Source organism: Uranotaenia lowii, chromosome 2, assembly GCF_029784155.1.
Source record: "Uranotaenia lowii strain MFRU-FL chromosome 2, ASM2978415v1, whole genome shotgun sequence".
Taxonomy (NCBI): domain Eukaryota; kingdom Metazoa; phylum Arthropoda; class Insecta; order Diptera; family Culicidae; genus Uranotaenia; species Uranotaenia lowii.
Window position 1 is genome coordinate 91689434 of NC_073692.1, and position 72089 is coordinate 91761522.

The following is a 72089-nucleotide window of genomic DNA, read 5'->3' on the forward strand; positions in this document are numbered from 1 at the left end:
AGTTGCTAAATTTTTCCAGAAAGATATGGTGAAAATAAGAAAAGGGGATCAAGTATCCCCACTCTCCCCTATTTATCTGAAAACTAGAAAATAGCGCCTTAAGGTATGCAATGACTCTAGGGCAATAGACATACTTTTAAAGTTCTCTTTGTCTCATACTTACAAACTAGGAAATGAGAACTAATAGTCAACGGACCTTTTAGCTCCGGATTTTATTAGATTTTTGTCTAGGGTCAGGGCACCCTGAATTAAGGATCAAGTTTTCTTTAGTAAAGGATCGAGTCTCATGTAACTTAAAAAATATCACAATTTTTTGGTCTCACGGAAATGTTTCTAGTTAAACTGCAAGTTCATGTATCATGCTAATTTTTGGAGCATATGAACTTGAAGTTATACACTGTCTGAAAACGCAAAAGACGGCGAGTTGCTAAATTTTCCCAAAAAGATGTATGTATGTATGTATGTAGATAATCCACCATGGGTGCACGGATTCACCGCAGTTTCGCCAACGTATGCGCTAAATTGCATTCTTTATATTATTTGTTCGGCCAATATGCAATGCAAATCACCACATACCCGACACCATGGCTTCGTGTAAACTGTCATGTAATGAATGTGTTTCGTGTAGGTGTATGTCTTATTTGTAGAACGAGCAAACAGTTTCGCAACCGTATAAAATTCATAACATTTTCAATGTCATGTATCTTCGACAGGTATTCCGCATCCGTGTATATACCTGCCCAGCTGGCAACTGATTGAACGTTCAAAAATAATATATTTAATAAATCAAATAGTTGTATGATAAAATAATCTTACCTCCTTACCAATCTTACCTCGAGGCACTCGAAGCTTACCTGAAGCTGTGACCGACCGTATGCGACATCGTTTCCATCTTATTTAAAATAAACAAATTTTCAAAACTGTTTCAAATCATCATTCAACTATGCAATACGTTCTAAACCTCGTTGTAGTACTTCCTGAATTACCTTACCTAAATTAATTCTTAACATCTTAACTTTTTTTTTGTGCACGGTAGAAGCTTTTTATACAAATGGAATTTTCTTCCACAATACAATAGGATTTTTCAAACTTTTCTTCAAGTTATTCATAACACCCATCGCGCAAATTCACCTCGTAGGCAACCTTTTCTTTAAGCTTCCCATTTCTTCTCGATTCACCTTTTTATGTTCATCACCTGTTTTTCTTCTTCTCCCTATTTTTTCTTCCCTCTATACTAAAAAAACTTCTTATCTTTAGCTTTTCATTGAAGCTACCTCTTCCAACCCGCGCCGTATGCATTCAGATCTACCATAACCTGGCTGCCACTACTCTAGATTCACTATTTTAATAATAAGCGCTTTTAATCAGTACTCTCAACCAAAATCCAAAATCTACCCAGAGCATCTGGTTCATAATCAATCTTCAGGAATTATCCTTTCTTCTCCAAGGTCAAATTATTGAAATAAAAACACCTCAAATTTCCACTCTTTGAACTTTTTCTTCAAAAAAAAAAACTCAACAATTTTAATCACCACGTCGTTATCAACCCACAGAAAAGCTACCACCTACCATCTAGACTCCCCTTTCCCCGTCATCATTCTTCATTTTCTTCAAAGTAATCGTAATGTTCTGTACACACTTTATGCGAGATTTTTCCTAAATTTTCCCAAAAAGATATGACGGAAATAAGAAAAGTATCCCCATTCTCCCCTATAGTCTTTGTCACGGATCAATAAATTAAAGCCAAGAGTTCAGTGATGCCAAGTGCTGTTGTCAAAAATCTGTAAACCACGATAAAGATTTTTAAACCAACTTCTTAATGCTTAAGCATTCCAGCTTGTCCGATTGCTTTTTCTCTTGAAATTGTTTGACAAAACCCTGGATTTTGAACAGATTTGCTCGGATATTCCCCGGTTTTTGAATAGAAAATTTTAAAACCCAATGACCCCCCAAATTCAAATATAATTACATACATAAGGTGTTTTTTGAAAGGACAAATCGAGCGGGTCATTTAAAAATCAGTATAAATTCTGAAAAGTCAGAACACCTCGCAACTTCATATTTCTGATGTATTTTTCCATCATATTTTAATTTGGTTCTTTTATTGCTTTTAATCATTGTTCGCCACATTTCCAACTTAAAATGAAGGGGAGAGTGGGGTATCGTGGGCCATGGGGAAACGTGGGCCACTTTTAATATCTCAGATGTGTGTTGAGATAAAAATCTCAAACCAACTGTCATTGACGTCGCTTCGCGTGAGCATATATTTCTATATGTTGTTGACTGAAATACTCATAGTATGCTTCTTTTATTTATCAAGCAAAAAAAAATTAGAAAAATTTACTTACATAATTAAAAAAACAACCGCTTATTTCATCGATGAGGAACCTAAAGTGCATAACAAAAATATGCTCAAACGCTTGTGATCTTAGTTTTGTCATGATCTTTCACGTGGAAAAGGAATTTTTGATGAAACATCAATATGTCACACAAACGCAACCAATTTGCAAATCATAGCTTGTGGGGAATCGTGGGCCACACATCTTGAACCACCTATATTTTTATCTTTTTATACACATTCAAAACTAAAAATATGTTTTTCCTATCTGTAAAGTTTTTTTTGCCAAATGAAGAGTTATAAAAAATAGTTTGTGCATCCTATATAAGAAATTTTGCCAAAACATTCGCGAGCCAGGTTTTGGAATCTTTCGATCATGCACAGCTTTCTTTTTTATTTCATCGTTTGAAATTGCTTTAAAATAACGAAATGAATTAGGAAATCACACTTTTGGGTCAACTCATAAACTTTGCATGTTATTTGGTCAATTTGGATTTGGTGGCCCATGATTCCCCACCATTTTTCAAAATCCAAAAAATATTGCTTTTTTTTCAAACAGTCAGAATTTGGGGAAAATAACTTATTAAAAATTTTGAAAAAATACCTTATGATACCTTGAAAAAGTAGAACAGCATACTAATTTTTATTTTCATTTTATCTTTTATAATAAAGAAGTTATGGAACAACGAAAAAATGTGGCCCATGATTCCCCACTCTCCCATATATTATATACGGTCGCCATCAAACAATACCAAATTAATCAATTGAACGTTCTTTAAAAAACTAACCATGAACAAATAAATTTCGCGATCCAAGTCTTTTCTTGCGAATCTTCCCATCCAAAATAGAAAAGCTCACAAAACTCTCCCAGGCGTATTGAGCACCAGTTTCTCCTCTCTCACACGTAGATACCTACCAACAGAAAGTAGAGTGGAAAAGTTCGAAAGAATAAAAACGACGACCAGGGAATAAAAAGCTTAAATCAATTTGCGATTACATCGATCTCTATGCAACGGTTGATTGATCACATTGTGTTGGGTTTGCTTTTCGAGGGGAAGGCGAAATGCTTCGATTTGACGAATTAGAGCACCGGTGCGGAACTTTGTGGGAAACGTCAAATCTTGAGAGTTTGTTTTTTTCGTGTTTCTGCTTTACGATGGTGGAAACTAGACGCTGTCTTTGGAATCAAATGGGAGTATGGTTTAAACTGATTCGAATTCAATTCTACTAAAATCATATCTTATAACACAGGAAAGTACCAAGAGTGCTTTTCCCCTGTGTAATAGGAACTTCCTCAGTCATTAATCCATGCCACTTTGCTGACTTTAATTCTGTATTTTTATACCTATTTTTTTTAACATAGAACCTCAAGTGGGAACATTCTCTAAAAATTCGTTTTCAAAGTTTATACCCGATAGTAGCCGGGAAGGTTGGACAAATTTTCAGAACTCAAGTTGCATTCGAATCTATATTCCATACTTATCAAAACACGTCTGCAGAATTTTCTGCACAGAATTTCGATTGTGAGAGGAATGTTCGTATAACGCCCAATGTGTCTTATACGCGCCACTTATGTTTTCAAGAAACTGTATCATTTTTAGCCTGTAAAACACCCCCAATCTGTTTTTAATGCTGTTGTTTTCCATAGGAAGTATGAATTCTTCCTTAAAATGTTGCCGAGTTTTAAAAAAATTTCAATTAAGTTGTTTCTTATTTTTGATGAAAATTTTAAAACAATTTTTAAGAAAACGAGTTAGACAATTTTTCCTCATACATCGATAGAGGAGAATCTAAACAATGATGTTATAAAAAATCGAACGTGAAAAAAACATTTTTAAGCGTTACGTCAACCCAAAAAAAAACTTTATCTTTTTTTATTTCGTTTCGCAAGTTTTGATTTTTTCTTCCAGTCAATATGTCTAATAAAGCTTAGTTCTTTTAGAAATGGGACAGTTACGAATGCGTGTATCTCAAAAACCATTCGTTTGATCGAAACACTATGAAGGAAATGAAGGTAATCTTATGATAATTCATTAAAAATGTTTAAAAAAGTATTTATCGTTTTTTGCAAAAATTTTTCTTACTTTACTCTTGGTACCTCCCATCGGCAGCCGCACACTTTTTTCAGTTAAGATTTTGATAAGTTTTTCAAACTTATACTTCGTCTAATCTGTATTTTAGGTGGCTGCATCCTCTTCCTTCAGTTTCTGCTACTTTTTAGTCCAATGCTTCTCTTTTAAAAGAAACTGAGGGCAATTTAGTGGATACAGCTGTTTGGAAATTATCAAAACATGATTATTTTTGAGCCTCTTTATTGCGTTTTAATGGAATTCCTGCTGGCAAAATCTGACAATAACGAAGTAAAACCATCATCAGATTGAACTTAAAGTATAATTGGTTAGTAGAGATCGTAGGTTGCGAAGGGTACATACAAGATTACTCTTTTCAGGCTTTAATAAAAATGCGAAAACCAAAGTTTTTGATTTGAAAATTTTGTTTTTTTTTGTTCACAGATGCGAAATCTTGACAAATCATTATATTTTCTACAAAACAACCAGCAAATACATACTATTATATGCTAGGGACCTTGCCACGAGCAGACATAGTACAGAATTCAAACGCTGGAAGCTGTTTGAAATAGGCAAAGTTAAGGGTTTTTCATAAGTTTTGTCGTTCATCAGAAATCATCTATCACATAACCTCGGTACCGGCTATGCAGCTTACGAGCTCTGGAAAAAGCAAATATTTATTGTTTGAAGTAAGGTTTGAATGACTCGTAACTAGGCAACACTTTCAGCCTATCGGAGAAAATATTTTTGGACATTTCAACGATCTACACTTACTTTTTTGCTTATTCAATATTAAAAATGCAGGTGTGAGACTTGACTTCACTGATGACCATTAACCGTAGTTGCCGATCATGTACTTCACTCCAATGCTGGTCTGAACTTTGTGGACATTTTTGACTGTGTTTGCATACTTTTCCACCATTCACACACACAGTAATTCTTTAAATAATCAATGGTTTTGTCAGCTATCGATTTGATAACGAAGGATTTTGAAAGAGACTGTGCAAAATATGTTTTTTCTTTTTCTTTTTCTTTTACATCTTAAATATCTCAAAAATGCGTAAATTTAAAAATTGGGAAATAATAGGTCTTAAAGTACTTTTTACAAGCAGCAAAATGCTGTCAAAAATTTGTATGTCCGATTACTAGTAAAAAAGCTATTAGCAAATGAAAGTGTCCCATTTCTAAAAGAACTAAGCTTTAGTATTCGTGTGGTTTCGGTATTCGGCTGTTTTGGGTATGTTTGGCACTATAGTGCGTATTAAATACACACAGGCGCGAATTCTCAACACAGTTTTGTTACTTTCGATAAGGTTTTTAAAAAAATGTTGGCATTGGAAATGTTCATGGAGTACATGGCAACCTTGCGTTTCGCTTACATGGGGCATAATAAAGCATGTTCCCCTACTTAGAATCAACAAAATAGTTACAATTTTAAGATATTCACCTTTATTTTTACTTATACTTGGTCGGGATTCGACCAGACTGAACTGAACGCCATTAGCAGTTTTTAGAGACATTTGAACTTTATGTGCAAATACTTTCATCTAGGAACAAAATCTTAGATGTTTATGAGCTAGAATGAATAGTTTATAATTCAAAGAATTCATTTTAGTCAATTGTATTCAGTTTTGCGATCTAGGATGTGAATAACTCGAGATTTAGTTTCTGTTGTTTTGAAATTTTCTCATGGCGCTCAGTTCGGTCTGGTCGAAGGCAGGCCACTTATACTTATACTTATACTTATACTTATACTTATACTTATACTTATACTTATACTTATACTTATACTTATACTTATACTTATACTTATACTTATACTTATACTTATACTTATACTTATACTTATACTTATACTTATACTTATACTTATACTTATACTTATACTTATACTTATACTTATACTTATACTTATACTTATACTTATACTTATACTTATACTTATACTTATACTTATACTTATACTTATACTTATACTTATACTTATACTTATACTTATACTTATACTTATACTTATACTTATACTTATACTTATACTTATACTTATACTTATACTTATACTTATACTTATACTTATACTTATACTTATACTTATACTTATACTTATACTTATACTTATACTTATACTTATACTTATACTTATACTTATACTTATACTTATACTTATACTTATACTTATACTTATACTTATACTTATACTTATACTTATACTTATACTTATACTTATACTTATACTTATACTTATACTTATACTTATAGTTATACTTATACTTATACTTATACTTATACTTATACTTATACTTATACTTATACTTATACTTATACTTATACTTATACTTATACTTATACTTATACTTATACTTATACTTATACTTATACTTATACTTATACTTATACTTATACTTATACTTATACTTATACTTATACTTATACTTATACTTATACTTATACTTATACTTATACTTATACTTATACTTATACTTATACTTATACTTATACTTATACTTATACTTATACTTATACTTATACTTATACTTATACTTATACTTATACTTATACTTATACTTATACTTATACTTATACTTATACTTATACTTATACTTATACTTATACTTATACTTATACTTATACTTATACTTTCGTTGATAGTTTTACTAAGGTTATTAGAACACAGGGTCCTCCAACTTTGTCAATAAGACGATAAAAGCGCGGTAAGGTTCAGGGAGTTTGTTTGTAAACATCGGTAAAGTTGTTTGAACTGAGGGCTTTGTTGGCAAACAAACTCCACGAAGTCCGCAGCTGCGAAACCAAAATGGCTGAATCGGGAATTTGACGTATCGCTACACTTTCTTTCGCTTACGCTTTGAACACCTGGGATGAAAAAAAATAGTTGTTTTATTAAGTCAAAAAAATTGAAGATTCAAACAAAATTTTTGTCAGTTTTGTTAAAATATATTGAACTTTTATTATCGTGCGTACAGAATCTGTAAACAACTGAGATTCATGTTGTAATTAAGTTTTGTAACGTAACATCTCCTCGCACTAAGTAACAATATTATTAAAGTTCTCAGCATGAGTAAATTTTTGTTCGCGTTTGTGTTTTTCCTTTTGCTGTCAGACATGCTGAGAACAGTTAGCGTTCATTACCAGGGGGCTCATTTGAGCTTCTTGGTGTGGGGGAGTGTGGCGGGCCGCTAAGAAAAAAAAAAACAAAAAATTTTTATAGGTTTTTTTTCTTATTAATCTGGAAATCGAAAATCCAACAATTTGAAGCTTTTGGCACAGATGTAAATGATAAAATATTGGAATAAGAGACAAACTTTGATTGCCCATATCAGACAAGTTAAATGCCTGTTTCAAGAAAAAAATAGATTAGGCTTTTAAGTTTTCTACTTTTTATCATTGAAACATCAAATCGACGCTCAAATCACAATCTTTCAATTAAAAAAACATATGGGTACGATAAAATTACGACATTAACAAAATATGGCCATATTGCAAAGGCATACCTAACTATGTTTCATGCAAAGGAACTAGTGATGTCTAGAATTTCGCCAAAATTTCAGCCTGGAAGTCTGCTTAACATCCGTTTCCCCCATTTCTATGGAATAATATTAAAAAATTGCAAGCGTAAATGAAAGATAGCTAAAAACAAAAACATGCGCATCTAGCCCACCGTTTTGGGAAATTGGCTATTTTGAATACTTTTATAACAACATTATTTTCACAAAAACTGTAAGAGATTTTAACAGAAAAATTCCCAGACAACCAGAAGTCGTATTTTCTTTTACAGATTACATCGTATAGAATGTTATTTATACTCATTTTCGTATATCTGCACCTACAATGTGCGGTCCATGCATATTCTTTATCGTATTTAAAAGCATTGCATGATTTTATTACGACAAGAAGAGAGACTCGTATTTATGTACATATGAACTCGACCTTTGTGTACGACAATTCGCCAAAAATCCGTGAAGCGACCGATAGACGGTGGTCAGCCGTGACTGAGAGATTTTGTCGTGCTATGCATAAAATAATTCGAAATTAAAAACGTATATAACTACATTGATTCGTAATAATGTGCATGCAATCGTATACCTGTGCAAATTGTCTGATTTTCGTAAAACGTATTTGCTGGCAATCGTAAAAGAATACAAAAAAGTTCAATAAAATCGTTTATGATAATGGGACATCGATGATTGGAATCGAATCAAAGGAGGCTTCAAAATGTTGGTCTATTTTTAGATCATCGATGACGTGTTCTACGACTTAAAAGATTTAAGTTATAGAAATATACGATTTGCTTTTAGTTTAAAGTTTAATGCCTTTGAAGCAAATCCCCTTGAATTTATATATTCCAGATATCGTCGAGGAACCATCATGAGCTGCAGATCGCATTTCTTTGAAATAATCTTATTTTTATTATTTTTATGGATGAATAAACTGATTAGTTTAAAGTATAAAAAAATAATAATCTTATTTTTATTCAACTGACGGAAAATGGTAGCCCTGCACTCAAGTCGCAAAAGACGACCAAATAAGTCGTCAAACTTTCCATACTGTTACAAAAAATGTCGTATATTACAACCTCAATCATCTATATGATGATGTAAATTGTCATATTATATTCCAAAAAGAATCAGGGTAGTCGTAAATGATGCGCATGACAAGTCGTGCAAATCGTATTTTAATACAATCCAAATCAAGAATATGTTTGCTAATGTACCTATATGGCCTCCAAAATGATACGAATATACTGGTTTTGCTACAGTATATACGATATGTTTACAGGTATATTTGCATGTATATTTGCGTTGCAAGTTCCAAATACCCACGAAATGGTTGTCTGGGTTTCTCTAACGTTTAGGTCCAAAAAAGATGTCCGCTCATGTGCATATAGTTTTTAGACTCCTATCTATTTTAATATGGGAGAAAATGAGTACTTTCCCAAATATGCGCATATATGTAGCCTTCCTCTCCCATATATAGATACACACACCTTGAGTTTTACCACATGAACCTAGAAATATCTTGGCAGCATTGATAAATCTCGTCTGTCAATTAAAAGTAAATAATATGGCCATAGGGCTCTTGCTGCACACACATACAAGCGGTCTGTTGGGCGCACATCAAAGGTTCTTATATCCGGCAAAAGCAAATTTTAGCCAGAATGATATTTTTAATTTAAATGAATGCGCCTTTTCTCCAAAAAAATAAGTACCAACAAGTATATTTCAAGTCATTGGCTAACAAGTGGAAACAATTATGTGGATATTTGATCGAGTAGCAGTGCGAGTCATGGCACCCATTTGTCAACCAATTTTCGATTCCTTTGGCGAGATTGTTTTCACCATCACCATGGGCCAGGCATTAGAAACGATCATCCAAAGTTCACGTGTACTGGAAAACAAATCAAAGCTTGCTGAGCATAAAAAATTTGAATGAAGAAATTTTGGCTGGTGTTTTTTTTTCTTCTACTGTTCAAAGCACATGATACCGGTGCGAGGCATTAGGATAAAAAAAACTACTTGCCTGTTAGAAATATATTGAGAAGAACAGTGGTTGAGCATCTATTAGAGTATGCAGTGTGTAAAGTATGGTTACATTAATTCATGTTCATTATGAATTGACTTCTTCAGTTGAATAACTATTTGGACTGAAAACTAATGTTCCAGCTTTTAGGAACGATCCATTTTCATAATTTTGGAACTCCTCATAGGGAAACAAATAATAAAACTGAGGGTTGTAGGTTCAAGGCTGCGATCTCAACACTTTGATTGTCGTGTAGGAATTCAATTTACAATAGGAATTAGACAATTAAACGTTCATTTTATGCAAAAAAATAAAACCTAATGCAACGTGCGAGACTTAGTAATTTAATCTGAAGTTTTTAGTTTTGTACAATTCAATTTCAATGATGTGAACAGATCCGCGCAAAATCTGGGCTTTTGACAACGGAATTTGGGAAACCAGGCCAGACCGGACTTACCTCTAATTTTGATTCAAATGTTCTAGCAAATCCGGATAAATCCGGGCAACCTGGCAACCCTAGATTGAAATGTTTTTCGTGATAGATTGGATAAGCATTCAAGGGAAATTATTTTAAATTTCTATTAGCAAACCTAAAAACTATTAGTTATTCAATAATATGAAAACGATAAACTTTGCCAATAATCCCAATTAAAACTTTAAGAAGACTTACAAAACTTACAAAGCTCACATGGCCAAACATGGTCCAATTTGTTATAATGATGAACAAAAAGCTTTCAAAATTTTAAAAAGTCAAACGACTCATTTCGATTTATATTTTATGTGAACCCGAGCAAGGCCGAGTAATATCAGCTTGTCTCTTATAAAGAGTCATTTGGTACAATTCTATTCTATTCTACTCTAATTTGTTTATTCATAGAAAATTTTAACCATCTGGGTCATTCGTCCTCTTTGGAACATTTTGAATTATCTGCTTACAAATTGAAATAATTATGTGGATATTTTATTGAGGGTAAGTCCTGATACAAGCAGAACAAAATATATAAAAATACCAAACATCTATATAATGCACTAAGAACGGTCGCCCTAGATTTTTCAAGCAGATACTGGTCAGAATTAAAAAAATTCAACCTGGAGGATGAAGTCAAGAACTTCCGTCGCGAAGTTAAGTAAGAAACTTTAACAATATTACAGGATCGATTTTTGAAAAGGGCCATTACGCCAAGACCCTAGCAAACAGTACGATTGACTTTTTTGTTCGTGATGAAATTTGGAGCTTAGCTAAGCTTAAATTTAAAAAAATCAAATGAGTATCATATTCTCAGATAAAATTGAAAATGTAATACGTTTATGCTAGTAACTGGATTTGTTTACAATTGGCGCATGCACCCTTTTCAAAAGTCAATTTCGAAATTGATCGAATTCATCACAGAATCTTCATTTTTTCAGCATACTCCACTCAAAATTCGAAAACAAACTTACAATCTTGTCAATAAATTAAATAGCTTCTTAAAAATAAGCAGCACAGCAGAAAGTCTTCGATAATTTTTATTTTTTTTATTTATTTTTTTTTTTTTCATTCGTCGAGTCGAATTAATTTTACATGAAGCTGTCAGGATTACGGAGTTGTCTAACTTTCAAACAAATGTCAGTCGATCAAAAAAAAATAAGAGTGATTACATATTAAAACTTTTTTTTTTTGACATTATTAAAGAAAGTTAAAAATCGTTCTATTTAATTTAGTAATTTTGTAGAAGACTGCCAAACGGCTAGACCTTTGCTCAAAAGAATATCTAAGATTCAGTTAGTTTGGATACTTTCAAAAAATTCGTCAAAATTCTGATATTTTCCAAAACGAGGAAGAGTAAACCAAAAGAAAAATTCTATAGCTTTATTTGCAGAACTCAAAATAATGTACGGTCCTCGGGAAAGTTGATAAGTAAATGATTTAAAATCTTTGTTTTAACTATTTTGATTACTGTTTTACAATAATGTTAAAACCTTGGGAAATGTGTGTGTTTTTTTTTTTGCTTCGTGTAATTAATCAACACCTTTTTAAATTTTTTGTGGAGCATTGAGAAGAACAAGAAACTTGAAATTAAATTGAGGATTAAATTGATTTATTGATGAATTCTTAAGCCAGCATAGAAATGGTGATGACATAAGCAATATTTTTTTTTTTGAAAATCAAAGTGATTTGTAATTATGTAGTTAATATAAGGTTTAAGAATTTTTTGATCTTTCTGTTGACTATCGTGAATGGCTACCATCTTGTTGATGTGTTAAGTGATTATTTCACGAATGCATTTTGATGTAAATATGGTTGATTTCAAACTCTGAGCTTGTTTAGTTACACTTCTTATAGAAAACCCATACTAAAGACGAGGTGAGTGTCAATATTTGAGTCTCAATACAAAAGGTTTGTAAAATTTCAATTCGAAATTTACAATAAAAAGTTATTTTCAAATTAAAAACTAAATATAATTTCGTAACAACACAAATAAGAGTGAAAATCCTCAAATGATATCCTTGCACTAATGGGTCGGAAGAAAGTTAGAAAAAATTAAACCTATTTCTAGCGAATGGAACTTTTTTGCGTAAGCTTTTAATCATAGCTTACCTGGTGTGACTACTCATATTCACCTTAAATCATTGAACGCATTAAGCTGATTTTACTTTATTTTGCAAACATTACAATGTTTTTGTTGTTGAATAATGTTGCTGAAGACATTAAATGTCTATCTCTTTATACCTGGGCGCTATTAATATCGTACAGCTAGATTAAGGTTGCCAGAGTTTTTTCAGCACGTATCCGGGAAATTTTATATAAAAATCTGACAAAATCCGGACATTTGATTTCGAAATTGACGACCAAAAATCCGAGCAATATCTGGGCAAACTTTGTCAAAACCCAGAAATTACTCAACAAAAATAAAGAAAAAAAATTTTTTTTATCAAAGCTCATCGAAAGATTTAAGATCGTATTTGAGGATTTCAAAAAATATTTCATCAATATTTTCATAAAACTAGTTCAAAAAAATTCGTTCAACTACAAAAAATTTACATTTTAATTGGTTTTTTTGTTTGATTATCCAAAAAAAAAAGAGAAAAAAAATCGGAAAAAATCCGAGCAACCGGGCCGGGCCGGACTGTTTATAAGTTTTGCATTGAATATCCGGGTAAACCTGGATAAAACTGGGCAATCTGGCAACCTTAAGCTAGATTGATGTTCTGCACCATTGTGCATGCAATGGTTGCCACTCCGTGATTGGTCGAGGCCGTTCATTGTGTGCAAGGGCTAAAAAATGCAGCTTTGGATTAGCAATTCATTCTCAATGCACGAAACTCATGCTCACCCTTTAAAAAATGATCGATAATGACGTCGGTACGTCGTAGTAGTCAATGAGAACTGAAGGAAGGACTTTTAAGGACCAACCATAAACCTGTTATTCCAGATTTCTTCAGAAGCTTGTTTCTAAATACTATGAAACAATGATGAGTCAGTATCACCAGCTATAGAAATTGTCTATACGACTGCGAATCTATATTCAAGTATTTTAGAAAGGCTTGTGTTAGTAATGGAAAGGTTTGGATCAGAAGCCATTTTTTGGAAAATGGTGCAATTCTCATTTCACCAACATTTCCTATGCTCCTAAACATTTCATGAGGAAACTGAGGAACTCCTATCAATATCTACGAGCTGTTATTAACTTGAATATAAAAAAAAACTAGGAACATTCAAATGATTAGAAAATCAACCTTCCCAATTTCCTACAAGCCAGCTGTTTCCCTCACAATAATTTTTTACACATCATTGGTTTTCAAAGCGACTTAAGTAAAAAAAATAGCTTGAGCTTGCAAATCAACTTCGGTACGATATATATTGATTAACCCAAAATAAAATTTAAACTATTTTATCGATAAAAAATTGTACATTGTGTGATTTCTAATGGTGAATGAATATCATTAATGTTCTCTCGCTTAAAGAATTACGAGAATGATAGGGCCTTTGAACTTAAAATGGAATAATTTTCAATATTAGTTTCAAGTAAAGCTGAAAACCATTTTTAAAAACATATAAATTATCTTCATCAATGAACGTAAAAATATGGACGTAAAATTAATTTTGATTAATGCTTATTAAAGGTGTTCATATGCATAATTCTTTTTAGTCTCCTTTCATCATCTTTTTAACTGCCAAACCCCATAACAATTTTAATTGAATTGTTTGAACGATCACTAGCTAGTCTATTGAATTCTTCCCTGATTTATTCCCTGAAAATTACTCAAAATTTTGTTTATTGCTAGTAGAAAGTTGGATTACTAGTAGAAGCAAATAGAATGTCTGTTATCTTGATGTCTTTCCAATCATTTTATCACACTCGAAACGGAGAATTAAAAGATGTAAGGAATGTGTCATTTCGCTGAAAAATCTACAATTTATGATGAGAATTGGTTTGCTTTACTCTTTCCTAACACGTTGATTAACTGTTCCGAGAATAAAGTGTATGTCTCGGTGGTCGAGTGGTTAGCGTGGTAAAACGCTAATCGCTGGTCCACTGATGGCATGCGTTCGATTTCCATTTCGGTACTGGGTGTTAAATGTTAATTTAAAGTTGTGTCCTTGTCATTTATTCAGTCTGTAAAGCCTAAATCGATTAAGATGGAGTATGTCTTTTTAAAAATTAATCGTTTCAAGAGCAAGTTGCTTGAAATTCAATTGGTTGATTAATGATCACTTTTAAATTTGTCTTCCAGTGAAATTAAACTGCATATGGTTTGTGCATAGATATAAGAAAAAAAAATAAATTTTTGTTTCAAACTATGAACTTGAGAGTATAATAGTTTGTACCAATATAAATCTATTTAGATTCATAGTTTAAAAGATTTCAAACTATTTCAAATATGCTTAAAAAATCCAATTTCGCCCGGTACTCATTTTCATGTTTCCCGGAACAGCAATGGAACAATTTTTTATCATGCGGTTTCGGTTTCGGTTTCGGGTATCAACTTTCTTCCTAGACCGGACGTCTTCTTCCTCGTCGCCGTCATCGTTTTGCTTTCTATGGGAGCAAGCAACCATTTCTATTGGATCCACTTTCCATTCAAGCTCTTTCGGGTCGATGTGGGCGGACTGGCTGTCGGTTCTGCTAAAATGCGACATCGATCAATTTTACGATGTGTCAACGGCATGGTCTAGTCATTAATTATATAATTTATCCTTTCCAGCGTGCTTTCATTCCCACGAGATTATTGTGTACCTCCTCTAAAGGCTGTCCGGGTTCTTGCGATTCACAACCAGCATCATCGTCATCATCATCATTGTGGCGAATGAAACAATGGTGACGGAGCGGTTTTCGGAAGATGTATTCTTTCTTGAAGGTTGAAAAGGAATGTCACTTTAATTTCAAAAGTTTTTCCCGGAACTTCCCAGTCCTGCTGCTACTGGATGCTTTGGATGCTTCTGATGCTGGTGATGGTGTCATCGAAATGGCAAAGCACAACTTTTACTGTTTCTATCATCTATCATTGGACTAATTACGGGTCCCATTCTTGGGAAATTTCCCATTGTCCCCTGATGGCAGAAAAGCGTTCGGGCAGCCGGGCGGCCTCAGCAACGATAAAGCAATTTCAAATTCATATGCGGTTTTGTGTCACTCCGGTTTCCGAAAAACTCTTTGTCGCCCACGTCAAGCATCCTTGAGGCAAAGAATGATTTGAGTCAAATTTTCCAGAGAAAAATTTGAATATCGAAATTCACAAAGGAATTCGGAGAATGAAAAACGTTTTCTAATTAAATACCGAAATGAGAGGAAATAAATTTTGACTAATTCCTTATAGATTTAACATTTCAGCTTTGCTTGTGGGTTAACTTCTGGAAGATACTTCTTCCAGTGATATAAATGTGTAAATCAAATACGTGGTTTCAAACTCCTTTCAATCCATGTTGGGAAATTTGATCAGGATTGTCGTCGTTTCTATAAACATTGAAAAAAAAACTGCCAACTGTGGCCTAGAAGCCTAGAGCGTTCAAGTCTTCCAAGCCAGTGATTATTAGATCGAATCTCGGTCACGGCATACAAAGTCCTACTCGTTCTACGTTCCAGTGGTTTGAACATTTTTAAGATGCTCGCCATCATATCCAGGAAAGATTTTTTTTACAGAGTTCTATTTTTCTTTTTATATTTATGTCACAATACTTTTGGAGTTGACAGAGGTTATCAGTTAAACTATAGAAAATTAATAATATTAGTCAGAAGTGTGAAACTTTTTTTTTTATATCCCTAAGCAATTAAATTAAAACATGTCCTAGAATTGGTTATTGTCCACCTTAGAACAAATGGTTATTGAACAAATCTTATCATATAAGCCGCTTAAAACAGTCGCGAAACTTTGAATCTCACATGCTATAAAGGAAATTATTAAAATTTAAATCTCATTTATGAAGGAATTCATAAGGTATTCTTTGCTAAAACAACTGGAAAAAAAATTTCATTTCGTTTAAAAACCCCTACTGAACCCTTATAATTTGTTTCTCATAGATTTTCAGATTCAATCGCCAAGACACCATGAAACGCTTTGAGAATCAAAAACTGCAAAATGCTCAAAATCTATGAGAAAATGGTTTGACAAAATTTCACCCTTCATCCACTGAACTTTGACCTTTTTAAAAGGTTCTTCCAGAAATCAACCTTAGATACATTCCACGAGCATGTACCGCTTCAAAGTGATTTTTGTCAGTCCGCGTATCAAAACATATCAATCTTTTCAAAAAATTTGATTATTCAAATTACACAAAACCAGCAAAAAAAAGAAAAAAAAAATTAATATGTTTTATATAAATTTGAAAATCAATTTTTTTGTCAGAAAAAGTGTAAATTGTAAAGGAGTGTAAAAGTGTAAAAGGATTTATATATTAAGATTTTTTTTAAAATAAATTATCAAATCAACAAATACTCCAATGTGTTTGTTTTAAAAACTGAACGAAAACAGTCGCAAGTGAGTGAATTCACGTTACAAAAATTGAATTTTGGTAAAATGTTATAAGGGAAATTTGCTCTGAAAGCTGTTTTGATCCTCAAGATGCACAGATTTCTACACATCGAACATAATTTAGTTGATTTTTCAGTTAGTTCGTTTTTTTCAATAAAAAAACAAAAATATTGAAATACAAATTAAATTGCTTTTAATGAAACATCAAATAAAGACTTTTAGAAACACTAGTAATTTTAACGTATGATTCTTCAATAAGATGCTATATAAGTGCCAGTCAAAATAAGAGAAAAGCTAGGGAAAGAAACTGCAAACTTATGATTGTAACATTCGGAATAACGAAATATTACACTTAAAGTGTATTAGAAATTTGAAGGCTCTCAAAAATAGTTCGAAAATTCTTGATGTGAGTTCAGTCCACTACCCTGTTCTGTTTAAACTGAGTGAATTCACGTCACAACTTCAAAGAGGCATAGCTTTGTTCGTTGTTGTTCAATCGAGAAGCTTTGCACATCAAATTGTGGGCAATTATTTTTTCTATATTTAATTTGAAGACATTGATTATCCTATTTCTAAAGAGAGAACAGGAAATTAAAATGGTATGTACCAAAGTTAACAATGGTCAATTCTATCGTGAATTCACGCCATAAAAGTAATCGATCACAACACAATAACTAAATTTTTTTTATCAAATTATATTCATTTTAAAGGACATTAAATTTGTGACCGCTTGCTTCTACTTTTTCCATTTCTTCTAGAATGACAACAGATTAGAAAAGTCCGGAAGAGCAATTTCACGTGACGGTGAAATATGTGCAAATCATTTTCTATCAGTCTTTTAGAAAATGTATGTACTCAAACAATTTGTCGTAATAATTGTGAAAGAATATTTCAAGGTTTTCATACATATTTTTTGGCATAATTCGAGATTTTATGAAGCCAATAAAGGTAGAGTAATAATTTCAGTATAAGAATCAATCTACATTGCGATTAAAATTCGAATTTGAGGAAGGTCTCAATAAAAGAGTTTGTTCTGATGTTGAAATTGAAAATGAAAACGATGTTCTAATATTCTGATAAACAAATTTTAACAAATTTCACCACAAATTTGCTCAATTCTAAAAAGTGCAGCAAAGCACACCGAGTCAGCTATTTTATAATACATAATATACATCCATGTGCAATACAGTCCACATTTTTTAATATAAATAAATTTTATCGTGATTCATGAGAAACTGGAATTTATTTTAAACTATATTCTATGAATGAGTTGTTTAGAGCAAGGTTGCCGAAATCACAGAAAAACCTTAAATTTCACAGAATTTTACCCAATATTTATCACAGAATCTGTGTCTCATCACACAGAATTTTCAAATATTCACAGATTTCAAAGAATTTTTGAATTTTGAATGGATTTCCAATATTTTGAGTTTTTTAGCTTACATAAAATTTAGATTTCTTACTTTGAATTATAAAAGAATGATCAGATTTTCAATGTAAACTGGTTTTTCCCAACTAAAAAAACTCTCAATTTATCATAAATTTTCAATGAAATAAAAAAAAATGCATAAAAGAAATCCATCACAGAATTTTTTGATGAAATCACAAAAAATCAGATTTTTTTTTCTCAAAAGCACCTTGATTTAGAGATAAATACAAATTTATTTTTACGAAATCTGTAATTTAAGGTAAACTTTTTTATACCTTCAAAAGTTGTTCGGGGCAATATGCCCCTAAACTCTCACATTCAAATAATTATTCAAAAAAAAAACTAAAGAATAGAATTTTTGAGACTTAAAAAATAAAATTTGAGTTTAGAGAATCGATTCTTTCAAAATAAGAAAGAGCGAATCAAAGTGAAAATTGGATATCTTTTTTGAAGTAAGAAGTAAATTTGAACGGGTACTTTGCAAACAACTTTGGAAGGCTAATTTTCTGTTATATACACAAAACATTAATTTTTGAACTTGAAAATTTTTGAAGATTCAATATAATTGAAGTTTTTATAGATACACAAAGAATTTGAATGAGAGCTTTTAAAGATGTTGAGAGTACAAAATGGATCTGCTCAAGATCAAATTTTAGTATCGCTCAAGATCAGAATTCATTCTTCAGTAAACAGCTATAAAGTAATTTGGATTTACTCTAAAATATTCTACATTTCATCATAAGAAAGCAGAAACCAAGATCTTCCGCTGAAAAAAAAAATAATTCGGATATAACCGCTATCCAAGGCCGTGCAAACGGGTGGGGAGGGAGGGTTTAACCTCCCTCCATGGAGTTTTTTACAAGTTAAATTTAAAGTTCAAGAAATGATTTTACCGTAGTAACATCAAATGATTTCATTCAAAAAAGTGTTTGAAAATGAGTGTTAGAAAAATACCAGAAAGTTGACTTGCCTCCGGCGGTATTTAACCCGCCTTTGCCACTCTAGGCCTAAGACATTTCATTCTACGACATATTATAACTTTCACGAATTTAAACTTATTTTTAATCGTCGATTTTGATTTACAATAACATATATCTATTGTATTTAATCTTTAAATCTTGACTCACAAAAAGACCACCTTGTCTTTAAAATTGTTTTCTTTTCTCTATAAAAGAATTTTCAAACAAATATTTATCATTTTGATAATGTAAAATATCTGTTATATTACAACAAATTTATGCTGATATGAAATATCATCAAGTAAACAATTTTAGCTTTAATTTTATATTCTAATCCTCGATCTTTTAAATGTTTAACTCTACATTTAAAAGGGTTTTGACGAATTACACAACATCACAATTTACATTTTTCTGAGGCGAAAAAAAGCTAATTTTGATTAATTTTGATGCCCCGAAACTTTTGGAAATATTTCAAAATTATTAATGATAAATCTAAACTTTTCTGACATAACTTCAAAATACTACCGAAAATATAAAATAATGGTTTTTATGAACTTTTTCCAAGACTGCTAGTTATTAAGACTTAAGCGAAAAAATATATATATAGAAATTTTATATTTGTTTACTTTTCCCAAATAATAGATTTAAAATGAATTTATAGAGTACTAATAACAAAGTTGAATTTAAGGCATCTTGAAAAGCATAAATCAATTTGTTTTTCAGACCTCAACCAGTTTGTGAAATGAAATAAAACCTTTTTTTTTAAATTTCGTCAATAATATAAGAAACATTTATTTCAAATTATTTAAACTGTAGAGTTCAACTTATTTTCATCATTCATTGTCATCATCATCATCAAAATTATATTCCTAAATTGATAAATTATAAACAAATTCAAAATCAGTTTTTTTTTTCATATAGAATCATGAGTAAGTCAGTTATCAATGATTGATTTCACTCAAAACTGATTCATTTTTTAACTTATAATCTTCATATATTTATTTATTTAATGTCTTCGAAGGATAATTTCGCACAGACTTATTGAGCTAAAAATTGTCTTAACCTATTTTTATACACTTGTTTTGAAATGCCAAAATCAAAAATGCTGGCACACTCACTGAAGTAACGGCTGCACGTGTCCATTGGGTTGAAGTATCCATACGTTGTTCGGTGAGCGGGAATCCAAAGGAGCTGTTGAGTTCGAAGTGGGCGTGTAGGAGCGAATAGATGGACATTTTGTAACAACTCACTATTTTCGATGTTGCCGCTCAGAATGTCATATGTGAAAAGACATTGTAAGAATTTCCTTCTACGGGACAGCGTTTCTAAGTGTATAAGGTTACATCGGTGTTCGTAAGGTGTTGCGATTTCTGGATTCCATCCTAATTGCCGTAGAGCGAACCGAATAAAGGCTCGCTGGACACCTTCGATGGATTGGCTAAGAGTTGATTGATACGGGGCCCAAACAGGAGCTGCGTATTCGAGAATGCTTCTGACAATCGAGCAATAAAGAGCTTTGTAAGCATAAATATCGTTGAAATGAACAGTGCTTCGACGAAGAAAGCCAAGCATTGCGTACGCCTTTGCGATTGTGGTGGCAACGTGTGTGTGGAATCTCATCCGACTGTCAAAAATTACACCTAGGTCCTATAATCAAAAGAAGAGGCGTTGAACGAAATCTGAAAAAAAGTCTGAGTTCAGGACGCCAAAATCTACAAAAGGCAATGAAATGCTGTCTCTTGAGTTATCGATTAAATTCCATAAAAAAGGTTGAAAAAGTTAGGAAGTTTTAATATAAAAAATATCTATTATATAAAATTCTCTTGTAACGGTGTTTGCAGTACAACTCCTCCGAAATGACCCAACCGATTCAAATGGAATTATTTTAAGAATATTCTCTAGGCATGGGAATCGGTTTATATCAAATAAAAACAACACAAAGTAGCATCAATTGTCCGTAATAATTATATTTTGTAGTTTTTTGAATCAAATAAAAGTCATGGTTTCCATTTTTTCGAGATTTTCTTTCCTTTGGGCGGTTTGTTTATCGTGGGTTAATTAAAAATAGAAAAAAATGCTGTGATGCGGTTGAATAACAAAAAAAATCTAAACATTTTTTTTCCTTTCAAAATCAATCATTTCTTTGATTCATTGGGTTAAAGTTCAAAGGAATTTAATTTGCATTTTGCTTGAATAAATATGAAAAAGTAATTTGCAGTACACAAAATGGCCAAATTTCATGTCTCTAAGTGTGGTATCTGGCGAAACTTTATTGAACATGATTTTGGTGGAAATATGGATATTAATTAAAACTGCTTCGAAGGGTGAGGATGGTAAACAAGAAACTTTATGAAAATGGTTAGTAAAAAATCTTCTGTAATGTTTTTGATTTCTTCAGCTCAAAAAAATATTCCATCCAATGCTAATTGGGGGCTGAAAGCGCTGCGTTTGTATTAGGAAAATACGATATTCTAAATTCTATTTCCAAAAAGTCTTATATGCTACAATTTCCAATAAATGAAAAACTTTTTATTTAGATTTAAACCTTAATGTGAACTTGAACAAAGCGGAAAAAATCAACTAAATTCAAAAAAAATGTTAAAAAAAACTAGGAAATGTTCACAAAAACGGCAATTAACAATTCAGTATTTAATGTTTTTATGAAGTTAATCAGCGAAGAAAATATGAAAATGCCAAGTTTAACATGGTAAGACGAAGTTTACCGGGTCTGCTAGTCTTTCTATAATGTTAAATTCTATCATTTTCATCTTTATTTCATAATGTCATTTTTAAGGAGTTAAATCACCGTTAGTTATTTAAAAAATAATAGAAAATTTGAATTGAAAAGATATTCTAAATGAGCGAGTAGAATTTTTTTAGAAGAAATTATTCCTGATGGAACAAATTTTCATAGCTTTTCATATTCTTGAAATGTTCTTACTAAAAGAACATCACTTTTACCAGATAAACTGAATCAAAATTTGATATTTATTTTCAAATAAATTAAAAAAATTGTATAGAATTATGTATATTATTTAAAAAAAAACAAAATTTTAGTCAAACTCATAAAAAAAATAAAATATTTTCCATAAATTTGCCTTTGTTTCTCTACTCTATGTTTTAGCGTTCTGACAACATAATCTTTGAAGCTTTATTATCAAAACTTTTAATAAGAAAACACGACGAAGAAAAAAAATCATAGCTATAAATTTGAAACTATAACTGCACTGGAAAATTTATCAACGTTTATCTATTTTTTTCAATCCTCTTTTTTAAACCGATCATAATTTTTTAATTAATCTTTGAAAACTTCGAACAATGATTCCAAAAAGCTTATTTTAAACTTATTTTTAATGTGAAATGTCATCTAAATTAATATTTGCATTGGGTTTCAATTATTCAGAACAAAACTTGGAATTCTTATTTTTATTTTTATCAGTTTCGTGATTGATCATTCAAGAAATCACCCATTTCTCAACATTTACTTTGTCAGGGATGATAAATTGAACATGTTGTTTTTTTTAAATATAAAAGTAATTTATGTAAATTTCAATCACCATTTGTAGCCTTTTATTTTGATAAATGGAAGAATTTGAAAATAATAACGAATTTTATCTCTTACTGGCACTTTTGAAATATTTTTTTTCTCTTTTCAGCAATTGAATTCAATCATCATCAATGTGTTTTGAATATTTTTGTAAAGTTCATAATGGATTTTTTTCCATATCGAATATTCTTTTTTCAAATCTTGATAAAATATAATTTAAATTCAAAAAACTACAGAGGAATTTTTTATCATCTCTCCAATGGAATACAAAGAAACGAAATGTTATTTAAAACTAGTATTATCCAATATTTATTATCATTTTGCTTAATAAAATATTCATGGTTCATTCTGTTCAGAACTGAAATTAATTTTAGAATTCGATTTTTATGCCTTATCCAATCTGATGGTTTTTTTTATGTTTTCTGTTTTTGTGCACTGAATCTGGTTTTATTCTAAATTTTTATTCGCATTGTTATCTGATGTTTCGAAAATATTGACTTAAAATTACTAGTCAAGAATAAGGATCATCTTTTTAAAAAAACTATTTTTATCTTATTGAAACTTACATTGATTTGAAATTTTGATTTATTTTTAATCGTATCAGTATAACTTAATATTTTTCGAATTTGTGTGAGGGTCATGAGAAAGAAAATGGTTAAGAAATCAATTTCCTTATTTATTGTGCATTTTTGGTATTGTTATTATTTCTATCTAAAATTGAATTTCGAATTACAATGAGTTGAAATTTCAATCATTTTTCTAAGAATTCCAACATACTTCTGCATTTGAACTTGTTTGTTTAAAATCATGGCTATCATTAACTGCATTTGTTCATATTGTTGGATAGGATAAAAATAAAAACCCAGTATAATTGTTACAGAACTTCACACTGATTATAGTTCACAGGAAATAGTCATAAATATATTGATTTGATTTCCTCTTAGAAACAGTAGCAATAAACCACACCCCTTTCAAAGGTTAGCCCACTTTCGTTGGTAATCTCGGTTTTCCGTTTATAAATGGAAGTAGAAAAAAAAACATTTCAACCCATAAATTCTTCGTTTCCTCGCAAAATTATTACCGCACCAAGTGGTAAAGGTGACAAAAATCATTGCCTATTCGCAGATGAAAAAGGCACCCGGTTGTAAACATAATACTGCCACTCTCCTGTGCCGATTTATTTGTGTTGTTGAGGGACCAAAACAAAGCAAAAAAAAATCAAAACAGCAGCACCGGGGAAAAAAACCACTTCACCACCAAAACCTAAAACCTGGGTGGGGAGGCGGAAAATATAACAGTAAAGCACGGGGTTTTACAAGACAGCGCTTACTCGTAGATCATAAACTTGCAATTTTATGTTTTTTACCGTACCTGCCCGAAACGGGTGCGAGGGGGCTTAGAATCTGCTAAAAGTTGCCTGGTACCTACACAGGGTTTTTTTTTCCTTTTAAGGTAGGTACCTACACCAGTTTTTCAGTTCCGTGTGTAGCAATTTCGCTCCACTACAACATCTGTGCAGGGCATTATTTCAAGCATTGGAATCGCGCTTAAACAAATTATGAACCTTCACACGCCACGGTCGCCAGCCGGATTCGTCCGCTCTCTTCCTCCAGTAGGAAGGTCTGGAACCAGAGAAGGCCATCGTTCCTCTGAAGGTAGGATCCGCTACAATCATATCGCTTTGGTCTGGCCAACTGTTCCCTCTACTGACCGAAAACGGACGACGACGAATGGCCCTGGGAGATCAACCGACGAACGGGTTGTGGAAAATGTTGGACAACAGAAAAAAGCTCCAAACACATGTTGTTTCACTCGATTCTGTGCCATGCGATGCAGTAGCACTAGAGCCATGCTCTGGGTACTTCCGGCGGCAATCGAACAAAAACCAGCAGGGAGTCATCTTGCCCTAGTAGAGAGAGAGAAAAAGTGTCGGCCGAGGACAACAACAAACCAGAAAGAACTCCAACCCAAAAACCCATCCACCCACCCGAAAACCCTAGCCGACGACGATCATCCCGCAATAACCTTGCCCAAGACCGGCAGGTCAACCGAGACAGGTGGACGCGTTATCTTATGGTGGAAAAATAATTGCACCTCAGGTGTTTGCAATTAACTTTGATACTTGTTTACCATTTACGGATACGCCTGACCGGAAGCAGCAACAGCAGTAGCATCATCAGCCGGTGTTCCAACAACAACAACCTGAATACATACATACAACATGACAGCGGAACAAGTTGATAAAAAGAAAGCCAAAAGGAAATTAGCCCCAACAGCAGCAATACCTACCAGCAAAAATATCAGCAAAAACGCGCTCCGTTCCGTTTTCTGTTGACTGGGGCTGGGGCTCGTTATTATTACCATGCAATACCAGCAAGTATAAAGCGCGGATTGCATTTTCAACCGTAAATGATTGTACCCAACAAGCTGCGATGGGAACTGCAGTCAGTCAGCCAGTCCTACCACCTTTAGTTGCAACCGCCAAACCAAACCAACCCACCCAGAGCAGCCAGGTGACACGGAATTGTGGGTGGGCGGCCGTGGCTGGCGTGTTCCTGTTTCTGTTGTTTAAATGCACTTTGATGGCTATATCTGGGCCCGGAGAACCATTCATGGGCAAGCGATTATTTGAACTCCCATCACATAAAGTCGACGGAATGGCAAAGAATCATTTTAGTTGTAAAGAATAACGTTTTAAAAGATATTTCCAAAGAACAAATTCAAATCAGATAGAATATACGGTCGAATTTTCTGTCGATTATTTAAGAAAATAAAAAAAGCGATTATTTCAATTTCCTTTAGCTTCAAATTGGTGCACTTTTTTAGGCAAAGCTATAGAACATAGATGGCCAATATTTTCAACAGACGGGCCATATTCTGGAAATCAGATAGGTTTGTGGACCAATCCAATTTTTTTAACGATTACAATAGAAGGATACTTCATAGGATCAATTAATAACCTTTTGTCCCTTTATGTTCCAAAGATTTATTTTGAAAAAATCAGAAACAAAGGTAAGTCAATATCACCAACTATCGAAACCGTCTATACGTCTGCTAATCTATATTTAAATATCCAAGGAAAGGGTTAAGTTAGTAGGGGAAAGGTTATAGATCAGGTTCCATTTTGGTGAATGGTGCGATCGAGTTTTCTTCTCCTTTTATGCTCCTAGATTTTTCTTAAGGAAACTCCTATTTTTATCTTTGAGGCAGTGATAGGAAGTTTAATAGTTAAGTAAAAAATGTTTTAAAATTTTCTTTAAACTAACATGTTTTCCTTATTGTTGTTCCCTGATACACTCATGTGTTTTCAAAAGGGACCCTTTAGTGTAAAGAATATTCTAAAAAATTTCGAAGAGTATTTATCACGAGATATTTAGAATATGAAAATTTTTATTGAAGGATAAAGTGGATCTCCTTTTTGTTTTTTTTTATTTGTTTTCATGTTATGTAGGTTATGAAAATTGATTAAGATCGTTTTTGGAAACTCATCAGTGCAAGTCGACACTTTGCCTCATATTGACGATTGCACGATTGCACGAAGAAAAAAAAAATTCAGTTATTCAAAGTATACAAGTGAGAAAATAGAGTTTGTACATTTAAATTACAATAATTATCATACGTGAAAAATGTATTCATATTCTAATGAATTTCTCCTGTATAAAATTTCCCTTGTCTGATCAACATCACAGTTAACATGATTTTATCAGAATTTCTGCGTTTTATTAGCTCTAAATTGATAGTAATTTTCAATTTGGTTGTATGAATTATAGTATTATTTAGTTATAAATCAACCAAATATTTCAAATGCATATTTATCAAAAATTCAAACATTTTCGATTGAACTAGAAAATTGATCAACAATCAGTTTTTATGGGAATCAGAGAATGTTGCAGCTATACCGATGCTAATTTAATATTTAGTTGATTTGCTTCCGCTTTGCTCATGAAAAATTAAACACTATGCAAAAATAAGAAAGGAACAATCTCACCAGCTTTCTCTAGTTATCGCTAACGCCTTGGGGATATATGCCACTTTTTCATTTGCAATACTAAATGCTGTCTGATAGCAAAATCAGATCCACGCTCTCTCTTCGTTCTTTCTGGTCTGGTCATAACAACATCTTTTCGAAATATAATTTAAATTCGCATGTTTAAATAAGATTGATTGTTTTTTCAATGATTCAACAAATTTTAAGAGACTTTTTGAATTTCTTATCTCATTCTTCGTGGCAGTTCTGGGTTCCGGTTAAATTTGTGACTTTTTTTCAATTTGGAGGGTAACTGAAGAGAAATCAGAACATTTAGTTAAATAATTTAAAAACTATTACCGTGAAAGCACCAATGGCCGCGCATTTAAGCTGTGATGAACGTTCTTTGTGCCGTACAAAAATTATTTTTTGTGCGATTCTGGAAAGAAAAGCACTTACACGTAGTAAATCTTGCGTACTTTAAGGGAAAAATTTAAAAACGAGAAATTTTTCATTGCAACGCCACAAAAAACGCGAGTTTGTAAAAAGTGTTGGTGTACCAATGGCCGCGCAGGCATATGTTACTTGTTCCAATCGCCGCTCACAAGTGTACCAATGGCCGCGCACCTCTTAATTAGAGTTTAAACAGTAAATAAGGAATCCAAACAGTTTAAAATTTTGTTTACATGGCTCTCAGGTTAATTGTGAATATTTTCAGGTAAGGCTTTTTTGTGATTCACACATCAAACACCGATTTGTCTCCATTTTTGTGAAACCATTCTGGTGCTGAATTAGTATGAGACGCCATTTTTACAAAACATTATTTTGCCGGAAGATGTTTTGGAACATTGTTTTCGGTCCCGATTTCGATAAATCATCACACATTCGGCGAGCTGTCTGAAAATCCACGGGGAAATTGACCAACTAAAACTAAACACATCCGAATTGCTATCTAACCTAAAATTTCCAACACTTTGTAGCCATTTTGATTAGATAATCGTTTCTTCTGATATTGTTTCTAAAACTTGTGTTATTTCAGCCGGTTATATGATGGAAAACATTGATAGGAAAACTTGCCTGTGAATCTTATGCAACCTTTGTGAACTTTCTAAGAACTTCTCTACGTTTAACTGCTGATAAATACTGAAACACTTTCCGTGCGCGGCAATAGAAACATTCAAAAATCAAGTTTACTAATGGCCGTGCACAACAAAATTGTCATTTTTTCCGCAACAGAACCTTCAAACTGTTCACTTTTTTTTCGTAATTGATTCATTATACAGCCACAAATAACTTACGTTCGAAAATTTTTGCCAAGGTGCTCTAAATCAACACAAAAAACTGAATTACAAAAAGGGACCCGCATAGCTCACTTGCTAAGAACAACAGACAAAATGGCATCCTGCAGAAACGATGTTTGTTTTTATTTTTTCCTGATCTCAAAAAGCAGTATAAATTTATTTCTAAATGAAAATGCGAAACATAGAAATTTTCGTTGTCGAATCTCGGAGATAATAATCATTAAAGTTGAAAGTGCGCGGCCATTGGTACTGCGCGGCCATTGGTGCTTTCACGGTATATTCTTCTTACACATGTTTTTTACTGTTGAATTTTGATTTGGAAATTTAAAATCAAATTCTTAATTTTGGATTTTGGATTGAATCCCTGATCCTGGAACCAAAACTGAATTTCGGTTTCCTTTGTTAATTTTCCTGGTTTTGGGTTAAATTCCGTTTTTTTGCGAAAAAAAATCACACATTCAATTGTAAATAACTCATCACAGTCAACTCGTATCGCATGACAATCTTCTACAAACTTGTTTGTCATTGTTTGAACTTCAATTCTTGTAATTCTGAGCTTTCTAGCATTCTGGAAACATATTTTAGAACACAAACAGTGTTCTAAGAGAGAAGAGAGAAATGAAAGTAGGCCAGTTTTTTTTTATACATTTTGCCAAAAATCTCCATGCAAATTTCAAGTTCTTTGCGCCAGCTCGTGCTTCTGCCAGATGACCTGAATCTTTCAGAAAGTAATTTTTTCACCTAAATGCACCAATCTAGGGGGTGCCGCGTTGAAAAAAATGTTGTAGTAACTTTCCCTTTAAAAAACTAAGAAAATGATATGATGATATGTATCGACTGCGAGCGTCCTGAAAAAAATTTCAACTCACTTCTAACATTTGCGTATGGCTTTAAGAATGCCCATTTCAGATGTCGCAATATAACCGGCAGTGCTTCACAAAAAAGGAATGATACGTTTTTTTGCAAACCACGTTTATTTTAAAATTATGAATTCAAAATTTAAACAGACCTCCATCCTAGATAGTTTCAAAATCGGAACTAAATTCAACAATTCGAAACACTGTTTCAAATGAAATGCATACAATAAAATCGGACTCCAAACAGTGACCGCCCAGTAGAGTGTCCATTTCCCGGCCATTTTAGCGTTCCCGGGAATCGGGAAATCTGACGATCCTTTTCCCGGGAATTCCCGGGAATTCCCGGGATCCCGGGAAAAATTGAAAATGAAGATTCCAACGTGAAGATCTTAACCCTCTACTGCGAACGAGTTCTTATCAATATGGTATTTATTAATTTAAGGTAGTACCTAGTATTGCAAAACATTTCAAACTTTTTAACACATTAACAGACAAACTAGTCTGATTCTAGATGCAAAATTTGAAATAATTGAGAAAGATTTCTCACAATCGATAGAAGTTAGTCAGCTATTCTTCAGATTAATCATCAAATATCGTCAATTTTCAGATAACTATCCATTTATTTTACAATATTTCATTTTTTGGTGATGATTTTGCTACTGTCAATATCATCCGAAAGGGATGTTCTAAATGATGAGTTTGCAAAATAGAACATTCAAAATCTCTCCATAGCGTTTCATTATTGAGATTGTTTGGTTTAGTTGAGGCTCTTTGTCAATTTTCACTTTTACACTAAGTTTTCGATTGGAAAAACATTTTATTTAATAAATTTAATGCATTAACCAGATCCAAGAAAAAAAAATATTTAAAACTAAGCCTTCAAGGTAGAACTGGTAGAACTATCATTTTCGTTGCTCAATCGGATTCATTTAATTCCAATTTAGATCGTGTAAATTTGTAGTAATTTTTCTGACTTTGGGAATTCCCGGGATTTTTTAAGCGTTTCCCGGGATTCGGGAATTCCCGAATTTTTCTAATTCCCGGGAATTCCCGACCGGGAAATCCCGGGTAGGACACTCTACGCCCAAGCAACCAAAAGTCACATATTTACTTGAATGAAGGCATTGAAAGTTACATATTGGCTGACAAAGAGAATTAATTGGCCAATTCCCTTTAGTGAACTTTATGTACTCATGAATGAACTTGAAAGTTGCAAAAGTAATCTATATGTACTTTATATGGGACTTAAGTCACATGAAGAGCACAAAAGCGCTCAAAATGGGATTTGGTAAGTCACAAAAAGTGCATTGATGTGCTTTCAACATCAAATCACCACTTCGAGTTTTAGTTGCAATTAGAACAACATCTAGGCGTGGTCTTGTGGTAGCGTGTTCGATTCTCACCACGATGGTCGGGGTTTGATCCCCAAGCCGGGCAAGTTTTTTTTCAATAAGTAATTTAGTAATTGAGTGACCATTCTGATGCGATATATGTAGGAAATGTAGGAAAGAAGCAATTGAGCAATTTATTGAGTTTTGAATCCGGCGCGTGGCATCATGGCGGCACCGGTACAGAACATAGTAAATAGTCAAGAGAAGGTGATATGAGCCGAAGCCAAGGGTTCAGTTGAGATAGAGAGAGATTTTTTGCTCATTTTGCGATTTTTTGGAAGCTGAATTAAGAGGCCGTTCGAAGTTTAATAGAAGATCATTAAGACTTATTTTGGAACTTGAAAGTATTAATAAGAACTTAAATTTTGAGCTGCATAGAACGTACTTCATATCAATGATGGGGCTGAGTAAGCGTTTTTGTACCTGTTTTATGGGACTTTTGGTTGCTTGGGCGTGGCTATAGAAACATAAAAAAAAAACTTTTTTTTATTTGACACTATCCATACAGAATTTTTTCTCCATAAATGGTAGATCAATATATAATGATTCGAGATGAACTCCTTTAACATCGGAATTTTTACTGAGTTCCGAGACTCTCTAGATTTGCTTGACATCAAATATATCTGGCCTGGCAGAAAATGTGTCATACGTGTTAAAAAAAATGATAACTCTAAATTAGAAGAAAACAGCAAAGAACTGGACCATATGATGAACAAGTTAACACTAGTCAACACCTTCGCCTTAGCGTATGAAAGTCGTATAACTTTTTTATTTTATGAAAATCTAATGCTATGATAACATCTTTGGTTCATGCTGTTCCTGAAAATTAAAAAATTTTGAAGATGATGGAAAGTTTGATAGAAACATGAGAATCAATAATCATAAGTCGTAAATATCATAAATTTTTCGAAAAAGCTACAACGGTTGTCCCCTTTGTGAGTCGTTTTGTCTTTTTATATCATTATATTCGTGGCAAACATTCTTCCTTTCATAAATTCTCATGTTTCCTCAATCTTTTCATCGTATTCTCGAAGTTGTTTTTATTTTTATTTTGAGAGTGGTGTTTTAATTGTTGTTAACTTAGACCAAGCCCACCAATGGTTGCTAAACCTCGAATCGAGTACATTCAGCAACATATCTTTCAACCCATCATCGCACCAACAGTCGCTAACTTGATTCAAGAAATAGCATTCGAGCAGTAGGTTGTTAAAAGATGCGTTTATGTAGCAACCCGGTAGCAACGCAGCCGGTCGTCGCCTTCAGAAAATAAACAAACACAAATACCAACCTGGATGGCAACAATGGGTGCGAAAATCAGTAAATAGATAAAAACGCAACCAATCAAACCATCTAAAATACCGACCGAAATAGCAACGCCCGGTGGGCTTGGTCTTATGGCACAATGTTAAAAATCATGGTTTAAATAAAATTTAAAAAAAATAATCAAAGATTTATTTAGATGACCAAGCATCAGTGTAAAATTGGAGATGATTTGGTTGATTCCTGAGTAAGCGCAACGCGTTTCAATTTTGTATGGAAGAAGAATTGTTGCACATTAAATCATCCAGAAATTTCAAATAATTCAACAAAAGTTATTTGGTGAAATTCGATCCAGCAAATTGCAAGTTACGTCTGTTCAAGTTTGGCGAACCGGCTTTTTTCAAACTTAAGCCTTTAAGTTAAGCTTGCCAGATTGCGCGGTTATACGGACTTACCCGGATTTGCATATAATAAACAATCATTGGAAAAAAAACACTAAATAGAAATACAGTTCATAAATTGATACTTAGCTTAGCTTAGCTTGGTTGACTACTCATATCCACCTTGAATCATTGAACTTGAAATGCTGTGTAGATATGATCATTCATCAAAAATATACAAAAAAAAATGAAACTTCTGATAACATATTTATCTAGTTCTTTACTCAACTTACGCATTTCAAATTCCATGATCGCTGGCGTGGCTAAGCAGAACAAGTTCTACCTCGCCAATGGTTGCTACTCCGTGATTAATCGAGGCCATCAATTTTGCACAAAGTCCAAAAGAATGGTGCTTGGGATTAGCAGTACATTCTCAATGTACAAAACTCATGCTCTCCTATTCTATAAATGATTAATAACGGCGCCGGCCACGTCCTAGTAGTCAATGGGGAAAAAGGAAGGAATGTTAGTATGATACTCTATAGGTTCAACTAGCAACCTCATGCTCCTGCATACTCCAAAAATAGTTTTGAAATAGTCAGAACCAGAGATAAGTTAGTATCACAAACTATGGAAACCGTCTATACGTCTGCGAATCCATACTCAAGCATCAAAGGAAGGAGTTGTGTTAGTTAATGAAAGGTAGAGATCAGGATCCATTTTGGTGAATGGTGCGATCGAGTTTTCCTACACCTCCTATGCTCCTAGATATTTCCTAAGGAATCTCCTATTTCTATCTTTGAGGCAGTGATAAGAAATTTAATAGAAAATGAAAAAAATATTCTAAAATTTTCTAAGCTAACTTGTTTTCCTAGCTGTTATTCCTGCTACATTAATGTATTTTCAAAAACGACTTTTCAGGGTAAAAATACTTCTATCAAACTTCAAAGAATATTTATAAGGAGACATAAAGAAAACTAAAGTTTTGTTAATGAATGAAGTGATCCTCTATTTTTGTTTATTTTACTTTATCAATTTGTTATGTGAATTGTGATGATTGAATAAGATTGTTTTTGGAAACCCATCAACATAAATCAACTCTTTGCCTCACAAGTATGTTAACGGTTATTTTAGTTCCTTAATTAAGGTCGATACTGTTGTTTCTGTTAAATGATTCTCTTGTTGATAAATTTGCTATATTTATGTTATCTTTGTATGACAAGAATGCCTACCCAAAATTGGATTGCAAAACGTTTCTATTCAACAACATACATGCCAAAAAAAAAACTGGTCGAAAAATTTTTAGTTGAATGTTTTTTTATTTCTATCACTAAAAAAGGGGTTGTCAGTTCTTTTATTTAAAAACTAACTCAACTCATTCAAAAAAATATTAGTAAAAAAACCATTATCCGGTATCGGAGAAAAATCTGGGATCAAAAACGGTAGCATTCTTGTTGTGATCTATTTTGGGCGATAAACTTGAATCTTTATCTTCATTAGCAATGATTTTTTTTCAATTTTTCACTTTATGTAAATTTGTAATAGCAAAAGTCTCGCCCGACATCTTCGAGAACTGTTTATATTTTTAAACAAAAAAGTGTAAAAGAACCGTTTTCAAAACTAGTCGTGTGTCATCGGTTGAAAACATAAAAAAATCCAAAGATTTAAAAATAAAAAATAAAAAAATCAATCTTAAATAAAAAATATTCGGAGATTTTAAAAATTTCTTGTTTGTTTTAAATTAAAAAAAAAAAGATTTGTTTTCAACCACACCGAATGTTTATGTAATACAGTTCATAAATTGATACTTGGACAAAAAGTAAGAAAGCGAAGTAGAAAAATGTGAAAAGCAAAAAATCGACTAGTAGCACCTACTCGCAGCTAGAATCTGAAAAAAGGCAGGCCTATGCAATGCTAATGAACTTTTGTGGAGCACATCTCTCAGATAAGAGCTTATTTTTAGATTTAAGCTTTCATCTCCAACGCTCTCAAGGCAAAAAAAGCTTTAATCTTAGAAAAAAAGTCTAAAAACGAGATTCACTAACACTTAGCAAATCCATGTTGGTCACATGTTTTCTAGAGTAAACATTAAACGTTGCATGGGACTAAAAAAAGCAGAAAGATGCAATGCTATACGATTTCTCTATGTATCGTATGACCAAGATCTAATTGCAAAATGTTAGTGAATCTCATTTTCATGCTTTTTTCCTCAGATTTAGGCTCTTTTGCCTCGAGAGTATTGGAGATCAAAGCTCATATCTGAGAAAAAAGGCTAAATCTGAGCAAAAAGCTTAAATCTGAGAGATGTGCTCCACACGGGTTGAAGAGAACTGCACCCCCCTGCCTATCGCCTAAAATTTCAATACCTATCCAGCCTTCTCCTATTGGCGCACTAATGGCTGTCCATTCACTTTTCTTTCATATTCTATAATAAAAATTAAAAAAAAAAATTCTCTCTTATTTCCCCTGAGCATACCAATTAAAATTAGAATCATAAAAAATTTGGCGAATAAAATCATATAATATAAAATGAACTTTAAAAAAGCTTTATAATTTAATTTAAATCTATAGAAATTCATCTGCACCATAACATTTAGGTTAAGACTTTGCGTTGATTCTGTGATTTTTAACAGACAGAAACACTTTGATAGATGTTTTAATCTTCTTGTTAAATTCACAATTGCATCATTCAATAATCATGATCAACCGCTTTATTTTTTATGCTTGGAACATTTTAATTTCAGCGACAGTTGAAAGGAAATGAACTGAATACAAAAGAACTGTAAAATATGTGCAATCAAAATACTCATTTCATGAAAACAGTTTTTTCCATCACCTGTGTCTAGTAAAAATATCAACTGCAGAATTCAGTGCTCCTATATGGGCCACTATATAGGATGATACTTTCAGATTTATCTTCAAAAGAATTCAAAAATCGGTCACCTCGTATTCGTGTCACGCTTTCACCGAAATTCTACCGGTTTACCCGTAGGTTTACAGCAGCAAAGAAAGTACGGGTTCCGGTGGCATTTCGAATCATTCTTGAAAATTGTTTCCATTTCGGATGTACGTATCCATAACCGGAAATATTAATATGCGGTTTATATGATGCTTGTCGTAAATATGTACACAAGAAGTAAAGCATGATTGCATGCATGTTCTCATTATTCTCCATAAAACCACCATCATGATTATTACTTCCTCGAAATGTTGGAGGTTTGGGGGTGGGGGAGCAAAGAAAAAGTGCCGCAATGGCGAACAACTTTGGCGGTATCCAGGCACAGCACACCGAATGTGATGATGATGACGAGCGTGCATGAAAGTTGATGTGCTGTTGACAGTCAAACTAAATAGGGGCCATAAATAATGTGAATCATCTTCGCCTCTCCCTCATCGACCAACCTACCTCCATCATTTGTTTTAACCATTCCACCGGCAGACTTTGTAGCGTTCTTTTCTGCATTTGTCCTCGTTCAAAATCACCCCGTCAAACGAAATCCAGGCGATAGGTTTCAAAGGGCGGAGGAAGGAGTGATAAATTTGGCTATCGTACGATTTCCCGACGCATTTCATTCAAAACGTGTGGGGGGATGTGAGGCGGAAATTGAGGCGTCTGCAAACGAGCACGATTAAAGCAAATATGTCGATATGAAGGAATCTCGCACGAAACAAGTCCCCATCCTTTTGGTGGGTTGACTGGAAATTCGCGCCGCACATTACTTTGTCTTTTCATTCCTTTTTGGGGCTAGAACTTTACAGGTTTTCCCGAACGTGAAACGGCAAAACGACGGGGGAAACAACCAAAGTGAGAATCGCTATAGATCGCTTATCGGGTGGAAAAGCGTTTTCTTCTGAGGCACTCCGGGTCGTTTTTCAGGAGCCAGAACGGGGAATGGCAGGAGCCGAGGAACAGATAATCTACCACTGCACAAAGGTATACTCGAGCTCAACCGAAATAAAGTGTACTTCGAAGAGCAAAAGGGGAGCTTCGTATGAATGTGTAAGCAGGATATTTATGTCCCAATAGCATGCCACTTAGGTGCTACAATGTTGTGAGGCATAAATTAATTACTAACGAATGGTTTCATTCCTTAGGAATTTGTCACCTGAGTTTACTTCTATAGACGAAAAAAAGAATGGTAGAGCGGGATCAGTTGCAGAGTGGAAGCAGGAGGGTTTCTCGCTACCAAGTGCGAACGTTTACAACCCTTTTAACTGCTAAAGGATTTGATCCCCGGTAGAATGGTTGGAACAAACAAGAGCTCGGTAGCGTTGCTCTTTATTTCGAAATCAGCACTCCTCCATCCTACACACTGAAACTGAGTAGCGCGCCATTTGAGCTGCGTTTGCCGAAGGTGGGCAACGTTACCATTCAACATTTAAATTGATAATAATTAAATTATTCTTTTCCTAAAAACCTGAAGAAGCATAAGAGTACATTTGATAAACGCATGTGAACTCTTCAATTGACAACAAAGTGTTTTCTTCAGCATCAGTACGAAATGTAGATGATATGCGGGAAAATACAGAACATCAACGACTTCCCAAGCAATCAGAATTCCCTTAAATAGGTTTCATAAAAGCCTAATCATCTCTAGTTTCTGTCTGAAGAGATTTCCCAAAATTTTTAGTTTTTAAAGCTACTTTTAAGAACGTTTAAGTTGCTGGACAGAATGCTATTCAGCCTCCAAGATAATGTTAAACACTTCTACGCGCTGAAAAAAAAATCCGACAACCCGATAGTTAGATAGTTAGATTACCAGTCTTTTATGGTCTATTTCATTGATTTTAAGTTTAATTTTATGCAGGATTAATCACCGTAATTTATATTTGTAGATTCAATTGATCGGCCTAGCGGTGAAAAGTGATGTCCTTTTTAGTAGGGACATCTAAAGATTATGAAAATCTTATATATAAAAATGGAGGCATTTTCTTTGTAACAACATCACGTATGAATGGTCGGTCGGAATGAAGTGAAATTTGGTATCCGAGGGTTTTTTTGGGTCAGAGATGGTTTGTATAATAGTTTCAAGAATCTCACTTTTGATGAAAGGGGGGTCCCCATACAAAATTATCTCTTCATCTTCTTATATATAAAAATGGAGGCATTTTCTTTGTAACAACATCACGTATGAATGGTCGGTCGGAATGAAGTGAAATTTGGTATCCGAGGGTTTTTTGGGTCAGAGATGGTTTGTATAATAGTTTCAAGAATCTCACTTTTGATGAAAGGGGGGTCCCCATACAAAATTATCTCTTCACATCTTATATATAAAAATGGAGGCGTTTTCTTTGTAACAACATCACGTATGAATGGTCGGTCAGAATGAAGTGAAATTTGGTATCCGAGGGTTTTTGGGGTCAGAGATGGTTTGTATAATAGTTTCAAGAGTCTCACTTTTTATGAAAGGAAGGTTCGTATACTAAATCAACTTTAAATGGGACACAAGTCGTACGATGTAATTTTGTTACGATTTTCATAAAAAGCGATTCGCGAGCACGATGAAGTAAAGGACGTGTAGGTGAAATAAAACATTTATTACGATTTATTTATTTAAAGGTAAAACGAAGTTTACCTGGTCAGCTAGTTTTGTATATAGGTCGATAGATGAAATGAAAGAGGTTGAAAATGAGCGGGTAGAATTTATTTAGAAGCATATCATCACATATCAAATTTTTGTTCCTTCAACCAATTAACTTGAGAATGAAAAAAAATGTAACAAACGGTCGCAAATTGAATTTCCTTCAAAATGAATATAATTTGGTCATCGTAAAATTTAAGTTGTTTTAGTTGTGAATGATTACTTTTGTGACGTGAATTCACGCTAAAATTAACCATTTTGGTTATACTGAACCATTCTTTGGAGCCTTCAAATTTTATGTACACTTTCAAAAAAGATATTATGTTGTTCCGACTTTTACAATCATCAATTTTCGGTATCTGCACCTTACTTTTCCCTTATTTTGATTGGCACACATATTGAGGTATCATACGTTAAAATAAGGTACTACTGTCTTCATTTAAAAATTCACCAAAAAAATTTTTTAAATTTTTTTCCAATTTTTTTGCATTTTTATTTGAGAATAATGAACTTATTTTTAAAAAAAATCAACTAAATTATGCACGATTTGTAAAAATTCGATCGTCTGGAGGGTCCAAACAGCTTTCAGAACATATTTCTCATATCAAATTTAATAAAAAATCAAATTTTGTGACGTGAATTCACTCATTCGCGCTGTTGTAGCTCAGGTAGATTCAAACCGATTTCTATAGTTTTTAGTTTTTTCGAATCGTCTTATCATTTTCAAAAAAAATCTCATTTTTTATTTCCGAAAATGTCAAAGTTTTCTCGTAAAATAAAATGTTCCTTTTTTTGTGACGTGAATTCACTCATTTGCGACTATTTTTGCTCGCTTTTCAAACCAACTACATTGGATATAAACAAATTCTTTCTTCTACAAATTGAAGCAGTGTTTTTTTGGCTTCAAAACGTACTGAAAAAAATTTTAAAACAAATTCATCCATATATTTAAATAATGATTTTGTATAAGTTGCCAAAATAAAAAAATTATTTTCAAAATCATCTGAAACATGTGTAAAAATACTGTTTTCTCCTTTTCCTTTGGTTTTTTGTGATTTGAATTATCAAAATAATAGAAAATTTTGAGATTTTTTGATACGCGAACGGATAATAATCACTTTTGAGCGGTACAAGCGCGTGGAATGTGTCTGATAAAGTTTTTGCTAAAAAAATACTGTTTAAGTTGTTTTGAAAGATTTCTGAATGCCCCAGCAAACATTTAAGAGGGTATATCGCAGGAACAAAAGAATTATTCAAACAATTATACCAGATGAAAAGATTGTATTGAACTTACCAAATAGCATAAAGCTACGAAAGTGGAAGCGATATATCTACAATAAAAGATTTCAACGATTCGATTTCCTCTCAAAAAGCAAAACAACTCTGTTATTAATGAAAAATCAAATGAAAACGTTTGAAAACTTAATGTTTTTGTTACATTTGTGATGTCATGACGCATAAAGCACCAACTGCAGTAATTTTTGGTTTTGTTCGAATTAAATTTTACATTTTTTCTCTCACAATTATTTTTTCAAGAAAATAGTGTTAATCTGCTGCATACATTAAGGGGTAAAAATACTAAAAAATATTCTATTATCTTAAATCATGTAAATAAATCTTAGTATGGATGAAATTATAATGTTAACAAACGCATAATGCAAAACAATAATATCCCAGCATATGGAAACGCGATTTGTGAGATTTAGTTCTGATTTGCATTTTGTTGCATTTTGCCCCAGTTAGCTAACTGAATTATAAAAATACTTGTTAAAAAAAATTTGGTGATTGTCTGGAAAATATTTATACATCAACAGTGTTGGTATTGTATTATGAAAGCAATATAAAGTTTGCAGGAGAGTGAGAGTGAAATGAGAATTATGAACATTTATTATATGAAAATAACTTTGAAGTGTGCGTAAAAACACGCTCTTAAACCACTTGGCTCGCTACACATGGGAATTCTCTTTCTGAGTTTCTCATGTATAGTTAGCTAGAGTAGAGCAAAGGCAGGAGCAACTCATGGGAGCTTTTCATCAACATGCCCTCTAGCCTGAAATTTCAACACCTATCAAGCTTTCTCCTATTGGCACACTAATGCCTGTCTATCCACCTTTCTTTCAAATTTCTATAAAATAAATTCTCTCTAGTTTTCATTCTGCCGCACATACCATTAAAATTATAACCAAACAAAATTAAGGCGATTAAAGTCATATAACAGACATTCTATAATGTACATCACAACAGCATAAGAATATATCTACACAATGTTTGCTGGGATTTTGTGTATTGGGTGAAAGGGCACAGAGAGTATAATTCGAATTTCTTTTTAAATCTTTTCTTTATATTACTGATAATAGTTTGAAAACCTCCATGAAATGAGTATCGGGTGAAGGGACTTAACAGAATGAAGTCGAAGTGACGACTTTCGCTTAAGTTTAAAGTAATGTAAATCACCGAAAATCAAATGAAGCTCCCACGATCTTCGTATTGGGTGAAAAAGCAAACAGCAAAAAAGTTATCAAAAAGCAAATGTTATGGCTATGCCACCTTTTGTGTGATAGTTTTTTTTATGTAAAATGGAACCATTTCTACAAGAAATTTCTATAGAATTCGGTGGAATTTGCGGAGTGAGAAGAAAGGAAGGAAAAAGGGGGAGGGGGGGGGGCTTATTATATTTCTTCTTACCTAATTGCAGATCTAGGAGAAGAAAGAGAAGAAAGGAAGGAAAAGGGGGAGGAGGGGGTGACTTATTATATTTCTTCTTACCTAACTACAGATCTAGGATACCTTGAGGGAAGAATTTTCTTCTTTGAATTAGATCTAGCTATAGTCACGTGTTCCTCGAATCTAGCCATCAGTTTCGTTTTGGTTTGTGGAACGTCCACATTATCACACAAAAACATATAGGATCTAAATGAAACTTGACGTTTTCTCGAAGAGATTCCTTTAACTTTCCACTAAACGTACATCTTTCAAGGATATGATGGCTAGGGTTTTACAAATGCTAAAACCACCAAGCCACAGAATGTGTAAATAAAAAAAAAGTCATGTTCATTTTTAAATTAACTCTAAAATATCCTTTTTGGACAGAAAAAGTAATACTTGTCAAAGAATTTCTTTTTTTAATTAAATGTAGCAAATTTTAAACCATATCTGAGCATCCTGATCTAATCTGGCTTATCATAAATTCTACATTGAATTTTTCGGCTAGCCCGAATTTATAAAAAAAAATCTAGAATAAACGATAACCGAAGTATAAAGCCATACTTCTCATCATTCTTTAGTACCGTAAACGTAGTAACTTTGATCACCGGGGTAACTTTGACCAACAATAAATTTTTCCACATTATCATCAATAACTCAGTCTATAGTTTGAATTTTTTAAACTGAAATTTTTTTCTGTTAGTGATAATGTAATTTGTAAATCTAAATATATCTATTTTTTCCAAGGCTCACAAACAAACAGCTCTCTTGATGATACCAAACAGCATTTAGAATCAATCGGGTTGTCGAGTGTGAAAGAGCAACTCTTTCCTTTGTATATGTATAGTATCAAATATAAATTTTTGATATTTTAAAAATGAAGACATATTCTAAGAGTTAGCCCTTATTGGACAAATGAATAGGAATCCTATCAAATGGTTGACTTTGAAGAAAAAATGGGAGAACCTAGAGAAATTTGTGAAGGTAAAATTTAATTTGAATTTTAAAGTTAAAACTATTTAGCAATTGTTAAGATTTTTGCCCCTAAATGTAGCATCCTTGTTCTTTTTTCGATTTTAATCGTTTTTAAAAGAAAACGTTAGAAAGCAAGGAAAAATTGATAAACTAGCATTTGTAAATATTATGAAGGGTATCCGTTATGATCAAGAAAACTCGTTAAAACCGTCAAAATACCCCAAAGAATCAAATTCTGAACTTCCATCCTCCCTCTAGTGTTCAGACTTATGATCCTCGACCCCTTACAACTTTAGCTAAAAAGTAATTTGGCCTAAACAAACGATATAAAAAAAAAATTATCAGAATAAAAATGTTTTCATTAAAATAAAACTCTTGAACATGCAATGTTTGAAGATTCATTTTCCACAGAAGTACATATCAAATTTTACAGTCGGATTTTTTTTAAGATTTTTGTTTGTTTTCCGTCAAAAAATAATAAAACAAGTTTATTTTCTACAGAGGTTACGACTTGCCCACCACTGCCGTTGGCTAGTGCTTCGTTCGCAAAACACCTGCTCAGGGTAAGCAGTTTGTTGCCATGGCTGGTGCAGAGCCCCAGGTAAGAAGCAGAAAATAACAGTGAAACTATTTTGATTTTATTGCAAACACTTGAATCGACGGCGTCTTGCTATTTATATGTATAGGTACAACATACATACAAATAGCAAGGTGTGTGCAACCCGAGTAATCTATTTTAAATTGACTCACAACACGCGCCAATAACTCCATTTTATTCCTTTGAACGCGCGTTTTTGCCGGAAGTGTACAGCTGTTGATGAAAACGACATTTCATTCTCTCTTTCGGTCGGGGATTGGGTGGGTTTTTTTCATATTCCCCTTTCCCTAACTTGCAGCTTTCATCGATTTGAAGGTGCTTGGAATTGTCTAAATGGGGTTATGATGTCTCTAAATTTTTAAACCAGATCATTGACAGTGCTTATGAGGTGTTAATGAGCTTGAAAAACGCCTTCCTTGAATTATTGATTTTGAATTCCGTATTGATTATCTTGATCCTCAAAACAACAGGTAAAAATCACATTTGAAATGTTCTATTACCGAAAACCAAAAGTCATGCATGGATATCCTAGCGGTTGGCAAGCTGGGTCCAAATTCTGAATTTTCCAAACGCTTGAATTTTCTCAAGATGCTTAGAATTCCGGTTGTTTGGAACCGCTTTTCGGTGTTCTACCGAAAGTTGCCGGAAGTTTTCTGAACAGCCAATTTTCTGACCGGGTGGAAGAATTGATTTTTCTGTTTAAACGCGATACTCGGGTACATTTTCAAACTGCCGCGGGACCCAGAAATGACAAATAAAAAGGTTCACAACATTCAAATATTTCACATAGTTAACAAAGAAGACTGACAATTTTCTTATAAAAATTCTTAAAAACATACGTTCGTTCAAAAACTGATTCGGATGGACTTTAAGCATAGAGTACAGTCGTACAAGCTCATCCACGAAACGTATGTAAAATTTTCAACGATCGTTTTGAATCAATTTTTGTTTTTTTGGCTGGGCCACCAGATGTTTGTCAACACACCAAGAAGAACTGTCAAAACCAAACTGAGAAAAAAAATTTGATCAATTTTAAACAGGTCGTATGAACTGTTTGGCATGTTAAAAAAGGGCTGTTAATAGTTAGTTACAGTTTCGTCCCGACACATTATGGAAAAATGTCTTAAAAGTTGATAGCTATTTCCTTAAAGCTATACTGGATATAGCTGATTCGTCCACTGACGATAACTGGATCAAGAAGTGCAAAAACTTATAAGAAAACTGTTAGTTATTTAGACTGCAAAAAATAAAGGAATGAAAAAAGTTTATAACCGGTACTCTTTATATGGTTTTAAATTATTGATATGATATTTTCGATGAGTGAAACAACTTTTTTTATTTTTAAATTGACGTAACGTTTCGGGTTACTCTGGGGGACATCTGATGATGGGTGAAGAAAGGTAACCCGAAACGTTACGTAAATTTAAAAAAAAAGTTGTATCACTCACAGAAAATAATATAAGAATAGATAGAAGATAAGATAGAAGATAAGAAAGTCAGTAAGTTAAAAACTGTACAAAATAAAGCAAGTGAAATTCTGTCCAGTTGAAAGTAACTCTTATTGCATTTATCTAGCAATAAATTGAACCCGTCTATTTGAGGACAGCATTAGTTTAATTATTAACGAGTTCTTAAACTATATCGCTTTTTCGAAAACTGGGAACTTGAAAATTTGATTTGTAACTTTTGAAGGTATCGGCGCAGTAGATGGCACTGTTTCAAGCCAATTTTTAACGTATTTTTTGGATGTCAGCATTTTAAATTTTACACACTTTTTTGAAGACTTTTTGTTCAAGCTTGTACGTCTGTTCCCTGTTTTTTAAGGTATCCGCTTCAACTTTACGTGAAATTCATTCGTTAGTTATGTACTTATGGAATGTAGCAAAATCTTAATTAACGTGAAATATCCCGTATATTTCATATCTAAATTATTTTGTGTGTGGGAAACATTTACGGAAATATCTTATAGAGGAAACAAAAAATAATCACAAATACTTTGCGCGCATTTCTTGAAAACTTTTAACTGAGCTCAAATTTGCCATGAACATGAATGTTCAAAAATGCTCTATCAATAATCCTTGAAAGTTTGATTGTGGTCTGAAGAGAAATGGGGGAATTAAGCCAGTCCCACCACCGATGAAAGTCATTTTTTATACTAGTTCTGATGAATTCAACTTAGAAATGGGTATGTTAATACATTTTCAAAGGACACAAAATGATCCACAAAATGGAAATATTTTGTTAAAATTTCAGTTTAAAAACTGACCGGAAATTTTTTATTCACAGTATACATATGTAGATTGAATAGATTGAAGAATATACAGGCTTACTTAAAATAAGCTAGGGCAAGACATCTCTGCTTTTAGGGAAAAGAATCCCTTTTTGGATCAAGTATTCCATAATTTGTAAATATACAGACGTTTGTTTCAAAACAGAACAGTTTTCAGGTGAAAAAAAATTAATTGAGTAATATCTTATCAAAAAGGCTGTAAAGTTTGTTAGAATCAGTCTGAAATTAATTTTGTTTCATTTCTGTAAGAACTAACGTTAAGGCCGTGCGAACGGGAAGGTTTCAGATTTTTAAACCCCCTTCCGCATCCCCACCACGGAGATTCATTTCCAAGTAATTTTTTCGTAAATTTATCGTTGAAATGGGAAATTGCCAAAAGGTTTTCAAAAGTAAGTGTTGACAAACATGTCAGAAAACTGGCTTGCTTCCGGTGGAATGAAGTTGTGTATAACAAAGCATTCCAGATTGCCCGATTTCATCCAAGCTTGTCCGAATATTTAGAAAAAAAAATTGAAGGATGCCCGGTTTTTCATAAAAATGGCCTGGATATTTTCCAGATCTTTGAGATTTTTTGCAATCTAAGCAAGAATCTCAAATTAAGTGATGGCAAGTTATGTTTTTTTTGGTTCAAAATCGAAATTTTTAGAGTTTTTAACACATTAAAGACTGCCAAGAAACACCGAATATCGGCATACTTTATCTCAAAACTCACTGGAACACTGAATCAAAGCAATCTAAAGATTCCTTTTAATTCAACCACGGTAAATGAAAATTTCAGATACCGGTATTTCGAAAGCAACTTCTTCTTCAGTGAGCGTTTTCGATTGATTCAATTCGAAACGCTCCCTGAAGAAGATAGTAAGTTGAATACCGAAATACCGGTATCTGAACTTTTCATTAACCGTGGTTGAATTACAAGGAATCTTTCAATTGCTTTGATTCAGTTGAATCATTCAACCAAGTAGGCTCCCAAAATGATAGAATCACTGGAACAAATCGTGTTAAAGAACATAATTTTATGCTTCTAAAAGTAGCACATTCGAGGCAAGCGAAAAAACGAGATTTCTCGTGAATTAAAGCAATCGAAAGATTCCCTTTAAATCAACCACGGTACCATGGTTGAATAAAAGGAAATCTTTCGTTTGCTTTGATTCATTAGAGTTATTCAACCAAGTAGGCTCACAACACAGAATAGATTAGGTTTCTCGAATTCAGTCCACAATATTTTCAACGTGCTTCGACAAAAAAAAAAAAATGAAAATTGAAATGATTTTCTTACATGTTTCTTTTTTCTTTTATTCGAATAATGCTCGAATTCTACTCAGATTAGCTCGGGCATTTCTAAGGTTTTGGATTGTAAAATTTGAAATCGAATTCGGTTTATTTAAGATTTTTCAAAAGAATTGCCCGAAATATTCCGGCTCGTATGCGTGCAATAAAACTTGAATGCTTTATACTGCTATAGGCCTAAGACATCTCATTTTACGATACTATATTACGTTCATGAATTGAACCTAATTTTATTGTAAATTTCAAATTGCAATTCCACAAACCCTTTGTATCGGAACTCAAATCTTGACTCTCAAGAACCTTCACCTGTCTTTAGAATGTTTTTTTTAGAAGTCTTTCCAATGCTTTTCAGAATTTGAAATCAGCCTTTTTAATTTCAAAACTCAATCATCAAATACTAGTTTAACACATCAACAAGCTGGGAACCATGTGTCAAATGTTTTTTACTCACGATACTCAACAGAATAAGCGATTTCAGGACGTCAAACTCCAGATTGCTCAAAATTAAAATCTTGAATGCTAACTCCACAGGCTCCGATATTTCAATTGACAGCAGCAAAATATTCAAAGCATGAAATTTAAAACTATTTAACCTGCGCTTCGAATTCCTTATTTTTATTATTATCGGTTTCTTATTGGTTATTCGAGAAACAAAATTTCTCAACCTTTACTTTGTCAGAATAAGCTTTAAATGATGAATTGAACATGTTTTATTATGAATATATAATGTTATTGTTGTAAACCTCCGCCTTCTATTTTGATAACTGGATAAATTTGAGTATGATTTTATCTTTAACATTTAACACTGGCTTTCTCGAAACAAAGTTAAATGAGTTCTTGTTTTTATCAAATTTAATTCAATCATCAACAATGTGTTTTGAATAAATTCTCTTCAGTTCAATAGTTTAAATTAAGGTTTGATTGAAAATTTCATTTCAATTCGTTTTCTGGAGTTTCTAAAATATTTATTTTCAAATTTGCGAACTAGATAGCTGAAAATTGGTTTCAAAGTAAATTTCCAATTCAGAATCTAAAAAAATATTTTAAATAATTTATGATTGAGCAACCAGAAAGAAATTTTGATTTTGATCAATTGTGATTTACACAGTAAATTTTTCTTCGAGTTTGTTTGTTGACCATTAGCAGGAAAATTGTTTAAGAATTCCATTTTCATATTAATTGTCCATTATTAGTATTGTTATTATTTTTAGCTGAATCACCACCTCACCAAACCCCCCCCCCCCCCTCCAACCCTTGGCGAATCCTCCGCACGGCCTGACAAAGGTAATATAAAAAGCTCACTGGACTTAGATTTTGGATTTGCCCGGATTCAGTCACTTTATTTGCAAGAACATACAAACCACTCAGATTGAGTTGTTATAATTTAAATTTTTGCGACCTTAATTGAGTTTTTATGGCAATTTGGATTCAAAATCTTCTAATGTTAGCACACACAGTTTGCCAGGTTTTCAGAAAAAAAACAGCTCTGTGTGTGGGAACCTACTCTAGCTTACTCAACATCAATCAAGATTATTGTGATCATGAATTTTTCATTGTTTGAAATAGAAAAAAAAATTGATGAAATAATCATAGTTAAAAGTTTTCGTTGCAGTATATAGTTGCTTTGCCAAATCAGATCATGATCCTTTTTCACTCATTCCCATCTGGGGAAAAAGAAAAGATTCCAATACAGCGATTCCATCAATTTTGGGAGCACTTCTTCTATTTCATTCAACTTAAGGGAATAGTGCACAGTGCACAGTGTTTTTTGGCGATAAAAAAATTCTGACTATCTGTGATTTAAATCAAAATTCTGTGATGATTTTCTGTGACGCTATTTTCATGAGCTTCAAAGAAAATTCATGAAAAATTGGGCATTTTTTACATTTAACCTGAGCAAAATCAATTTCCCCTACTAATCTTATCATGTTTTTAGAATCTAAACTAAGAAATCCGAATATCTAACTCAGACGAAGCAAAGCTAGATATTTGTCATTCGGCTTGAAGCTACGACTGTGAGCTTTACAAAAGAAAGGTTATAAAAGCAAAAAAGTTTATTGATTACGGCAAATAGCAAAAAACTTCTGAGATTTTGTATCTCAATGCTTGTGGATTGATAAATAATTTCGAAGAAATTGGTATTGTGATTGAGGAACTAAGACCTGTCGTTATAGTCTTAGTTGAAACCCATCTAACTGTAGACGCAAATTTGAACACGCTCGATATCATAGGTTATACAATGATTAATTGTCTTTCGCATTCGAAACATACTGGTGGTGTGACTATGTTTGTGCAAAATGTATTTGAGATAGATGTTTTACTGAATGCCTATCTCGATATGAACTGGATGCTGACCTTAAAATTAAGGAATCGAAAGAAAAGTATCATCATTGGTGGAATTTACCATTCGCCAAGCGCAAATGACGCCCGTTTTATGGATATTCTTGAAAACCTTTGGCTTAGTGATATTGTAGTTGATGAAATTGATAACATTTTTTGTGGCGATTTTAATATCAACTTTAATAAAGAAGCAGAATGCAGAGACTTGAAACGTGTTATGGAAGCATATGGGTTTCGACAAATTGTTACAGAAGACACTCGAAGAACGGCAACCAGCAGTACTAGAATTGATCTTGTTTTCACTAATGTGGACAGAGCTGAAGCAGTTATCATTCCAGATTGTCGCATATCAGATCATGAGACTATAAATGTTTCTGCTGATTTTGGACATAAAGAATGGGTTCCCGGAAACCATTACATGGTGAAGGATTGGAGTCGATATAATGACAATGCATTTCGTCAGCTTCTGGAGGCAGGAAAATCAACCTTGAGATGCGCAGACTTCAATGAGTTAGTAAGACGCTTCGACTTATTATTGAAAGATAGTGTAAATGCACTTGTGGTTCAAAAAGAGGTTAAGCCGGTACTAAATGGTACAGGTTCGAGTACTAAATGGTACTCCAGTAGCCTCAAGCAAATGAAAAAGCAAAGAGACAATCTTTATAAACAGTTTCTAAGAACGAAATGCGGAAGAAGTTCTCGAAAATACAAATTGGTAAGGAATGAATATTCACGTGAAATAAAGCTGGCTAAAAATAGATCAATTCAAGATGAGCTGGAAAGAAATAAAAATAATGGAAAATTGCTTTGGAAAACGATAAAACGATTAGTAAGTCCAAATACTGCAAAAGAAAATACCGTCTCGTTTGACGGGGTTGAAATCACGGATGAAACTGAAATTGCAGAGAAGTTTAATGACTTCTTCATTGACAGTGTCATGGAAATCCATGACAGTATTCCGGCAAGTTCTAACGCCTTCGTGGATCAAATTGTCTGCAATGGTGGAAGTTTCAGTTCATTTGAAACAATAAGTTGTCAAGAATTTGATGAGATCGTGAAAACTATGAAATCCACGGCTGGTATCGACAACGTCTCTTTGAAAGTTTTTAAGGATTCTCTACCGGTACTAGCTAATCAGCTGACACAAATTATAAATACGAGTCTACAATTAGGCATAATACCTTCTACATGGAAGCATTCAACTGTTGTTCCAATTGAAAAAGAGAAAAAAGCACGAGAGGCTAAATTATATCGTCCGATAAACATGTTGGAAATACAAGAAAAAGTGCTGGAGTTAGCAGTTAAAAAACAATTTCTCCATTTTATTGAGTCAGAAGGAATATTGATTAACGAGCAATCTGGTCAACGGAGTCTGCAGTGAACTTGATACTTCGAAATTGGAAAGCCAATATTGAAAACGGTAGTTACACAGTTGCCGTGTTTCTGGATTTCAAGAGAGCTTTTGAAACGATTGATCGGTTAAAGTTGGTGAACGTTTTGGAAAGAATAGGTATCAACGGAACGGTACTAAACTGGTTTAAAGACTACTTGAATAATAGAATGCAAAGAACAAAATATGGGTCATCATATTCACGATATAGAGAAAATAATCTTGGAGTCCCCCAAGGAAGTGTTCTGGGTCCCATTTTATTCATACTGTACATCAATGACATGAAACACTGTCTACGTTATGGTTCTCTTAAGTTATTTGCGGATGATTCAGTCTCCTACTGGAGTGGTGATGACTTAGAGCTCGTTATCCAAGAAGCAAATGCCGATTTGAAAAATATTTCTGAGTTTTTAAAACATAAAAAATTGTGTCTGAATCTTAATAAAACCAGCTGGATGGTTATTGGTAATCGTCAAATAAGAGTCTGCCCAGAATTGCTGATTGATGGTTGTGCCATCGAAAGAGTGCACCAGGTAAAATACTTGGGAATACAAGTTGATGAGAAGCTGAATTTCATAGCACATATTGACTATACAATCAAGAAAATCGCCATAAAATATGGGATACTTTGCCGAATTAGTCGCTATATGACTTTCTGGTCAAAAGTAATTTATGTTAAATCCGTGATCATGCCACACTTCGATTATTGCGCTACAATATTGCTTCATGCATCTGACACACAAACAAATCGACTGCAAAAAATACAAAATAAAATTATGCGAGTAGTGATACGATGCAATCGATACACCCCTAGTGTTTTAATGCTCGATATTCTTCAATGGTTGTCAGTGAAACAGAGAATTGCATATAACAGCTTAATGTTTATATATAAGACTAGCTGACCCGTTGTGCTTTGCTACACCTTCCGAAAATAAATGTAATTTGTAAAATTTATTAAAATTTAGATTTTAGAGAGCATTGTTTTAAATCAAACCTCATCATACTTCAGAACCAACAACTTTGAAATGAGAGCTGCAGCTGCAGTTCTGAATAGCAATTTAAAGATGGTATATATTATTTACTGATCTCTAAACTCGTTTTTCAAGATCTGAAATTTGTACTCTGTACCGAAAAAAACCTTTTTAAATATCGTCCCTTCTTTGAAAAGCTCTTTATCTTAAATTTACATGGGAGCTCTCCCATCTTTTTCAATTTTGTCCCCCACTGCTTGAAGAAGGTAGGCAAATTTAACCGGCTCGATACCCAAACAGCACTTATCATGGTAATGAAAAATATATTAAATCAGTTACAGTGCAAATTTCTTTTTTTAAATAAATTTACTACGGTAAACATATAAATATTTAAAAAAATATCAGTTGCATCACTAAATAAGTTCTCAGCGTTTTTTTTATTTTTTCTTTGAAAGTCAAATTTTCAAAAATTTAGTTAAAAACAAATTTCTAAGTTTACATTTGTCCCGCATATTGGGGCAAGTGTCAATGCAAAGCTTATTTACAGATGCGTCAGAGTAATGGCTTTAAAATGGATTTAATACGAATTCCTGTTTTTTGTTTTATCAAGTTTCACTGATACCTCTGCAGTATAAATTTATGTTTGTTACTCCACTTTTAACGAATGCTGTTCAAAGGGAATGACCTTCATTTACAAAGACATTTAAGAATTTTCAATATCCGCTGCAGTTTCAACATTCGGAATACCCCTTCTGGTCTTTCCAACATTGTGAATCATTTTGAAGATGAATTTCTTAAAAGTTCGACGTTTGCCCTTGCCCCACCGTGTAAGTTGACAGAGAGGAATATTGTTTTTAACACTTTAAGGGTAAACTAAAAATTTCTTTTAAAAATTTTGCGTCCAGTTGAATATCGGTTCTAAAGTCTCGCTTTTCAAAAACGAAGCGGATTAAAAGTTTCTTTTATGCAGCCATGTAACACAAAAACACTTTTCATGTTAAGTACGTACTTGAATTGGTATGTAAGCAAAAAGTACAATGGTTTTTTCAGAATTATTTAAAATAAAAAGCTCCCATCTAATTTCTAAATTCGTTTCAGTTGTGTATTTGGGCCGAAGTAACAATTTCTAGAAGAAAACCTAATTTTTAATTTTTTTTTAACAGAAAAAGTTGAACGTTTGAACATGTTCTAATGTTTCTTGAATGAAAAGTCGAATGCTACCTACATTAACACGAACTAAATATGGAAGTATTTTAGCAAATCTTTCAATTGGTTTTGATTCGATTAATAAAATACCAATCCGTGTCACATCTAGGCGTCATTTATTACCACGTGCTGTGTACAAATCAAATAAGCAAGAAAAAAACACATCTAGGTTGCATATCGCCCCACGTGTTTGTTTTTCGGGATGAGTGATTCACATAAATAATTAAAATCCCGTGAAAAAGGAAAAAAACCCACGTGTTTGAGAAACAGGCGCCTTATTGTTAAATTTTCCAGCAATCAATGAACAGTGTGCTTTGGTTACCATCCTCTTGCGACGACGCTTGCTCGCCCATGGAGACGAAAAACAAACCCCGCAAAGAAAATATGCTTGGTTGAGAAATACGCGCCAAAATATTCCTACTGATCAGTATGCTATGCCTGGGTTACTATCTTTTTGCGACGTTGGCCGCGACGCCTCGACCATAGAGACGAAAAACAAACCGCCCAAAGGAAAAAAAATCTCAAGAAAATGGATGTCATGACTTTAATTTGTTTCGAAAAGCTACAAATTTTGTATGGAAGCCTCTCCTTCCTTAAGTCGGATGGAGTTTTGACTATTACAGAAACCATCCCCGGCCTCAAAAACCCTCAGATGCCAGTTTTGACGATGATCGGTTCAGTAGTTTCCGAGTCTATAGGGAACAGACAGACAGACAAACATTCATTTTTATATATATAGATGAAAAATGGTATGTTACCAAATTATTTAACGGACGGCCTGCAATACGGAATCGACATTCACAGATACAACACTAGAAGAGCACAAGACTTCAGACTGCCAAATATCAGAAAAGAGATGAGCAAATGCTCAATTTTCTACAATGGATTAAAAATGTTCAACAACCTACCGTCGAGCATCGAAAAAAATTTACTACGGTAAACATATAAATATTTAAAAAAATATCAGTTGCATCACTAAATAAGTTCTCAGCGTTTTTTTTATTTTTTCTTTGAAAGTCAAATTTTCAAAAATTTAGTTAAAAACAAATTTCTAAGTTTACATTTGTCCCGCATATTGGGGCAAGTGTCAATGCAAAGCTTATTTACAGATGCGTCAGAGTAATGGCTTTAAAATGGATTTAATACGAATTCCTGTTTTTTGTTTTATCAAGTTTCACTGATACCTCTGCAGTATAAATTTATGTTTGTTACTCCACTTTTAACGAATGCTGTTCAAAGGGAATGACCTTCATTTACAAAGACATTTAAGAATTTTCAATATCCGCTGCAGTTTCAACATTCGGAATACCCCTTCTGGTCTTTCCAACATTGTGAATCATTTTGAAGATGAATTTCTTAAAAGTTCGACGTTTGCCCTTGCCCCACCGTGTAAGTTGACAGAGAGGAATATTGTTTTTAACACTTTAAGGGTAAACTAAAAATTTCTTTTAAAAATTTTGCGTCCAGTTGAATATCGGTTCTAAAGTCTCGCTTTTCAAAAACGAAGCGGATTAAAAGTTTCTTTTATGCAGCCATGTAACACAAAAACACTTTTCATGTTAAGTACGTACTTGAATTGGTATGTAAGCAAAAAGTACAATGGTTTTTTCAGAATTATTTAAAATAAAAAGCTCCCATCTAATTTCTAAATTCGTTTCAGTTGTGTATTTGGGCCGAAGTAACAATTTCTAGAAGAAAACCTAATTTTTAATTTTTTTTTAACAGAAAAAGTTGAACGTTTGAACATGTTCTAATGTTTCTTGAATGAAAAGTCGAATGCTACCTACATTAACACGAACTAAATATGGAAGTATTTTAGCAAATCTTTCAATTGGTTTTGATTCGATTAATAAAATACCAATCCGTGTCACATCTAGGCGTCATTTATTACCACGTGCTGTGTACAAATCAAATAAGCAAGAAAAAAACACATCTAGGTTGCATATCGCCCCACGTGTTTGTTTTTCGGGATGAGTGATTCACATAAATAATTAAAATCCCGTGAAAAAGGAAAAAAACCCACGTGTTTGAGAAACAGGCGCCTTATTGTTAAATTTTCCAGCAATCAATGAACAGTGTGCTTTGGTTACCATCCTCTTGCGACGACGCTTGCTCGCCCATGGAGACGAAAAACAAACCCCGCAAAGAAAATATGCTTGGTTGAGAAATACGCGCCAAAATATTCCTACTGATCAGTATGCTATGCCTGGGTTACTATCTTTTTGCGACGTTGGCCGCGACGCCTCGACCATAGAGACGAAAAACAAACCGCCCAAAGGAAAAAAAATCTCAAGAAAATGGATGTCATGACTTTAATTTGTTTCGAAAAGCTACAAATTTTGTATGGAAGCCTCTCCTTCCTTAAGTCGGATGGAGTTTTGACTATTACAGAAACCATCCCCGGCCTCAAAAACCCTCAGATGCCAGTTTTGACGATGATCGGTTCAGTAGTTTCCGAGTCTATAGGGAACAGACAGACAGACAAACATTCATATTTATATATATAGATGAAAAATGGTATGTTACCAAATTATAACGGACGGCCTGCAATACGGAATCGACATTCACAGATACAACACTAGAAGAGCACAAGACTTCAGACTGCCAAATATCAGAAAAGAGATGAGCAAATGCTCAATTTTCTACAATGGATTAAAAATGTTCAACAACCTACCGTCGAGCATCGAAAATATTGTGAACATAAACACATTCAAGAAAATGGCAATACAATACATCAAACGGACTGTTTGAAAATATGACCAATCCTGACAAGGATCATACGATGAAAGTGATGGAATCTGACGAAGAATCAGATGTTAAATTGTACGGTGATGGACATACGCGGGAGTAAGACTAAATAAGTCGTACAGAAAAAGGAAATTCAAAGTAAAATAAAATTATCCTTAGGATAATATGTCCCTCCCACTTCTAAAGAAGCGTATGGGGTGGAGGAAGGACCCAAATGGGCCTAAGGGACCATCACAAATAAAAAAAAAAAATATCATATCGACATCTAAAATTAAAATTTTAGAATCACGTGCAAAATTTAAAAATAATCTTTCAAATCTGTGAATTCTCCCTAAACTCTGTGTTCTGTGACACAGATTCTGTGATCAAAATTTGCTAAAAATTTTGTGAAATTACAGATTTCTCTGTGATTTCGGCAACCTTGTATAGAACGTGTTCAAGCTTGAAAGATTTTTTTCAAACTTGTCTGTAAGATCTTTATTCAAAATGACAAATGGATTTGTCATGATCTTCTTTCCTATCATTCATCTCATTTTCTTATTATTTCACGATCAGTTTATGATGCCTACAAAATTCAAAAATCGTGGATAAACCAGAAACGAAAATAACAAAAAAAATTACCATAGGTCATTATATTTTGGGTATTGACGGCATGAGTCATCTTATCGGCATTGAATCATTTAGACAACTATATACGAAAAGTTATTTAAATTTTATCCTGAATTTACAGAAGTGCTTAACAATTTAAAGTTTAAAACTTTACTATTTTTTGATTTTTTTTGCCAGGAATTTACCACTAGGTGGTATTTCTCCCTTAATAATTTTACTTGCCATTTCAAAACATTTCCTAATGTTTCGCTATCCACACTGAACCTCGAAAATATCCAAACTTGAGAACTTTCCCCACCATCCCGAATGAAACTCCCTCCCTACAGATTTGGCTATTGACGGCTTAGCCCAAAGTTAAGCTTTGAAAGAGAACTTATCCCCCAAAATCTGACACTGCAATAAAATGGAAACCAAATACAAAAAATAAAACGATGCGGGTACGGGAATCAAAACCCATACCGGCAGTGGCGCTGCGATTATCATCAAAGGATGCTATCCGCTCGATCGCCGAAGAGCTGTTGGGATTGACTGCTACAGCTACGTATATGTGAGGCTTTCTATGAAGGAAGCAGGAATAAAATTATCCCCTAAAAAAACAGTTCCTCGCTTTGAACTGACCACCCAAACGTAGATCGGCAACGTTAGAGGTGGTAGAAGCAGATTTTCCAACATTAAAAAATCCCCCAAAAAACAGTTCTCCGCTTGAAGGGCAAGTTTGGCATTTTGACAAGCTGTGATTTCTTCACAAACTTGAGTTGTCGATATTGAACTCAGGTTTGGGGGGTGGAAGTTCTCAAGTTTGGGAACTTTTTATTTTCAGTGCATCATCTATGGCTAAGGTTGCCAGAATTTTTTCAGCACGTATCCGGGCCGGACAAACCGGGCAATTTTTTTTATAAAAACCTGGCAATGTCCGGGCATTTGATTTTCTAAGTGACGACCATAAATCCGGGCAATATCCGGGCAAATTTTCTCAAAACCTAGAAATTTCTCAACAAAAATCAAGCAAATAATTTTTTTTCATCAAAATTTACCGACGGATTTTTATTCGCATTCAAGGCTTCCAAAATACTTTTCATGATTATTTTTATAAAATTTCCATTTGAAAGCGTTTGTTGTTTTTTTGTGTGATTTGCCAAATAAAGTGAATAAAATCGGGGAAAATCCGATCATTTTTCAAAGAAATCCGGGCAACCGGGCCGGGACCGACTATCCATAGTTTGCTTGCAAGATTTCCCCTAAATTAAATATAGTAGCTAGCCGAAGTTCGATCAGAAACCACGAAACCATACTCATTTATGAGTTACGGTTCACTTGTTGCCTCGATTTCTTCCTTTTTTGACAGTCTCGGAAGATGCATTGCCATTTTTATTTGTTCTACTGGTCTGCCATCCTCCATTTTATGTGTGCTTTTGTGATCGACAATATTGGCCCAGATTCCCAAAATCGGAAATGGAAATATTGAAACGTGGCAGGAAATCCCTGTAAAGCAGCGGCGGTCAGTGTCAGAATGACGAACGAATTGTACCACCGTGTTTTCGTATAAAACCGTTCAATCGGACTGCTCCTACCGGTTTGGCAGCCAAATTTATTGAATTCCGGTCATTCGGTGCATCGGAATCAACCCCATGAAAGAAATTCGTAAATGCATGTGGATATCGGAACAATTCTATCCACTTTTCAGTCAGTGCCGTTGCCAGTTGCTAGGGTTGGGTAAGTGAGCAATCATTTTAAAGGCCAATCATGATTGGCAGCCATGAAATCTATTTCAAACGGACGTTTAAAGATTCAATTCATTTTAGTGTTGAATGCAAAAATTTGAATATTCTAATTTTTCCTGAATCTCAATTTTCTTAGAAATTCGATGAATAGAACCATCCAGCACCAATGTTGGCATCAATTGTTGAGGTAAAGTTTTCCCTACCGGATGGTTCAAAACATGATTTTTTTCGGAAAATTTTACGCGAATCAACCGCCCACCTCTATGATGCGATTATTTTTATGAACTCTGTTCGCATTGAACCAAAACGTGGCTACCGAAAAGTGGAAAGTCAGCAGCAGCGGCAGAGCAAGAGCAACGAAACGAACGACGGAAAAACAAAAACCATCAGTAGTGGAAATAATGTGCGTGGGTGCTATAAATAATAATATCGACAGATTGTGATGCAAAACATGTTTCCTGACATATTTTGTCAGCGGGCCGCTGCTGCTTTTATTGTTGTTGGCTTAATTAATCGCGTCACTCCGAGGGGTAGAATTTGCGCGGCCATTATAATGCGAAATTGGAATTCAACAGGTTTCTTTTTGTTGGACGATTTTCCGGCTGCCCAGCAATATTGGGCAGCTGGATGGTTTATTGTAGTCAGCATTTTTTTTTCGTTGTTTTCTGAACAAACTCAATAGGATGCGACTAATTTCGGAATGTGCTGATTCTATTTGCCTTCTCGGAATGTAAATTAACGCTTGTTATCTCATGCAATGGAGATTTTTAAAACTAACCAATTATTATATTTCACTAGCTGACCCGGTGGGCTTTGCTTCAACTTCCATTAATAAATGAATTTTTTAAATTATTTATATTTTAATATCATTATAGGCATCATTTTGAATTAAATTTCAACTGAATTCGGAAGCAACGGCTTTAAAATGATGAGTGAAGTTGGAGTTTTGAATTGCAATGCATATTATCATATTATTTACTGAAACTTGATATTTACATAAATTTGTTTTTCAAGATCTAACACATTTGATTCTTATATGGGAGACCCCCCTACCCATCTCCTACTGCTATAAAGATGTATATAGGCATTCTTTGTACTCGAAAGCCCTCTCATAGCAAATTCCGTTCCATTCATTAAAAAATTTCTTAAGCCTAACAACCAAATTTCATATTGATAAGTTCTCCGTAGTGCAAAAATAAATTATGAGAGTTCCTTGTCCCTTCCTATATTACCAATAGAAGGCTGGAGAAGTGGAAAATAATCATATAACCTTATCATTTACCGAAAGCTCTCCCATGCAAAATTTAATTCCGTTGGCTTGATATGTTCTCAAAAGATGGAAAAAGTTTAAAGAGAGAAGGATTGTACACCAAATATTAATAGAAACTTTTGAGTGCATTTAACACGTACTTGTAAACAACCTTTATTGTGAAATGTACATACACTGCCGGCCAAAAATTTGGGATCACCTGCTAAAAACATGAAAATTATGATCGTTCATATCTCAGCCGTTTTAGGACATATTGCCAATCTTCTGATCTCATTTGAAAGATAATGAGCAATACCTATTTTGGAGGTTCTTTGCCCAGAATGTTTTAGTTGTGCACCTAAAATTTAACCTGAAGTTAGAACATTTTCAAAAAATCGCACTCAATATTCAAAGCCGATCATCTCGGGATAGGGTGGACTAAATTTCAAAATTTAAATTATATTAGAATCCTCATTCTATATTTCTCAAAACGCAATTGAGATATTTTGTGCAAAAATTTAACAATGTACTTTTAATTAATAAAATAGACACTTAAGTTATCGTCCAAAAGTTTGGGATCACCTCTCAGTATGGTGCATGGCCGTAGGAACGGGGGGGGGGGGCATGGGGGTTTTAAACCCCATGAAGGTCCAAAAATGCCAAGTGATTCTTTTTTACTAAACATAAAATTTGAAAATTTTCCAATCAAATTTTGATGAACTACTCAAATGATTCAAGAATAACAATAGTCTAAAAATCTCGACTCCATTATCTCAAAATCTCATTCCAGAACCACAATTCTACAACAGTTTTTCAAAAAATTTCTCACATGTAGATAGTAATTTAGGCCCAAATTTTAAATCCCAATAAAGTTAGTCTAAGCTTACCAGATTGTCCGGATTTTCTCATTCTATTTGCAAAATCATACGAAAATTTCAATTGATTCCTTAGAATCATGGATCTTGTGTCCAAATTATTTTTTTAAGCAAATTTTATAAGAAAAAACATAAAAGATTTTTCGAAATTCTGATTCTTCTGATGATTCTGAATTTGCTGTTTTGTTCCCAAAAAATTCAAAACAGTTTTCTTTTTGATTTAAATTCCAAAATTTGCCTGCATATTGAACGGATTTTTGGAAAATTTTGAAAAAAAAATGCCTTTATTTTGCAAGGTTTTAGGATTTAAAAAAAAATAAAATAAAAGGGTAAAATTGCCTGGATTTGTCTAGCCCGGATATTTGCGGAAAAATATCTAGTGAGTATCCAGTTTATTGGTCTTGATTTACATTTTGGATCATCATTGGTATAGCATCCTGCTTAGAACCTTGGTTTTGCATTTCAATCTAAAATATGCCGAATTTCCCATACTCAAAACTCATTGTTTCAAAGAAGAAATGAAAATATTTAAAATCCAATCCATTTTTAAGATTTGAATCTAAAATTTTTATCCTAAAATTTATATGCACAGTTGAAATATAAGAAAGTTTCATGAGACCAGAATTGAAAAATGTGAAACAATTCCGTCAATTACAATTTTATTTAAAATTTTCCATTTCAATAACAAATAAATAATTGAAAAAAAAATCATATTGAAAACCATAAATTAAGAATTTAATTAATCTATTAAATTAAAGTTCTGATACAAATTTCGCTTTTTGGTTTCAAATCAATAGTATTTCTTATCTGGAATTTAGATACAGGTTTTGAATTTGAATTCAGACTTGGATCCATTTTTTGTATTCAGATTCAGCCGAAATTTAAGTTTTATGATCAATATTAAAATATCGATGTTAAAATTTCATCAAGGATTTAAATTGAAGGAGACCGCAGTTTCTTAACTTTGTTTTTTGATTCCAAATTAAAAATTTAAATTCATGATAGTCACAATAGAAACACAAACCTGGTGAAAATCATATGTGAAAAATTAGATCTGGATTCACTTCAGAAAATATGTTTTTTGAAAAATCTAGATTTTAAGTTAGACAAAATTAATTAAAGGATTTAAATTATGAAATATAAAATAATTAATGAAAATTTTTGAACTTGTTTTTTATCCATAGGTGAAAATTCAGCTGGAAATTTTATTTTATATTTACATATATTGCAGATTCATTAAAATCGAAGGTTCTAACTAAGTTTTGAATTATTATCGCGTTGCAAGAGTAGAAAATGATCCTTATTTGAACCGAAAACCTTATTTTTTACTTTTATTTCTGAATGTTTGATACATTTTCACCCATGCTAAAAATGGTCATGCTTATGGTTCAAAAGATTTAGATTGCTAAAGTTAGTGACAAAAAAGTTTTTTTTACTGAATGACGCGTTCAAAATCCTTTTTTTTCGTTACGATTATAGTCGTTTCTACATCATTGTTCCACTCGAAACTTTTATCAACGATGCAGTTGGCGCTCCAGTAATTGAAAAACCTATCTGGTACAACTGGGATCGATATTTACTCTTGGGCTCAAACTCACGGATACCAGCTCGGGAGGCAACTGATTCACCAACTGAACTATATCACAAGTACCAAGTTTTTGAAAGCTTAATGAAAAAAAAAATACTCCCAGGACTTATTCTCAAAATTTAATAACTTTTTGATTAAAAATAACTTTAACCTGAATAATTTGTACTCATTACCTATACATTTTTTTCACTTGTGTATGCATTGTTGAAGGAAAAATGTGATTGAAAAAAATTGTCATCAAACCCCCTCCCCCCCCCCATGAGGCGGTTCTTTCTACGGCCCTGGTATGGTGTATCGGCCAAAAGTTTGGGATCATCCTTTTAAAGCATGCAAATTAATCTCATTCATATCTTGCTATCGTTTTGCGGTCTGAAGGGTTCATTTGAAAGCTTAGGAATTGTTGTTTTTTCGTAAATTCATTCAAAAACCATATTTTAAATCGATAACCATAAAGAATCTCTCCTTAAAAAAATAGAAACATTTTTCGAACTCGAATTATACAAAAAATGGTACAGAACTCATTTTCCTCTCTCTTATCCCTCATTGGAAGGCAAAAGTACCCCTAAACTCTCCGCTGTAAAATTTGGTATTTATTTGATGAGCTCTTGAACTTCTCAAAACAAACGTATGAACTCTCACTACTCTTTCGTGCCCCGTGAAGGGAACCAAATTATCATAGAAATTTTTCTTGTGTTTAAATACTCTTCCCAATTTGTTACCATCTTCTAGATTAGCACTCGAGTTATTAAAAAAATGTATGGAAGCTCTTCTTCCCCTTTCCAATCGAACCAGTGAAATGGAGAAGAAGCCTCAAACAATAAATAAAAAAAATCTTCTCAAATACCCTCTGCTATTTTATTTCCACAATAAGTTCTCGATGTATGAAAACCTCATCCTCCACTTGCCGTTGGAGAGGTTCGGAAACATAAAAATAACTTTTTTTCGTACTTCGACAGATGATTCTCAAAACTTCGTAGAAACTTGACTCGTAGCATTATACCTTTCTATGTAAAATTTGGACTCATGATTAGTTATAATTTATAACTTATAAAACGATGCATTAAATTGTATGTAATACACCCTCCCCCTTTGTGACCCAACAATCGAAGACAGTGGAGCCCCAAATTATTATAGAAACATTTTTCGTACCTAAATAACCACCCATATCAAATTTGGTTGCATTTGCTTGATTAGTTCTTGAACTTTGCAAAAATTTGGATGGACTCTCCCCCCTCTCTATTTCCTCACTGGAAAGAGGGAGGAGCCTCAAACATTAAAATATTTTTCCTTTCTATATACCCTCGCATGCCAAATTGGCTCCGATTGCTTGATTAGTTCTTGAATTATGCGAAAAAATGTATGGGAGCCCCCTTCCCCGCTTCCTATTCCCTCATTGGAAGGAGAGAGGGGTACCAAGCCATTTAAGGAACATTTTTTCGTAACCAACTACACTCCATACCAAAATTTGGTTCCATTTGCGTGATAGGTTCGCGAGTTATCCAAACCTTTGTCTTATGTTTGAAAGCCCCCCCCCCCCCCGCCATCCTGTGAGGAGGAGGGGTCTCAAACCCATAATAGGAACCTTCCCCGGCCTCCCACCTGCCAAGTATCACGCAAATCGATTCGGTAGTTTCCGGGTCCATAGGAAACAGACAGACAGACAGACAGAAATCCATTTTTAGATATATAAGTAGATCTTGTTTTATTCTATTTTCTCCAGCTTCATTCTTTTTTTATCCTCTTTAATTCTGGTTCATCAAGATTTGTCTTGTTTTATTTATTTTTCATTATCTCAATCTATCAAGTTTAATAAAGTTTTCTTCTGAATTCATCTAATTAAATCTTCTTTTTTCAGGTTATTCAATTTAATATTCAGTATCATCTTATTTTACTTTCCACTAGGCAGTCGCGCCGGACTATACCAAAGCAAACAAAAGTTCGGATATCACTTGAGGAATAAACTCATAAGTTCACATAGAGCTGGAAAGAGCTTCGGGGACCTTATTTCTGTTCAAAATGCTATTTAATCAATCTTCTTGTAACGTCCTTCTTATTTCATCAACATTAAAAAGCAATCAGGTTGCAAGTCTTTTTGTCAATATCAACTTGACATATTTCTTTCAATTTTGCATTTAAAAAACCTGAACACCCCTCATCGTGAAGGTGTGTGTGTGTAGAATGTTGCTCCTATTTTGATTTTGGAATTCACTCTTCAGTTGTCAAAATTCCGTCCAAGGAAGAAGAGTAGCGTATCAAAATTTTCCTCGCGCATAGCGAAAATTCGAGCTACTCGCACGCAAAGCTGGCAAATTCGCTAAAAGTTACCAAATCAACCGTTACAAATGTAATTAAAGTGTTGGGGAACGTTTGTCGACAGCCAGGAAGTCTGGATTGGGGGGAAATCGAAAACCGGAAGCCGCTGAGACGACAAAGAGAGTTGCCGGTAGTTTCAAGCGAAACCCTAACCTCTCTCTCTCCAAGATGCCGCCAATAAGCTGAGTGTATCGTCTTCAACCGTGCATCGAGCCTAAAAACGAACCGGACTATCGACTTACAAGAAGGTAGTGACTCCAAATCGCGATGATAAACAAAATACGACAGCCAAAGCGCGATCCCGGAGGCTGTACACGACGATGCTGACGAAGTTTGACTGCGTGGTAATGGACGACGAAACCTACGTCAAAGCCGACTACAAGCAGCTTCCGGGTCAGGAGTTTTATACGGCAAAATGAAGGGGAAAGGTAGCACATATTTTCAAACACATGAAACTGTCAAAGTTCGCGAAGAAATATCTGGTTTGGCAAGCCATCTGTACCTGTGGCTTGAAAAGCAGCATTTTCATAGCTTCCGGGACTGTCAACCAAGAAACTTACGTGAAAGAGTTTTTGAATAAACGTCTGCTGCATTTCCTGAAGAAACACGGTTGTTCCGTACTGTTTTGGCCGTATTTGCCATCTTGCCATTATGGAGTGGTACGCCGCCAACAACGTGCAGGTGGTTCCCAAGGACAAGAACCCTCTCGACACACCAGAGCTCCGCCCAATTGAGAAATACAGGGCTATTGTCATGCGGAACCTAAAGAAGACCAAAAAAACTGCTAAGGACGAGCAGCAGTTCAAGGCAAACTGGCTTTCTGCGGCGAAGAAGGTGGATAAAGTGGCTGTACAAATTCTGATGGCAGGGGTTAAGCGTAAGGCCCGGCAGTTCGGATTTGGAAAAGCGGAAGCCTAACTGAATATTTTTCCTTAATTTTATACTAATTAAACATGAAAACGAAATTTAATTTGATATTTTAAATAAACGATTTCACCGATTTACACGCGTTTTCCCTTGACCAAATTTTGACCGTATCACCCTTTAAAAGTTTACCTGAATGTCCGGGCAAGTCCTACTAACATGGAATAGTCTGGCAAGTTCAAGTTTTTTAAATGATTCAACTATAATAATGCAGCCCACTGTTAATTTTTCTTCTATTGATAAACTTAAATCTATGTACAACGTATGCATTGGAAAGAAGAATGGGTCACAGTTTAAAAATATTTGTTAATTTCACTTACAAAACCAAAAAAAATATAGTGAAATAAAACAATGCAAACTACTGACACAACTTCAAAAGACAGTTTTAAAATAATTTCTCATGAAACTTTTTTCTGCCCATATGTGTCTGAAAACTTATCAGTTCAATTTATTTAATTCACTTGAAACGCTACCCCAGCCCAACCAGGAAGGCTGCAAGGCTCAATTTCAGAGCGGGTAATACCAATCTAATTAATTATCCGTTCTTTTCACGGCTGCTCATGACGACTGACGACGCCCGGGGAAAATTCACGCGAAATGTTGTCGTTCCTAGACATCGTCTTTGTAGTTAGTCAAATGCCGGATTCAAAGGCAGCGCTAGCGACGACAACGACGACGTCTGCAGCAGAAAATTTCAACGGTAACAACATTGATCACTGGAAAGCATTTCTTCAAATAACCATCCCCTCATTCCTCAATTCGTTGACGGCTTTGATAACCCATTCATTCATATGCTACGCTGCGACGACGTTGTCTTTGTTCTGTCGAAGCATGATGATGATTTGTGCGATCGCTCACAGGAAGCTTCTGCGGACCGATTCGATGTGATAACTCAATTAACGGTTCCGGAATTTATGATTGTTTGAATCAGCGACGCGCACAAAGACGGAATCTAATCGGTCTTGCCGGAGGCACATTATCGGTTTTCCCCGGCCGATACCAGGCAGGGTACAACAGGATGAGCGTAAATACTGGAATGACTATTCTATTTTAACTTTTAAGTGAATATTTTTTTCATTACATGATACATGATAAATCTTTTCTCGAAAAATAACCTGCTAACTTAGTTCATAATCGCAGTTAATTACTTAAAATTTGTGTTTGAAATCTTTTAATACCTTTTCTGGCTATACAACAGTGCGTTCTTAGAAATGGTATTGTAAAGCGATGAAACTATGATTTACTAGATTGAGTCGTTTTGCGGTAATTTTTGAATTTCTAAAACCCTGGGGTCTAAAAAGCTTCGTTATGGTCTATAACGCATCCAATTATTTTTTGCAGATTTTTTAAGTAACGTTCACATGAGTTAATTTGAAGTTTTGAGTTTGTATGGGAAAATTGAATATTTTGTGCTGAAAAATAAACATCATTTTTGTTTCTTCTGTGCTGTGCATTAGACAAAAAGGTTATTAGGTGTTGAATGGGGATATGCCTTTTTGCATTGATAAACAATAAATTCAATTGACATCATTTCTGGGTGCTTAGCGAGGTATTGCATGACTACTCTTCATACATTCCTTCGCGGGGCACCAGCAGTGATATCAATTAAATTTATCGCTTATCAATGCGAAAAGACATACGCCTGTTAAACAGCATATAACTTTTTTGCCAAACCCAAAAATTTAAATTTACTCATGTGAACGTTACTTCAAAATTTTGCAAAAATCATGGATGAGTTAATGACCAAAACAAAGCTTTATATCTCCTGGGTTTGAAATGACCCCAAATTGACTCAGTCTAATGTTTTACTCGAACCAATAGTTTATAGTGCTAGTCATTTCCCAAGGCATCCTCGCCTAATGAACCAAATAGATTTATAAGATTGAAGAAGTGTATTGCGCTGTTAGATGAATCCAAGCAACCTAGCTTCGAAATTTTAGAGGATGGGTTTGCACTTTCTTCAGTCGATATCCCTTGAGGATACTACATATTTCTTCTTCCTGATTTCTTAGTGCAATAACAATATTTGGGTATAATAATTTTTTGCTCAATGAAATTGAGTTTCATTTGTTAAACATTCAATTGGAGAATTTTTTCTAACACCAGCGGTCCTTAAAGTGAACCTTGTAGAACATCTGAAGTGACCTAAGAGGGATGACATCATTCTATTTACTTTCACTGTCTGTTTGTTTAATGTGATCCAAGTCATTCCTATCTCTACTACAATTTTTGAAACATATAAAGTAGAATTGGTATATCTATCAATACGATCGAATGCCTTGCTAAAGTGTGTATACAGTAAGCTTGTCCATATTTTTATGGGATGATTTTTTTCTAAAAACATTCACCTCAGCACAGCCTCCTTTTTCTCGTCAGTTAACTGAGGATGGAAGTAATTTTAAGTTCTTACCGAAACAATTTTGTATTGTGATTCCTTCTCTTTTCCCTATTTTCCAACTGGAAAGAGGAACGAGCGCCAAGCCATCATGGAATGCTTCCTGGTACCCAATTACCTGCGCATGCCTTATTTAGTTTCATTTGCTTAATTGTTCTAGAATTTTGCAAAAAAAATATAAAATATCAATTGCATTGTAAAAATTTGCTTTTCCCGTATCCCTATGCTCCCCATCCTAAATTTGGCTCTATTCGCTAAATAAGTTCTGAATTTACGCAAAAAAAAAACTGTATAGGAGGCCTCTTCTCCCAGAAGGGAGTGGCTTCAAACCATCATGGAAAGCTTTCTGATACCAAAATACCCTCCCATGCCATACTTTATTCCATTTGATCGATAAGTTCTCGAGTTCAACTATATGGGACAACCCTTTCTTGTTCCTATCACCAGAACGAAGAAGAGTGGGATCTCAAACCATAATAGAATGATAATTCGTACCCAAATACCCTTCCATGCTTAATTTGGTTCCGTTGGCTTGATTTGTTTTCGAGTTATTCAAAAAAAATAATTATGGGACCCTCTTTGAACCACTTCATTGATAGGAGGGGCTCATACCATCGCCTAATGATTACTAATAACTAAACGCCCTTTCATACCAAATTTGGTTCGATTTGTTCAAAAACTATGTATGGCATCGCTTTGTAGTCTCCAGAATGAAGTTTAGAGATACCACGTAAAGTTTACTCACTCACTTGTAGCACAGATGATTAGATGTACAAGCTCCAACAAGAAATCTATTTTAAAGAAGCCGTTAAAAATGACGAAAAACAGAGCCATCTATTGCTAGCTTTGTAACTTTTGAATGGCACTGTTTCAAGATAGTTCTTTTAAGAGTACCAATTTTTCGAAAGGGCGCAAAGGTATTTGAACTCAAAAATAAATAAATTTGAATCAACCACGAATAACTTTAGGCTGATGAAAATAGCGGCATTGTATTCTTTTCACAAACTACGAAACAACAAACAGATCAAAAAACTTTACAGATTAATATCAAAATTCGTATGGTTGGCTCTTCCATATCACTGATTTTTGGTTGAACCCATAATATTTCTAAATCTACATCGATGACTACGAATATACTAGCGTTGCTGTAAAGTTGTTTTGGCTATCGAGGATTTCTCATCTGCTCATCGCTTCTATAAACAAACATATGACGGATTTGGCTATTTTATTCAGGTCAACTTAAAGATTCTAAATGTTAGTTTTTGAATGTCACAAAAACAGAAGATGGTGGAAGTTATTTTTTGGAGGACACACATCAGAAAGCGAAAATGTAAGTTCAATTTGTTGTGTAAGTTGATTTGTTCTACTAACAGTTGTTTTCAGTTTCAGATTCATCCGCTAAGACATATATTTTCCCAAAATCTCCCAAAATGTTTCCAAATCAATTTTACCACGTAAGTAATTTGATATTTTTTGAATATTTATAATGTTCTCTCGGTTGAAAAAAAAAACAATTTAGGTTTTGACGATTTTTTCAAATTTTGATTCAGGGCCAGGGTGGTCCATTCTTGAAACGGCGGAGTAGCAGCATCAATTACATCGAAAATATGCCACTTATATGATATTTTATTAAATTAAAAAAAATACATATGTCTTATTAAAAATAAAAAGGAAAAACAATGCATTTAACTGCTCAAATTAATTTTTATTTATATTTGAATCTACAATTTCCGACGTTTATGGGGAGCAGCATTAGGGTAAAAACAGCCATACGAATGATTTACTAAAATTCCTGTTGGATTTTCGAAGTTGATGCGATCGCTTAATCAGCCATTTATCCATTTGTGGCTACCTATAATCAGATTGTTGGCTTGATTGTTCTTTCGGGTCAGAACCAAACAATCATATTTATTGTCCTGTAGACGCGTAATATATTTGATAATTCAATATATTTTCCTCCGTGATGTTTAAATTTTAAAACAACAAACAGATGCTTAAACGATAAAATTCCAAAAACCAGTGCAAAATTTCAAATGCCATCATTTAAACAAGCCGAATCTACTTTTGAGGCACCAAATTCTTGGAAGAGCACAGTCGTACCGTCAACTGGGGCAACATGCAACAATTTTCAACTTCAATAGCTTCTAAAATCTTAACGCTTACAGATTATCATATCTCTTGTACATCAAAAGTTTTAAGGTTAAGGGGACACCAAACTGACGTAGTCAGAAAAATTATTGCTTTTACCATTTTCTTCTAAATTTACAAAAACATGCGATTTTCACCCTACTAACAAAAAAGGGTAAGTTGCAACAATCTCTGTAATTAATGAAAAATCGAATGAAAACGTTTAAAAATTTATAGTTTTTGATACATTTGTGATGTTATAACGCATAATGCACCATTTGCAGTGATGTTTGGTGTTGTTCAAATTAAATTTTCCATTTTTTTCTGTCAAATTTTTTTAAGAAAAAAGTGTTAATCTGCTGCATACATTTAGGGGGAAAAAATTCTTTAAAATATTCTTTTAGCTTAAATCATGAAAATAATTCTTAGGATGAATGAAATTTTAATGTTAACAGACGCATAATGCAAAACTATCACATCCCAGCATATGGAAACGCGATTTATGAGATTTAGTTCTGATTTGCATTTTGTTGCATTTTTCCCTAGACAGCTAACTGAAATATAAAAATATTTGTTTAAAAAAATTTAGTGATTACTTGAAAATTATTTATACACCAACAGAGTTGGTATAGGATAATGAAAGCAATATAAAGTTTGTAGGTGATATCATTAAGCCAATCCGTCATACTAGGCAGAGTTTTTTACGACACCGAAAAATGTAAAAATTTGTACATTTATTGCTCGATTTTTTAAATTTTTTATGACAATCAAAACCTGAAAAAAAATCCTTCACGATGTTAAAAACTAAATCATCATCAATTTGTTATCATTGAATGATAACTTTATTACAGTATATTGAAATAAAAATTGAATGATTGTTGTGGTATACAAATGTTGCATCTAACCCTGCTTTTGCATGTTGCCCCGTTTGACGGTATATGAGATCCCAAAAATAAATAAATTATTAAACATAGTATTAGAATGGACGGCTTCAATATGTTCCAAACAAGGTAAATTAACCTGTTTTTGTATAGCTTCGATCTTATTACTAAAAAAGACTAACTAAGAACTTTGGACAAGCCAGAGGAACCAATTTTTTATCCAGTTCAGTTTAAAATTAACGATCCCACGAAACCATACCGATTCTAGGTTTCTCTGAGCGAGCATTTTCTCGTATCATATAATCATATCTGTTTCAATTTAAGAATCGATCAAGCTTTCTATATAGAGTATTCTGTTCTGCGGCAAAATCGTACCACCACACTTTTATGCTTTCCTGTACAAATATGCCCTAGACTTACAATTTTCACCACCTATCCAAAATTTTATCCTAAGAAGCTCATCTGATGCTTGTCTATCCGCTTGTTCTTCATTCCTTCACAAATTCTTCTACCTATCATTTCATCTCGTCGCACGTGTCAATGAACATACTTAGATTAACTGTTTCTATTTAGTGCTTCATGCTAGTTAGAAGCAATTAGAAAAAGAGCTTGAAGCTAAAAATTCTCATTACGCAAATCATTAATGAGTTGTGAATCTTTTACATCAATTTGCTCGCTACTCGTCAAATAGTAATTCGACCTGTTCATGACTGACTAATAGTTTGTTTTTTTTTTATTTACATGGCACTTTGTTCTTGACAGTTTTCTCTGGTGTCCTTGGAGACATCTGGTTGCTCAAACAAAAAATATAAAATTGATTCAAAACGGTCGTTGCACCTTTACACACGTTTCAAGGTTTAGCTTGTGCATATGTTCTTCTGTGCTTGTAGATCCCAACTACTCGTGAGACAAACATTCAGACTCCTAATCTTTTCCTACACTGAAAATAATTTTCACTTTAAAGATAAGTGACATCTTGACCATACGTAAATTCATGTGAATTTTGAGTGACCGTCAAGTGAAATCACTTAAGTGACCGATCAAATGAAATTCAAGAGAGTGGCAAAGTCAATTTCAAATGTTTGCTCAGGTCATTAATATCTTCTAGTTGTAGTGGTTTTAAGGTGAAATTTCGGAAAATCAAACATGAATCAACTTTGTTTCTGCAAAATAAATATTCGTTTAAAAAAATACAACGTTAAAAACCTTTATTGTTTATCCTTATTCGGTTCAAATAGAAATTTCTGTTTGAAAAAATCATTCACTTCCTCACTTCGACGAGACATTGTGGTTGATCTTTTCTGAAATAATGATAAAAAAAATTTAAAATTAACAAATATTAATTGTTTTGACATTCTGACATTGTTGACATTCGCTGTGCAAATAATCACTTGAATTTTAAGTAATGGGCAAAAGACTGCCCCAAATTTGTATGGGAAATTTGAAGCTTGTGTAATTTAATGCGCTGCAAGCTAAAATTGATCCTAGGCCTAGTACAAGGTCTCATGCCGAATTTGGGCCAGATCGGATCACGGGAAGGGGTCACTCAACGAGCCTAAAGTTTGTGTAAGATTTTGAGACATTTTTTTTGGGAGGAACATGAAAATCCAGTTATTCATGAATAACGTTGGTCCCCTTCGGCCAATTTCTTTTGGAAACAGTTTTTCTGTAGCCTAAACTATGACAAATGTTTCATCCGAAGACTGCATTTCAATTCGACTTATGATAAAAAAGTTTTTAGACTTCAAAAATGGGCTAACCTTTTTAAGGGTGACATTCATCACTGTTAATACTGCGTCAAAATGTTCGAAGCAGTGACTCTCATTGATAGTGATGAATAGCAACCTTCAAAAAGATAGCTATTTTTTGAAGCTTAATAACTTTTTTATCTCCACTCGAATCAAAATGCAGTCTTCGGATGAAATATTTTTCATCCGTTATTTATGAAGTTATTTATGAAAAACTGGATTTTCATGTTTCTGCCGAACAAAATTTCTCAAAATCCCATACAAATTTTAGGCTCGTTGAGCGACCGCTTCCCGTGATCCGATCTGGCCAAATTTGGCATGAGACCTTGTACCAGGCCACTCTAATGGGCAAGTGAATATTGGCTTAAGTGACCGGTCAAGTGAATTTCAAGTGAGCATCGAAGACATTCAGTGCCGGTCACTATTCATTCGGTCACTTAAAACTTAAGTGAGAGGCAAGTGAAATGTACATGAGCCACTTAAAATGAAGAAATTCACTGAGTTTTTACTTTTAAGTGAATCTTCTAGTGTTTTTTAAGTGTGATTTTGGGTTCAGTGTATTGATTCTCAGAACTGCGTTGGTATCGTTTAGTCACAAAACTCACAATCGCAGTACGATTCTGTTAACGTCTCGTAGAAAGATTGGAGTTTTTTTTTTTTTCTAAAATTTGCGCAAGATAAATTTGTACTTTTGCTCTTAGAGTGACTCTATTTTTTCACTTTTCAAAATACAGAGAAAAAAAAACAGTTGCTAAGCTATACACTTAGTATCAGCTATCTGTATGCACAATTTCAAGCAAAAATTGATGAAATTTGACATTCTTGAGATTTGATAAGGGTGTTTTCCTTTCAAGGCTATCCGAGTGCCTTTGTTCAGAAAATTAAGATGCAATTTAGAGGGTTTTTAGAATTTATAAAGGGGTTTAGCAAGATTTTTTACGAAGCTCCGGTCAGAAATTACGATCCGTTAAACTTTGAATAGGGGAAATCTAAAGCATATGAAGGTTCATTGTAAAAAATATGTTTAAAGTTTCTTCTAATTCCTTCTAATCATGCTATTAAACTAATTTGAAAATAGTTAAAAATTTATCCTTCATTTTAATGGGTTTCCACAGAAGCCATCACGGCACAATTTGTGGTCAGTTTATCCTACGATTAAAGTCAATTACAACACCGGCCCTGAAGACGGTAAAAAAGGCAAACAATGGCGTGAACCGGATGCGGTTCATGCGGTTAAAATGATTTCAAATCACTAATTTGTGTATTCATTATTATTATCTGACCGTTCTTTGGTCACCCACCGTCCGTTATTTTTTGTTGTCTTCGTCGGTGTTTGTTGAAGGACTTTCGACAGCAGAAACGGCTCTTCGTCAAAAAAAAGGATATCTATTCAAGACGCCCCGGACCGACCGAAGACGGAGGAAATCCGTCCGGGACAGCAGCTTGGGGAGAGTGGGGGAAAGTGGCACCATAAACATCGTCATTACCATCAAGAGAGAGTGGCAAAATTTTTTGCTCCAAGGTGTGTCCCTGATCCGCTCATTTCAGTGGCCATTTTCCCAGGCAGGATTCCGACCGCAAA